The sequence below is a fragment of the Hordeum vulgare genome, chromosome 3H, assembly GCF_904849725.1.
Source record: "Hordeum vulgare subsp. vulgare chromosome 3H, MorexV3_pseudomolecules_assembly, whole genome shotgun sequence".
NCBI lineage: Eukaryota > Viridiplantae > Streptophyta > Magnoliopsida > Poales > Poaceae > Hordeum > Hordeum vulgare.
In genome coordinates this window covers 255348471-255420559 of record NC_058520.1, presented here as the reverse complement: position 1 = coordinate 255420559, position 72089 = coordinate 255348471, and the positions used below count along the sequence as shown (strand labels likewise).

Below are 72089 nucleotides of genomic sequence, written 5' to 3'. Positions count from 1 at the left end.
GTGCCGAGGCTTCGGATTATGCAAATGATGATTTTTGGCTTCGTAGTGTGCTGTCACAAAGTTTGCCACCTCCTTAGTAATGAATGCCTCAGCCATCGATGCTTCAATTCTACGCTTATTTTTACATTTAGCTCGAAGGGTCTTCTGCATCCTCTCAGTTGCATAGCACCAACGATCTTGCACGGGCCCACCCAATCTTGGCTCGGTCGGTAGATGTAAAATCAAATGCTGCATTGGGTTAAAGAAGCCCGGTGGAAAGATCTTCTCTAACTTGCACAACAACTCCGGTGCAAACTCCTCCATGTATTCTACCACGCCAGGCGACAATTCTTTCGCACAAAGAACACGGAAGAAATAGCTCAGCTCCGCCAGTACTAGCCATTCATCCTCGGGAATAAAGCCACGTAACATCACCGGCATTACCTGCTCTAGCCATATGTGCCAATCATGACTCTTGAGACCAAAGATATTTAATTTTTCAAGACTTGCTCCCCTCTTTAGATTCGCTGCATACCCATCGGGGAACATCAAGTGCATTTTGACCCACAAGATAATTTCCCTCATAGTTGGCCTTCCAAGATTGAACGAGCCCTTTGGCTTCGACCACTTCTGCTTTCCTTTGCCTTCTCGCATGTTTTGTAACGGTCGATGACATAGTGTCTCTTGATCGACTCTAGCCTTAATATTATCCTTTGTCTTCCCATCTATGTCGAACAATGTACCAAAAATAGCCTCTCCGATATTCTTTTCAGTGTGCATCATGTCAATATTGTGTGGAAGAAGCAGGTCTTTGAAGTAAGGCAAATCCCAGAAGCATGGCTTGTGAGTCCAGGCGTGTTTTGAATTATACCCCTTGAAATACCCTGGACGCTCTGGATCAGGCTCGAGGGCGCTTAACTAATCCAGGATCTGTTGGCCTGTGAACGCAGGTGGTGCCAAGTTTTTGACAACTTTACCTTTGGTAAAGTTCTTCTTGTCTTTTCTGAACTGATGGTCAGGATCCAGGAACTGTCTATGCAAGTCAAAGCAAGAATACTTCCGACCCTCCTGCAACCAATGAAACTGAAGAGCTGCCTTGCATTGGGGGCACGGGAACCTTCCATGCACACACCATCCAGAGAATAGCGCATACGTTGGAAAGTCATGCATAGAGTACATGTACCACACATGCATTTTGAAGTTTTCTTTTCTAGCGGCATCGTATGTCTTGACCCCATTTTCCCAAGCTTCTTCCAATTCATCCTTAAGCGGTTGCAGGTACACATTCATATTCTTCCCCGGATAATTGGGCCCTGGAATTATCAACGTCAAAAATATGTTCTTTCTTTGCATAATCTGCCCGGGGGGAGATTGAGTGGAATGACAAATACAGGCCAACAACTCTATTGGGTTGTCGTCATGCCGAAGGGATTAAAACCATCCGTGGCGGCGCAAACTCGAGGATTCCTTGGATCTGCCGCTTTATCCTGATGCAATCCATCGAAATGTTTCCACGCTTCCCCATCCGATGTGTGTACCGTCATCTTATTCCCATCCGCATCTAGTTCGGTTCTTTTGCCCAATTTGTGCCATGTCATCTGTCTGGCTGTCTCTTCGACCATGAAAAGACGTTGAAGTCTTGGTACGATTGGCATATACCGAAGAACACTAACTACGATTTTGGTCTGCCTCTTCTCACCCATACCGTTGTCTACCACAAGATACCTGCAAGACTCACAATTGGGACAATAGTCCAAGTGTGCATACTCCTTCCTAAATAAGACACATCCTTTCTCACATGGATCTATCTTCTCGTAGGGCACCTTAAGTACACGAAGTATTTTGTCCGACCGGTACATGTTTGCAGGCATGACATGGCCTTTGGGTAGGAAACGTCCAAATAGTGTCATCATCGCGTCGTAGCATTCTCTTCCCAAGTTGAACTGAGCCTTCAGAGCCATTACTTGTGCAATTGCATCCAGCTGACAGAGCTCAGTGTGCTCATGGAGAGGACGTTTTGAAGACTCCAACATTTCATAAAAGGCCTTTGTAGATTCCTCCATCTCATCTTCCGAATCCCGAGCATCATCAAAGTCTTGCACCATGTCTTTGATCCCGGTACCATGCTCGTCCGTGCGACGACGGACCACCTCAGTTCTTGTGTGTTGTATAGACTCACCATGAAATGTCCACACCGTATAATTAGGCTTAAAACCCCTCCTCTGCAGGTGTTTAATCATTACATCCTCTGTCGTCTTTTTATAGTTGTTGCATCCAGGACAGGGGCAATAGTTTCTTTCCTGGCCATTTGCGAATGCGGCTTTCACAAATTCATTTGTTTTTACAAACCATTCTTTCGTCATCTCTTTCTGACTAGGGTGACCGGTATACATCCACGCACGATCACTCATCTTGCGTAGCTACTAAAGACAGAAGAAATATATTTATATATAATTTAGCATTTATATTCATCGGTTAATCAGGTTCGCCATTTTTATTACGTCCAGGCAACCTACACGCTAATAGGTAAAGATAGGTCCTAATCCCACCCGAGTATGTGTAGATTGGGTTCGTTTTCCCATGCTCTGCTCCGGATCCAACGCAAAATTTCGGCAGCACCTCCCCGCTGTTCTCCTGATACACGCCTCCGCAATAAACAGAGAGGATGTGCATCCGGAGAACAACGGGGCATGCACTGACAAAATTCCGCATCGGATCCAGAGCACAGCATACGGGAAAACGAACCCAATCTACACATACTCGGGCTGTCCATGGACAATGTTGGACAATTCGAAAGGATGGCAGTTATAAATATGCAAAGACATGCATATTTATAGATGTCGCCCTTTCGAACGGGAGATGCATACTGGTCACACATACTGATAAATTAATTGAATTACCTAAATCTAGAAAGTTTCATCCGGAAACCGAGCCATAGTAAATGAAGGGGCAAGGACGAGATGAAATTTGTACTGACCCACGAATACAGGGGCGGAGCTCGTACAACGCACGGGCAGGTCTTCGCACAGCAGACCTCACAGCGACGAGACAACTATCACATGTGAATCCACCCGATCAACACAAATATTCCAATTATGTCATTTTAGAGGAAAACAAGCTAAGTATATAATATTCATGAGCTAACCAAGGTTCTTATGCCATTTTGAGGTTATTATGGCATTTTGGAGCTAAATGGGCTAATTATGTCATTGTTGGGGAAATTAAAGCAAGGATAATATGAAAGAGGAGAAGAAAGAGGAGGAGGAGGAGAAGAAGAAGAAATCAAAAAGGAGGAGAAGGAAGAGGAGGAGAAGAAGGAGAAGGAGGAGAAGGTATTTTTCTTCTCTTCTTCTTCTTCTTCTTTCTTTATTTTCATTTTTCCTATTTATTCTCCTCTTCTCCTCTTGTTGGAGCTAAATTATCTAATTATGTCTTTGACAGAGCTAAATGGGTTAATTATCCCATTTTAGAGGAAAACAAGCTAAGTATATAATATTCATGAGCTAACCAAGGTTCTTATGCCATTTTGAGCTTATTATGGTATTTTGGAGCTAAATGGGATAATTATGTCATTGTTGGGTTAATTAAAGCAAGGATAATATGAAAGAGGATAAGAAAGAGGAGGAGGAGGAGAAGAAGAAGAAATCAAGAAGAAGGAGGAGAAGGAGGAGGACTAGAAGGTCCTTGGCCTTCTCCTCCTCCTCCTCCTCCCCCTTCTCCTTCTCCTTCTTCTCTTCTTCTTCTTCTTTCTTTTCATTTTGCCTATTTCTTCTCCTCTTCTCCTCTTGTTGGAGCGAAATTACCTAATTATGTCTTTTTGGAGCTAAATGGGTTAATTATCCCATTTTAGAGGAAAACAAGCTAAGTATATAATATTCATGAGCTAACCAAGGTTCTTATGCCATTTTGAGCTTATTATGGTATTTTGGAGCTAAATGGGCTAAGTATGTCATTGTTGGGTTAATTAAAGCAAGGATAATATGAAAGAGGAGAAGAAATAGGAGGAGGAGGAGAATAAGAAGAAATCAAGAAGAAGGAGGAGAAGGAGGAGGAGGAGAAGGACTAGAAGGTCCTTGGCCTTCTCCTCCTCCTCCTCCTCCTTCTTCTCTTCTTCTTCTTCTTCTTCTTCTTCTTTTTCTTTCTTTTCATTTTGCCTATTTATTCTCCTCTTCTCCTCTTGTTGGAGCTAAATTACCTAATTATGTCTTTTTGGAGCTAAATGGTCTAATTATCCCATTTTAGAGGAAAACAAGCTAAGTATATAATATTCACGAGCTAACCAATGTTCTTATGCCATTTTGAGCTTATTATGGTATTTTGGAGCTAAATGGGCTAATTATGTCATTGTTGGGGAAATTAAAGCAAGGATAATATGAAAGAGGAGAATAAAGAGGAGGAGGAAGATAAGAAGAAGAAATCAAGAAGAAGGAGGAGAAGGAGGAGGAGGAGGAGGAGGAGAAGGACTAGAAGGTCCTTGGCCTTCTCCTCCTCCTTCTCCTCCTCCTCCTTCTCCTTCTTCTCTTCTTCTTCTTATTCTTCTTCTTCTTTCTTTTAATTTTTCCTATTTCTTCTCCTCTTCTCCTTTTGTTGGAGCTAAATTACCTAATTATGTCTTTTTGAGCTAAATGGGCTAATTATCCTATTTTAGAGGAAAACAAGCTAAGTATATAACATTCATGAGCTAACCAAGGTTCTTATGCCATTTTGAGCTTATTATGGTATTTTGGAGCTAAATGGGCTAATTATGTCATTGTTGGGTAAATTAAAGCAAGGATAATATGAAAGAGGATAAGAAAGAGGAGGAGGAGGAGAAGAAGAAGAAATCAAGAAGAAGGAGGAGAAGGAGGAGAAGGAGGAGGAGGAGAAGGACTAGAAGGTCCTTGGCCTTCTTCTCCTCCTCCTCCTCCTCCTTGATCCTCCTCCTCTCCTCTTCTCCTCCTCCACCTCCTCTCCTTTTCTCCTCCTCCTCCTCCTCTCCTCTTCTTCTTCTTCTCATCCTCCTCCTCCTCCTCTCCTCTTCTCCTCCTCCTCCTCCTCCTCCTCTCCTCTTCTTCTTCTTTCACGGGAAATTTCGGCATGACATGTCCCAATTCGAAATTTCACGTGTCCAAATCACATGTCCACATATAACATGTCCACTTCAAATATTTGGAACTAGTGGTAATCAATTCTGTTTTTTTTCTTTAAATAGCCTATATGAAACTTGAAGAAAAATTTGCAACCTTATAAGAATTAACCTAAGTAACTTAACCTAAGAACCTAATAAAAATTAACCTAAGTAAATTAACCTAAGTAACTTAACTAAATCTCTACCTAATAATAAAGAGGCTAGCGCTTCTGTCGGAAAACCATCGTGGCTATTTTGCAAAAAAGCCCCTGACATTTTGTGTATTTAACCCGCGGTCCATATAATAATAAGTCAATTGAACCGTTATGTAGGAGATAAAAAAACTCCTGATCCCATCTAGACAAGGAGGGGAGCCGGGGCTGCCCACGGGCGCGGCGACAAATAGGCGGGGATTCGGCGCGGGGAGCCGGCGCTGCCCATGGTCGCGGCGACAGCTAGGCGGGGAGCCGGCGCTGCCCTCAGGCACTGCAGGAGGACCGCATGGAGTTGAAGGAGGAGAAAAATGAAGCGTCGATAGGATGGGTCAACGCATCAGGGTCTCCTCTCAATCGATCTGGATCGAGGCGACTCAGCGAACATGCAGGCGACAGGCGGCTCTCCCGCTCGATCCGATTGAGTGTGGTGTGCGCAGCGCGACGGCGGACGGGTTGTACGCACGGAATGACGATGGCGATGGATCCAGGCGAGCAACGGTGGCGACTTGTAAGGCGTCGGGGTTCTCGAGGCAGCGCGATGGTTACCCGGGCGTGCTCCTAGAAGAAAACGAGTGAGAGAGAGAGAGAGAGAACTGGGAGGATGGGGAGAAACGAGGGGAGGCACGGCATGACGTTGTGCTCTGGTTGCTCTGGTGAACATAGAGAAACACAAACCATCAACTGGAAACAACTAAAACTAGCAACTGAGATGGATCTTACTAGGCAAGAACTTCTTTTCTTCTCAAAAGGAAAATGGAATAGAACCTGGAAATGTTGGATTCATGTCTGCGTAGACTAATCCCACAAATCAAATGACAGCACATAAAAAAAAGGCTAGGGAAAGCGAGTGAGTAAATTCGTCAAATGCACGGACCCCTTTGTTTTCTCTTTTCTAAAGGCAGGGCTAGGCAGCAGCTTGATCAAAAGGGACTGACCTCCTTATTATAGCTCACTTGTGTATTACTCATAATTCATAATACTTTGATATAAAAACCACGGTATTAAAACCCAGGGTATATTGGTATACGTTCCCTAAGGGTGATTGAGTATGGTTAAACTATAATTTTACTAAAAGTTCCTTGGGCTTAATCCATCAGTGGAAAAATTGTCTATTGACTACTACACTTTTTTTCATAGTGGCAAAGAGAGGAAAGGAGGGTCGGAGGACTTACAAGGAGCTCCGGCGGCGGGTCGCGGGGAGGAGGGAGGACGAGCTCCGGCGGCGGTGCAGGGAGAGAGTCGGGGCGGTGGTGGAGGAGGGGAACGGAGAGGAGGGGGCGGTGGTGGAGCAGGGGCACGATGGTGGAGGAGAGGGTCGCAGGGAGGAGGAGGGGCGAGCTCCGGCGGCGGGTCGCGGGGAGGAGGGAGGAGGGAGGACGAGCTCCGGCAGCGCTGCAGGGAGAGAGTCACGGGCGTGGGGGAGAGAGGTGAGCCGTTACGGGGGGAGAGGGGTGGGGTGGGGGTTGACGACGTTAGGTCTAGTGGGAGCTTTGCCGTCTGCCCCCCGACGGCAAAGGGGTAGCAGGCTGACGGGAAAGCGGTGGGCCGTTATGGGTTAGAGGGCGGTGTGGGGTGGGTTCTTTGCCGTCTGCCTGCATGTGCTTTGCCGTCAGCTGGCAGACGACAAAGAGGCAGCAGATGACAAAGACACTCTTTGCCATCAGCCTGCTCTTTGCCGTCAGGTTTTGGGTAGCTGATGGAAAAGAGTGTCTTTGCCATCAGGCAGCAGACGGCAAAGAAGCAGCAGATGGCAAATTCTCTGATTCCAGTGGTGGTGAGGATGACCTAGCGGTGCATCAAGGACATATGTCTTTTTGGAAGCCATGAGGATGAGCTTTAAGTTACAAGCCCGGTCCGCATAGTTGCTCCCATCGTCTTTCAGCTTGGTTTTCTCTAGGAACGCGTTGAAGTTGAATGGGACATTTGCATTGGCCATTGGATCTACAGTATTTGTAAAGACAATTTTAGACTAAGTTCATGATAATTAAGTTCATCTAATCAAATTACTAATGAACTCCCACTTAGATCGACATCCCTTTAGTCATCCAAGTGACACATGATCCACGTCGACTAGCCCGTGTCCGATCATCACGTGAGACGAACTAGTCAGCAATGGTGAGCATCTCCATGCTGATCGTATCAACCATATGACTCATGTTCGAACTTTCGGTCTCTCGTATTCGAGGCCATGTTTGTACATGCTAGGCTCATCGAGTCAACCTAAGTGTTTTGCGTGTGTAAACTGGCTTACACCCGTTGTATGCGAACGTTAGAATCTATCACACCCGATCGTCATGTGGTGCTTCGAGACAATGAACCTTCGCAATGGTGCACACTTAGGGAAATACTTATCTCAAATTTTTAATGAGAGATCATCTTATCTTTTCTACCATCGTTCTAAGCAATAAGATGAAAAACATGGTAAACATCACATGCAATCATATAGTGACATGATATGGCCAATATCATCTTGCTCCTTTGATCACCATCTTCGGGGCACCATGATCATCATCGTCACCGGCATGACACCATGATCTCCATCATCATGATCTCCATCATTTATTCTCCGTGAAGTTGTCACGCCAACTATTACTTCTACTACTATAGCTAACCGTTAGTGATAAAGTAAAGTAATCAACATGACGTTGCATCTCATACAATAAATTAAGACAACTCCTATGGCTCCTGTCGGTTGTCATACTCATCGACATGCAAGTCGTGAATCCTATTACAAGAACATGATCAATCTCATACATCACATATGTAACATCACATCCTTTTGGCCATATCACATCACATAGCTTACCCTACAAAAACAAGTTAGACGTCCTCTAATTGTTGTTGCAAGTTTTACATGGCTGGTTTCGGTTATTAGCAATAACGCTTCTTACCTACGTGACAGCCACAACGTTGATATGCCAATGCTATTTACCCTTCATAAGGACCCTTTTCATCGAATCCAATTCGACTAAAGTGGGAGAGACAGACACCTGCTAGCCACCATATACACCAAGTGCATGTCTATCGGTGGAACCAGTCTCACATAAGCGTACGTGTAAGGTCGGTCCGGGCCGCTTAATCCCACAATACCGCCGAAAAAAGATAAGACTAGTAACGACAAACAAGTTGACAAATCAGCGCCCACAACTTTTGTGTTCTACTCGTGCATAGAATCTACGCATAGAACCTTGGCTCGGATGCCACTGTTGGGGAACATAGTAATTTCAAAAAATTCCTACGCCATACAAGGATCTATCTAAGGAGAAACCAGCAACGAGAGAGGTTGTAGAGCATCTTCATACATTTGAAGATCGCTAAGCGGAAGCGTCACTATGAACGCGGTTGATGGAGTCATACTCGCAGCGATTCAGATCGTGGTGGATTCCGATCTATGTGCCGAACTACGACACCTCCGCGTTCAACACACGTACAGCCCGGTGACGTCTCCCACGCCTTAATCCAGCAAGGAGGAGGGAGAGGTTGAGGGAGAGCTCCGGCAGCACAACAGTGTGGTGCCGGTGGAGCTACGAGGTATTTCGTCAGGGCTTCGCCAAGCACCGCGGAAGAGGAGGAAGAGGAGGAGGAGGGCCGCGCCGAGAGAGAGAGATTTCTATGTCTCAAACAGTCCCAAACCCCCCCGATATATATAGGAGGAGAGGGACGGGGTGCCCACCCTTAGGGTTCCCACCCCCAAGGGTGCGGCAGCCCTAGATAGGGCAGGGAGGGCGGCGGCCAAAGGGTGGAGAGGATGGGCGCGCCCTAGGTGGGCCTTGGGCCTCCTCTGCGCCTAGGGTTTGCCCCCTCCCACTCTCCTTGCGCCTTGGGCTGAGAGGGGAGGGTGCACCAGCCCACTCTGGACTGGTTCCATTTCTTCTTTTGGCTCATCAAAGCCTTTTGGGGCTGGTGGCCCCTCCCGGTGGACCCCCGGAACCCTTCCGGTGGTCCCGGTACATTACCGGTGATGCCCGAAACATTTCTGGCGTCCAAAACCCGTCATCCTATATATAAATCTTTACCTCCGGACCATTCTGGAGCTCCTCGTGACGTCCAGGATCTCATCTTGGACTCCGAACAACCTTCGGTAACCACGTACACTATTTCCCTATAACCCTAGCGTCATCGAACCTTAAGTGTGTAGACCCCACGGGTTCGGGAGACATGCAGACATGACCGAGACATCTCTCCGGCCAATAACCAACAGCGGGGTCTGGAGATCCATGTTGGTTCCCACATGTTTCACGATGATCTCATTGGATGAACCACGATGTCAAGGATTCAATCAATCCTGTATGCAATTCCCTTTGTCTATCGGTATGATACTTGCCCGAGATTCGACTGTCGGTATCCCTATACCTTGTTCAATATCGTTACCCGGCAAGTCTCTTTACTTGTTTCGTAACACATCATCCCGTGGCTAACCCCTTAGTCACACTGAGCTCAATATGATGATGGATTACCGAGTGGCCCAGAGATACCTCTCCGTCACACGGAGTGACAAATCCCGGTCTCGATTCGTACAACTCAACAGACACTTTTGGAGATACCCGTAGTGCACCTTTATAATCACCCGGATACGTTGTGATGTTTGGTACACCCAAAGCACTCCTACGGTATCCGGGAGTTTCACAATCTCACGGTCTAAGGAAATGATACTTGACATTAGAAAAGCTTTAGCAGACGAACACCACGATCTAGTGTTATGCTTAGGATTGGGTCTTGTATTATTCCCCAATGATGTGATCCCGTTATCAATGACATCCAATGTCCATGATCAAGAAACCATAATCATCTATTGATCAACGAGCTAGCCAACTAGAGGCTCACCAGGGACACACGGTGATCTATATATTCACACATGTATTACGGTTTCTGGTTATTACAATTATAGCATGAATAATAGACAACTATCATGAACTGGAAATATGATAATAACAACATTATTATTGCCTCTAGGGCATATTTCCAACAGAGATGACAACTTTTGAAGGAAGGAGAAGATCAACACATGTCTGACGTAGAGCTTAACAAGGGGCAGAAGGCCTATCTTTTGTTTTAGGTTAGACTTATGTATTTAGTGAGACCATCCGCAGTCGTAGCAAAGTACATAAATGTTATTTTGTGTTTGTGGTTTGTGTTTTAGCGAAAACCATTAAAAGTTGTGTTTAACGTACATACATTACTACTACTAGCAATAGTTCTACATACTTCATGTCTTGTTTGGGAGATGCAAATTGCACTTTAAATTATGACAAGAGTGTGCCTCTGTTTAGCAGTAGAGTTGCCTTTTCTTATACCTCATAAAGGCAACTCCACATAATGCACATATACGATGCCACTCCTATGATGCCCAAATCTATACAAATGGTCGTGTACATTCTTTTTATGCACACAGTTGCTCAATGCATACATTATAGTCACTAGGTATTAGAGGAACATTATTTCTCATTGTTGTTTTCATGCATCCCTAACCTTTACATTAGGGGGTCTGGCTTGATTTGTATCCTTTTTGTGAGCTAAACTCCAGAGGAGTTGCCCATTTTGTTGGTACTAGACTTGCTTTTTTTCACAAAAGTGCACGAGGGCCAAAGTGTATTATGCCGAGTTGCCCAATGCCTATACTAAGGTTGCCTCAAATGAGTCGACCAGTTGCTTATTTTTTTTACAGAACCATCCTAAACACTTACATTTTGGAGGGAGGGTTGGATTTTTAGCAAGGAGGTGTTTTCACCAATTCAGGAAAAAAACAACCCAACCTCTTGATGTTCTCGAGATCTTAAGACATGAATGATGTGTGTGCGTAAGGTTCAGATGGCAGAAAAGATGACTGTAGATCTTTAAACATACATAAGATCAAGCCGGAGAGGGGGGAGAGGGAGGTGATGCTTACCTTCTTCCCAGTCCTACCTTCTTTGGTTTTTTAAAGACGCCATTGTTGGGAGAGGTAAGCCTATTCTCCACATCTAGTTTGAAGCAAGAAAGGAGGAGGAAGAGGAAGAAGGGGTTCTCCCGTGGGCTTGTTCTTCAAGAAAAACAGAGAAAAGGATGGCGTGAGAGGATTGTGGGGCTCGGGACCAGGTTGGGCTAAAGATTGGGGCAGAAATGCGTGACAACGCTGGGAGAGGACGGGGGCGCGCGATCCGCGTGATGAGGTGGAGCCGTGGAGGGCCAGCCATGGGTGCGATTCGTTTTTTTTCTAGCACGTCCTTGCAGGACATTTGGGAGCTGCATCCTTAATTCTTTTATGGGAAAATCTAAGTAACTGGCGCCGCACCATTGACTTCTCGTGCGGCGGCCTCTTGCGTGTGGCACTGGTGATTAAGTGTGATGATTTAGAGAGCGGTACAGAGTTGTGCAGCCTGTACATGTACTGTTTGCTACAGTGACCATGCAATAATGGATTGGGAGATTTGCACACATTTTGTACCAGGACATACTAAAGCCGTAATGTACAATAATTCAAAAACTTTTATCTCTTAAAGCGTTAATTCGACCGATGATCCGTTTTCGCCGTTGACTTTGTTTCGACGAAATCTTCAAAACTAGATCTCATATCAACATGTTTCGACAACTTGTTTTTTTCGTACTTAGCACATTTGTTGCACTTACTTGTCATATTAATAAGTTCTTACTTGTGTGATAAAAAATAACTTAACCGTCATATTTTTAGAAATTGCGTATAAATATAACATCTCGACATAATCCAAATGGCAAGAACAAACAACTTTTTTAGGTGATTACATGCAAAAATATGACAACTAAATATATTTAAAACTGGTGACCACAAGAAATCTTTTTTGGCCATCGTTTGTAAATATGACAACTCGACATAGTTAAACTTACAAGCACACAAAATAGTTTTTCTGGCAAAGTTGTATGTAAATATGACAAGTTGACATATTTAAATTGGCAAACACAACCAATGACATGCTTTTATATCATGTATAATGAAAACTGCTACAAGGCTTTGTACGAAACAATATTAAAAAGTGTCAATCAAGTTAATTTTTTCAGACAAGTAAGTGGTTAATAATATGGCAACCGAGTCAAAAAATATGGCAAGTATGAACGAAAAAATAATTGACGGAACATGTCGACATGTGATCTAGTTTCGAAGAACTCGTCGCGAGAAATGATGAAAATGGCTCATTGATTGAATTAAAGGTTTTGTAGATAAAACTTTTTAAATTTCAAACATCAAAAGAAATCTTGGGTGTGGCGTTGTATGCTTTTTCTTATGCTCCCAACCTACCACTGCATGTTGACATGACGTGACATCAAAAGAAATCCAGTCAAACATCGGGTTTTTTCATTGTTTTGACCTTTTTTCAAACATGAGCATAAAATAAACCCGGTTTGAAAAGATTTTACAATCCGACCCTTTTAGAAACGCCACAAGCCGTGGCGTTGCTGCCCCGCTACACAACGCCAGTCTACCATGACATTGCTGCCCTACTGTGACACGCCAGTCTCCCGTGGCGTTTATCCTTCTTTGCAACGCCAGTCTAATGTGGCGTTGCTGCCCCACTGTGAAACGCCAACAACACTGACGTTGCTGCCTATGGGTGAAACGCCAATAACACTGACGTGCATACATGCATCATTGTCACACCAAAAAATAGGGCATATGCAGTTGCTGTCATCTCTCGCGCTCAGTGTACCAGGCTCAGAAACGCCAGCGTCAATGGCGTTGGCATATAGTCCAGAAACGCCAGCGTCAATGGCGTTGGCATATAGTCCAAAAACGCAAGGTAGACTGACGTTTGAACATGAAGCCGAAACGCCACGTTAGACTGACGTTTTTACGTGTAGCAGCAACGCCACAGGCTCTGGCGTTTCTAAAAAGTCAGATTGTGAAATGCTTTCAGATTAAGTTCATTATGTGATTTTTTTTGTCTCGTGAATCAAAACAGTGAAAAAACTCTCAAACATTAAAGAGATAACAGGGTGGTCGTTGTTTTTACCCGTAAATAACGGGGGGCCGCACGAGAGAGCGTATGCGGCACCGCTGTGTAGTCTAGTCCTTTTATTTAGAGATATAGTATATCCCTGCTTTGACCTGTAAACCCTTTCCGGATAACAAAAAGTGGAAGGTGAAGCAGCCATGGCGACCATCACGGCGCCTCCCTGCTCCTCTCCATCGTGTATGTTCCTCACCCCCAGCTATTGCTCCTCGAGGTCCGCGCCAAGAACGGCCATCCGCTCATCGGCGGCGGCAGCCCGGCAGACGCTCTCCTCCGGATGGGACCTGTCCGGACTGTCGGGAGCGCGACCGGCAGCTAGAAAAGCTCGTCTCGAGGAGTTGGACACCAGCAACATGCTTCTCCGCCAGCGGATCATCTTTCTCGGCTCCCCGGTTAGCTTCCTTCTTTACTTCTTGCCCAAATCCCACTTTCGGGTATGTGGTTCTTGCATTCCGGGTCAAGTTTCTCGTGATAAATGCTTAAAAACAGGAAATTCCATGTGCATTGAAGTATATTTTTTAGGTAGAGAGATCCTCTACCCTTTCCCCATAAAATAAATCTTGTGTTTGAAGAAGTCAAGATAAATAGAATGATTGCTGGAAATTTTGAGTGGTATTGAAAAGAATAGCAGTACAATTAAATTTAACCAGTACATCATTTCAACCGGAACATAAGCAGTAGGTTTGTTTCATTTATGTACTCTTAACATTTTTACCTTGAGGATTCTGCCATTTTATGTGCTTATGGTAGAAGTTCATCACATGTCTACATTATGTGACCTTCATTGGCTGCTCCGGACTTATTTGGGGATGATTATCATATATTTGGTCCAGTTCCACGGTTGGTTTAAATAGCATACCTGCGGAGCATAATTTTTAGTTGGAATTCGCCACTACCATGATAGGAGATGTGACATGTGTTCTTGATATCGTTGAACCTGTACTTCCGCCGCTTGGGTTAGCAGATAGGCTAGATTGATTTTCCTTCAATTAGCGAATAAACGGGAAGATCAGGGCCGGTAGTCTGTTTTTCTTCCGGTAAGCGTGAGCTAGATTTGCGGGACGGTCCGAGTCGCACGGCAGCGCAGCTCGCGGCCCATGTGCGCATCACCCGCACGGCGAGAGTCGTAGGATGGCACGACCGGTAAGCTCGCGGGGTGTGGTTGATCTTTTCTTTGTAATCGTGATACAAATAAGAGGAATAGAAGAGAAAAGCTGCAACGTAGTACACAACACCAAAAACTCGATCTCTCTCATCACTCCTCTCACTCGCCATTGCTGCCGCCGGCTAGAGCTCGAGACAGCTCACCGGTTCCAACAAGTGGCATCAGAGCCTCGTCGTTCCTCGGTGACCATGGCCGGTTCGAGCTCCCGCAACGATACCCCGCTGACCGCCGCCGCAGCGGCGGCGGCGCGAGCCGCTGCCGGGAGGTCCGACGTCAACGAGGGAAAGGTGCTGCGGCTCCGGAAGGCGTTGTACGGCCTGAAGCAGGCGCCGAGGGCATGGAATGCAAAGCTTGTCTTGTCACTTGTGTCGCTCGGTTTTGAGCGCAGCCCCCTTGAACACGCGGTGTACAGGAGGGGCACGGGCGCATCGACTCTGCTCGTCGGCATCTACGTCGACGACTTGATCATCACTGGCACCGACAACAGGGAGATAGCCACATTCAAGGAGCAGATGAAGAATCTGTTTGATATGAGCGACCTTGGGCTCCTGAGCTACTACCTCGGCATTGAGGTGGAGCAGAAGGCTGGCGAGATCACCGTATGCCAGAGCGCGTACGGCGCCAAGATCTTGGATGCCGCTGGGATGAGGGGATGAGGCGATGCAGTGGACGCCACACGGTACAGGAGCATCGTTGGGAGTCTTCGGTACCTTTGCAACACGAGGCCAGACATCTCGTTCGCTGTTGGCATGGTCAGCAGCTACTTGGAGGCGCCGGCGGCGGCGCACTGGGCTGCTGTCAGGCAGATTTTGCGCTACATCAGCGGGACGATGGAGTATGGCTGCTGCTACAGGCAAGGCGGTGCAGTAGTACCGGAGGTGATCGGCTACAGCGACCACGCCGGCGACGTTGACGATCGACGGAGCACGACGGAAGTGGTGTTCTTCCTCAACTCCAGTCCGATGACGTGGACCTATCACAAGCAGAAGGTCGTCGCCATCTCGTCATGCGAGGCTGAGTATATGGCGGCGGCAACCGTAGCTTGTCAAGGCGTGTGGCTGTGCAGGCTCCTCGGCGACACCTCGGCGAAGGCGAACTGCGCGTCGACAACAAGTTGACGATTGCTTTGAGCAAGAATCGGGTGCATCATGATAGAAGTAAGCATATCGACATTCGCTATCATTTTATTCGTGAGTGCATCTAAGACGGCAAGGTGGACGTCAATCATGTCGGGACTAACGAACAGCTTGCGGATTTCCTCACCAAGGCGCTGGGTCGAATCAAGTTCGTTGAAATGCGACAGAAGGTTGGCGTCGTCATGGTGAGCACCAGGCGTCGGAATTAGGGGGTGATACGTTGAACCTGTACTTCCGCCGCTTGGGTTAGCAGATAGGCTAGATTGATTTTCCTTCAATTAGCGAATAAATGCTAGATCAGGGCCGACAGTTTGTTTTTCTTTCAGTTAGCGTTAGCTAGATTTGCGGGAGGGTCCGAGTCGCACGACAGCGCAACTCTCGGCCCACACGCGCATCACCCACACGGTGAGCGTCGTGGGATGGCACGACCGGTAAGCTCGCGGGGCGTGGTTGATCTTTTCTTTGTAATCGTGATACAAATAAGAGGAATAGAAGAGAAAAGCTGCAATGTACCAAAAACTCGATCTTTGTCATCACTCGTCTCACTCGCCATTGCTGCCGCCGGCTAGAGCTCGAGACAGCTCGCCGGTTCCAACAGATATTACTGAATGGGTTAGTATCAGAATTCAAAGCTAATAATACCACCATTCGATTTGGTCCCAGTTATCAAATTATGCTTGGTCTGCAAGCTATTATTTTGTGTGCACATGTTAAAACTTAATAGTACTTCTGTCAATCCCCTAAAATGGAGTTTGAACCAGATATTTATGCTTCTATTGCTTCAAATGCCCTGTGCTGATTTGCTGAGCAGGTGGATGATTTGAATGCGGATCTTATCACCAGTCAACTGTTACTATTGGATGCAAAGGACCACACAAAGGACATCAAGTTGTTTATTAATTCACCCGGAGGCTCCATCACTGCAGGTTAGTACTCTTAATCTTATTGTAAGAACTATTCCTGGCACTATCTGTTGAAAATAATTTAACAACATTCCAAGTTTAAGGATCTTGTTATGTAAAAATTAAAATTTTCAAATCAAATTTGGATATTTGATGCATACAATGTAATAGTTTGTCTCTTTCTTGATTTGGGTGTGGGTCGTTGTCACTTGACGACGTCAGAATTTACAAGAGATAGGGCATGCTAACTGGATCATAAGTTAGTGAGACTAGAAAAAACTGGCATCTTATATCTAATTGGAAAAATCATGGGCGGTCATGCATTCATGTGATCATATCATTATTCATCCAAGTGGGGGATATAGTTCAAATGTCTTTGGTTTGAGGTCAAGGAGGGATTAGGCGGCCATTCAGGTAGGTTCCCGTGGATGGGACAAGGACAAGCCCCTTTTTTAGTTTCGTTCGGAAGATAAGAGTTGGACACAATTAACCCTCTGTTTCGTTGAAGGGGTGAGGATGTATAATGATCTGTTTGATTGTAGTGCAAGGATGGATGAGTTGGGGCCATCCAGATTTTTGTGGATGGGATGAACCGATTTTCTTGTTTGGTTGAATGAGTGGTATGAGCCTTTTTTTGTTTGGTTGGAGCAATGGCAGTTAGTTAGGATGAGCCTAAATTTTGTTTGGTTTGAGCGATAAGGATGGACATTGGGTTGTCTGCAATGATTAAGTTTTTATTAGAGAGCTTTAGATGTATAAGACCTGACAATATGGTCGATATGCCTTTTGCTTTGGAGGTTGTATGAGTAACTATCGGATGCCGAGGCTGGCGGTGACGGGTAGGTGCCATGTCCGGTGGTTGGAGCAGAGATTGGGAAATCAGAGAATTAGACTAGGTCTGGAAAGCATATAGAGGACACATGAAGCCTAGCAGAGGATAGAGGATAGGTATCCTGGGAGGATGATGGATAAGTCTCTGTACTAGGGTCTTTGTGGGGCTGCATCAAAATGGTCCTTGTGGTTGTTAGGATAGCATCCTTGACCACCAAGGACATGCAATTAGGATAGCATCTTAGACTAGCATCTTAGCATATGCTTGGCTGGCTAGCAGCCTATAAATATATATCCCCAACTCTTGAGGTTGGCATGGCATTGTGTGAGAAATAAACCAACGAAAATCGCCCCAACTCTCCCAGTGTCATCCACAACTATCATTGCTCAGGCTGAAACGGCTAACAAGTGGTATCAGAGCCAGTGTTTCTTGTAGCCTGAGCATTTCCTGCTCACCTCTCTCCCCGGGAGCTGAGCAGCCCCAACCGTTAGCAGCAGTTGCTTCGACTGCCCCTGGTTACCTTCCTCCCTCGGGACTATCGAGCAGCAACTCGTCAGAAGCAGTTTCTTCTCCACGCAACGGCCCCCAGCGGCGAGCCATGTCTGCAGGCCGCTCTCAGCACACGGATACCTCGAGCACACGGCGTCGGCAGGAGGCCGAGCGCGCCGTTGCAGAGGAGCGTGAGCGAGTGGCTGCAGCAGCTGCTGCTGCGGCAGCAAGGGCGTCAAGGCTGGCTGCAGCAGAACTGGCATCAGCCAGAGCGGAGGTAGAAGCAGCCAGGGCAGAGGTAGAAGCAACAGCAGCAACGGAGGCAACACGTGAGGCTACGGCGGATGCCAAGGCACTCCGTTGTGGCTCCGGCAGTTCCAACGGCTCCGCGCCTGCGGACGACGGCGCCGACGCAGACCGTGCCAATGTGGCGCGAGAGCGGACAACGCAGTGGGCAGCCGAGCACGCCTGCGCACATCGCGATGGCGCTCCAGGTGGAGGTGCGCACGGCGACGACGGCTGCGACGACCAGGACCGTGGCCTATACGAGGTCCGGGATGTTGGTCCCGGTGTTGGGTGGCCTACCCTCACCAAAACTAACTACGTCGAGTGGGCTGCGATCATGAAGATCAGGTTCTAGGTGTGGCACCTGTGAGAGGCGGTCCAGGACAACAACGTCGACCACCATGAGGATCGACGGGCGTTGGACGCCCTCATCAACGCAGTCCCTGCCGAGATGCAGTTCTCGCTTTCCAACAAGTGGGCTGCCAAGGAGGCTTGGGACGCCATCATCGCGGCACGCATCGGCAGCGACCGTGCTCGCAAGTCCACACTGCAGACACTTCGTAAGGAGTGGGAGAGCCTGGCCTTCAAGCCAGGTGAGGACGTTGATGACTTTGCTCTCCGTCTCAACACTATGCTGCAGAAGATGGTGAAGTTCGGCGATGCCACCTACACCGAGGAGAGAGCTGTCGAGAAGCTTTTTCGGTGCATCCCCGAGAAGTACAAGCAGATGGCTCGCTCGATCGAGTCTTTGCTGGACCTCTCCACAATGACGAACGAGGAGGCGATAGGTCGCCTCAAGGTCGTCGACACCGACGAGCCATAATCTCTCTCGTGGCCCATCACCACCGGCGGAAAGCTGCTCCTATCTCGGGAGCAATGGGATGCGGACAACGGTGACAGGAAGATGGGGGAGCCCTCTTCCACGGCGTGCGGCCGCAAGCAGCGCAAGGCGCGAAGAGGCGCCTCGGGCAAGGCACAAGGACGTGCCGAAGGTGATGCCCGTGGAGGCGTCGTTGGCAAGCCCAAGCCGGCACAGGACAACAGTTGCCACAACTGTGTCCGGCTTGGCCATTGGGCCAATGAGTGTCGGCAGCCACGACACGACCAGGCTCACGTCGCACAGGCGGAGGAGGAGACGACTCTGTTCATGGCGCATGCAAGCATCGAGCTACCTTCAGCGACACCAGCCGCAAAGGCTCTCCTCCACCTCGACGAGCCAAAAGCACACTCTCTTCTCGGCGATGGCTCCGGGAAGGACAAGCCTGCGGGGTGGTGCCTCGATACCGGCGCCACCCACCACATGACCGGTCAAAGGGAATTCTTCGCCGAGCTCGACTCCGACGCGCGAGGCTCTGTCAAGTTTGGGGATGTCTCTGCCGTGGAAATTAAGGGCGTCGGCTCCGTCATCTTCACCACCAAGACGGGAGAGCATCGGCTGCTCACCGGTGTCTACTACATCCCCGCGCTAAGGAACTCCATCATCAGCTTGGGACAGCTGGATGAGAACGGCTCACGCGTGCTGATTGAGCATGGGGTCCTACGCATTTGGGATCGCCAGCGCCGCCTTCTCGCCAAGGTACCCAGAGGTGAAAATCGAGTCTACGTCCTTGACGTGCAGGTGGCACAACCCGTCTGTCTCGCTGCCCGTCGGGACGACGAGGCGTGGCAATGGCATGAGCGCTTTGGGCACCTTCATTTCGAGGCCCTGAAGCGTGTAAGTGGCAAGGAGATGGTGCGAGGCCTGCCATACCTCGACCGTGTGGACCAGTGTTGCGACACCTGCGTGTTGACGAAGCAGAGGCGACTCCCCTTTCCTCAGCAAGCAAGTTTCCGGGCCAAGGAGAGGCTTGAGCTCGTGCACGGGGACCTGTGCGGCCCGGTGACGCCCTCCACACTAGGAGGTCAAGGCTACTTCCTGCTGCTCGTCGACGACCTCTCTCGCTACATGTGGGGGATGGTCCTTGGCAGCAAGGGTGAGGCGGCGGACGCCATCAGGCGCGCGCATGTTGCTGCGGAGGCGGAGAGCGGCCACGAACTGCGCGTGCTGCCCACTAACAATGGCGGCGAATTCACGGCGGCTGAATTCGCGCTGTACCGCGCTGATGAGGGCATCCAGCGCCACTACTCCGTGCCGTACAGCCCGTAGCAGAACGACGTCGTCAAGCGATGCAACCAGACGGTTGTGGGGATGGTTCGGGCTCTCGTCAAGCAGAGAGGGATGCTGGCTGTTTTCTGGGGAGAGGCGGTGCTGATGGCCGTCTACATCCTCAACCGCTCGCCTACTAAGGCACTCGACGACAGGACACCGTACAAGGCCTGACATGGGCGGAAGCAGGCGGTCTCCCACCTGCGGGCCTTCGGCTGCCTCGCGTTCGCCAAGGAGCTCGGCCACATCGGCAAGCTCGACGACAGGAGCACTCCGGGAGTATTCATCGGCTACGCGGAGGGTTCGAAGGCCTACCGCATCCTCGACCCAAAGACACAGCGTGTGCGCACGGCGCAAGACATCGTGTTCAACGAAGGGCGAGGATGGGCATGAGACAAGGCAGTGACGACGGCTTGACTCCGACGTACGACGACTTCATTGTCGAGTACGTCCACTTCAAGGAAGCCGGGGGAGTAAGCAGCTCCTCTTCGCCGAGCACGTCTACCCCAGTTCCCAAAACTCCATCGATCCCGGTGTCTGCCACGTCGATGGCACAACAACCAGCGACACCACGTACTCCAACACCGGCAGTCACCCTTCCAGGCTCGTCTTCATTAGCACCAGCTCAAGTCGAGCACGGCCCGATGGAGTTCGCTTCCACGCTCTCTCACGATGAGGAGCGCATCGACGCGTATCATGGCGGCGAACCGCTGCGGTATCGTACGATGGAAAACCTACTCGGCGACCAGCCGGTGTTGGGATTGGTGCCACGCGACCTGGAGGCGCAGCTACAACTTGCGTGTGATGACGGCAAACCTCGGTCCTTTGCAGAGGCTGAGAGAAACGCGGTTGCATATGGACACGGTCGAGCAGAACCCCACCCGGGAGCTCGCTGACCTCCCTCATGGTCACCGCGCGATCACCCTTAAGTGGGTGTTCAAGCTGAAGAGGGATGAAGCCGACGCCATCGTCAAACACAAGGCTCGCTTGGTGGCCCGAGGCTTCTTGCAACAGGAAGGAGTCGACTTCGACGACACTTTCGCTCCCGTGGCATGGATGGAGTCCGTGTGACTTCTCCTTGCGCTAGCTGCCCAGGAGGGCTGGCGTGTCCATCACATGGATGTCAAGTCGGCGTTCCTCAACGACGTCTTGAAGGAGGAAGTCTACGTGCATCAGCCGTCGGGATTTACTATCCCCGGCCAGGAGGGTAAGGTACTGCGCATGCGTAAGGCTCTCTATGGCCTACGACAGGCACCTAGGGCGTGGAACGCCAAGCCGGACTCCACGCTAAAGAAGATGGGCTTCGAGCAAAGCCCGCATGAGGCATCCGTCTACGGACGGGGCAGTGGAGGAAATGCCCTGCTGGTGGGCGTCTATGTTGACGACTTGGTGATCACCGGCATCAAGGATGCAGAGGTGGCGGCGTTCAAGGAAGAAATGAAGGCCACCTTCCAGATGAGTGATCTGGGGCTCCTCTCCTTCTATCTAGGGATCGAGGTGCATGAGGATCACTCCGGGATCGCGATTCGACAGTCCGCCTATGCCAAGCGCATCGTTGAGCTAGCTGGGCTCACCGACTGCCACCCAGCTCTCACTCCGATGGAGGAGAGGCTGAAACTGAGCCGCGACAGCATGACGGAGGAAGTGGACGTTGCGCAGTACCGACGCCTTGTGGGGAGCCTTCGCTACCTCGCCCACACACGGCCGGACTTGGCATTCTTCGTCGGCTACGTCAGTCGGTTCATGGAGCGACCGACGACGGAGCACCAGCAGACAGTGAAGAGGATCATCCGCTACGTGGCGGGGACCCTCGACCACGGCCTCCACTACCATAGGTGTCCGGGGGCGGCACACTTCGTCGGGTACAGCGACCACGCCGGCGACATCGATACCAGCAAGAGCACGAGCGGGATCCTCTTCTTCCTCGGCAAATGTCTCGTGAGCTGGCAGTCGGTCAAGCAGCAGGTGGTGGCCCTGTCCAGCTGCGAGGCTGAATACATAGCGGCCTCCACCGCCTGCACTCAGGCGCTCTGGCTCGCTCGACTGCTTGGTGATCTCCTCGTCCGAGACACCAGAACGGTGCAGCTCCTAGTGGACAGCAAGTCCGCCCTGGCCCTGGCAAAGAAACCTATTTTCCACGAACGAAGCAAGCACATCCGACTGAGGTATCACTTCGTCCGAAGCTGTTTGGATTAAGGGAGCATCAAGGCGAGCTACATCAACACCATGGACCAGCTCGCAGACCTGCTCACCAAGCCTCTTGGGAGGATCAAGTTCCTCAAACTCTGCTCTAGGATCGGGATGATTCGACTCTCCGACAAGACGACGTACAAGACTTAGGGGGAGAATGATGGATAAGTCTCTGTACTACGGTCTTTATGGGGCTGCAGCACAATGGTCCTGTGGCTGTTAGGATAGCATCCTTGACCACCAAGGACTGGCAGTTAGGATAGCATCTTAGACTAGCACCTTAGCAGCATCTTAGACTAACATCTTAGCATATGCTTGGCTGGCTAGCAGCCTATAAATATGTATCCCCAACCCCTCAGGTTGGCATGGCATTGTGTGAGAAATAAACCAACGAAAATCGCCCCAACTCTCCCAGTGTCATCCACAACTATCAATGCTCAGGCTGAAACGGCTATCAGAGGATACATACTCATAACATAGTCGGAATCAACTTATTCTTTTTGTAACTTCTAAACTGACTCCGACCTACACTTCTACCCTGTTGCGTTAATCCTATTAACTAATGCCTTTGATCAAACGTGATGCCCAACAATGGTGTATGCGTACAAATCAGTTTCATGGCTGTTTATTATTGATGTGGCAAACATTAGCTTAAATCAACGCTAACCAAATGCACACTCCCAAGTATATTGCTCTACAGATATAACATGTGTTTCCATGCCAAAAGTTTCATCAAGAACTAAACAAGGCTATGCATCAACGCTCTAGGCATTTGGCAAAACACCGCCAATCTGCCATGATGTGTATGCCAACGAACCCTCTTAACACTAGTTGGCAAAATTGTGAATGCTCCCAACATTCGTTTGCTAGGGAAGAACTCCGGTCACTGCATGTGTTTTTAATCCACGATTAGTAGAGATTAGATCCGGCATGCGTAGGATAGCAACAATAACGTGTGCTCCTGTCATTGCTGTCAACTGTAGTCACCTCATCGCCCTGGTTGTCTGTCAAGATCTCCTAAGCTGCGCCATTGCCAACCATGGGCAAGCATATGAGGATTGTTCATAAGGGGCAACCGTAGGGGTGGCCTGATCTTCATGAATTGGAGATGGATGTAATGAAGAAAAACACAAGCAAACAAAGATGAATCAGTCAACAAGGATAAGATTTACACCCAAATTCCCTTCTCATAACCAAAAGTCAACATGAGAGGACATCTTGATCCAAACACCGAAATCTCCTTGTCGCGGTGCCACATGGATGCAACCAGTTATATGTGGTGCACTTCAACATCGTTCCCCCTGTGTGCCTTGCCATACACCATGACTTCGATGCCTAGTGACGATACAACAGGTTTGCCAACATCTCCTTCGATGCGCTGAGATGCATGTCTCTCTACAAGATGGTGCATGGACTGCTGGAGCTTGAGCATGTGGACCAGCTTTGCGATGTCTGTATCACCACCAAACATCGACGCACTCCTTTCTCCAAGAAGGCGAACTTGAGGGCTGAAGGACGCCTTGAACTCGTCCATGTCGACGTGTGGGACTATTAACCCCGCAACCAGTGACGGTCACCGCTATTTCCAGTCACTGGTTGATGATTACACCTGCAACATATGGGTGGTCCTCCTAGCAGGAAAAGGGGACACGACCCCAATTCAGTAAATCCAATCAGCGTCCGGAGTAGAATGTGGATGGCTACTTTGTGTCATCTGTATCGACAATGGTAGCAAGTTTACCTTGGTTGAGTTTGCACGCCACTGCGAGGAGCAAGTCACGCAACGTCAGTTCACGACGCCCTACTCCCCAACAGAATGGACTAGTAGAATGCCGAAATTAGTCAGTCAGCACCACTGCCCGTGCTCTGCTCAAATAGAGAAAACTGGCAGCAGAATTTTGTGGGGACGTGGTCACAACTGCAGTTTTTTTGCTGAACCGAGCCTAAGTTTGGTTGGCATGCCGCTATTTGAGAGGTGGCATGGGAGGAAGCCCTCGGTCCACTACATGCACACCTTTCGGTGTGTGGTGTATGTCAATGATGTATGCCCGCATCAAGGGCAACATCGCAGATGATCCAGTGAAGTGAATAAGCGTGTCCACATCACCCATGATGCCATCTTCGATGAAGAGGCAAGCTGGGAGTGAGCGACTGTCTGCTCATATCCATCCTGCAACAGCTTTGTCGCCATGTGGACCAAGCAAGCTGCTCCTACCACACCAAGTACATCTGCATGGGAGCACCTTCCCCTATTCCTGCACCATGTCCCACTGCACAACCATCTGTAGCATCGCTGCCGGCGACAGCAAGCCGAACTCCGCACCCAATGCAACATGTGTTTGTGTCACTGCCGCCTAATGACAATTAGCGGGTGGACGTGGCTCATGATAACACACCACTGTGCACACCACTGTGATACCGTGGTGTTGACAAGGTGATCTGCAACGCCCCTATTCTTGGATAGGCAGCAAGGGACCTCATCGGCGACACATTCAACCTTCTGTGTGAAGGAGAGTCGAGCTCCTTTGCCAAGGTAGAGCGTGCCTCAGTATGCGTGCAACTATGAAGAAAGAAATGGAAATCGTGGAGCAGAACAACACCTGGGAGCTTGTGGACCTACCATGCGACCATTGCCCAGTTGGCTTGCATTTGGTCTTCAAATTGAGGAAGAACAAGTCTGGCGTTGTCATAAAACACAAGGCTAAGTGTATGCTCAAATCACCCAACCATGCCGTGCATCCTTGTTACCATAGGTGGCATTGTTGGTCGGCATCATCTTGTTGTTGAAGTGTTAAGATCTTTGAGACAACAAGAGGGGAGCTCAAATCACTGTCAAAAAACACTTGGTCTTCATCTTCTTGGTTGAAGTGTTGGCATGAGCAACATCTTCATGGATCACCATAGTGGGTTCTATGGGGGCACTCAAAGGACTTGTGGCCATGGCCTTTGCTTGTGAAGCACTCATTTTGACTTTTTTGTTGGCCGAGTCCCTTGGAGGATTGGCACTTGGTGTGGCTCGAGGCTTATAGGAGTTTGCAGGTGGTCGACTTGATGTAGTCGCTGGTGCATTGGAGCTTGAAGGAACACCACTTGGAGGTGTAGCTCGTGGGTATGGCACCACACTAGTAATTGCTTGAGGGTTGGAGGTGAAGTTCCTAGAAGGGAAGGCCGCCATCGTCGCTTGGTGGACCAACTTAAGCAAGTTATTGTATGGTTGGAAGCTTGTGATCCTCGTGATGGGATGATTGAGTCCATTCAGAAAATGAGCCATAGTTTGTTCATCGACTCTTTATCATTGGCACGGATCATCACAATTTCTATTTCCTTGTAATACTCTTCGACGGTCTGAGTGTATTGAGCACATGGAGTTTTTTGAGGTCACATGTATAGTGCGTGGGCACGAATCTTGCTCGCATAACTTGCTTCATTGCTTCCCAAGTGTCAATGGGGGCTTCTTCGTGTTTTGTCAAAGTTGTCACACCATACGAGTGCGTACTCGTCGAACTCAAGAAGATGCCATGGTGATCTTCTTTGGCTCAGGAAAGTTGTGGATGCAAAAGATCTTATCCACTTTAAGGGCCCAAGAGAAGTAGTCTTTGAGGTCAGTGCAGTCGGAGACTTTGGCATGGCAAACTTGAGTTTGCCAAAGCGCTCTCTTCTCCTTGGAGATTGCGAGGTCATCGTTGTTCATGTCGAAGCAACGGTGGGCTTGCATCACGGTATTCATGTTGTAGGTGGCGCTCAATGCATGGTGCATTTGCCATGCGACACATTTCATGTTCTTGCTCAAGGCGAGCTTTCTTGGCTCGTTGTGCTTCATAAGCTTGACGACCTTGCTTGGAGGGATAAATGGTGCACTTGTTCCGTGCGATGAGCTTCTTCATTGAGATAGCGCAGGCCAATCTTCTTATAGTCGTCGTTCTTAGATTTGTCGAGCTTGGACACAGAAGTCACGTCGGTTAGGAGCTTCACGGTCGTGCGATCACGGATGTTGTTTTGTAGCTGATTGCCATGATAAGGAGGTGGATGTTGGTTAGAGTTTTGCTCTTCAAGGTGGCGGCTACATCTTGCCGGTGCGAACTTGGCGAAGATGGTAGCTCAGAACTACATGAACGTGAATGTCTTTCGAAGCGGTGTGAAGGCAACATAGATGTCTTGTGGTTGTTGAGGATGTTGTGGAACTCGGCCATTTATTCTTTCAACTTGGCATCCAAGTAGTCCTTTTGACTAGCTTCGACTTCTCGCATGTCAACGGCAAGCCGTTGGATGCGCTCATTCAAGATTGCATTTGCATCGTGCATAGCACGTTGAAGACTGAAATGGGTTGCCTTGTGTAGTTGGTGGAGTCCACTTGATCATCATACATCAGATGCGATGTACTTTCCCTAGAAATGGTGACACTCGAGCAAGATGTGAGTAGCAAATGGAAATGAACTATGCCTAGTTACCTCTTTCTGATGTAGGCGAGGGGTAAAGAGACCTCTCAATTGTCAATTGGGAATGAGAGAGACTTGGTATATATATAGCTTCGAGGGATAAATGACACGCAATCAAGCAAGATGAAGTTCAAGATATGTAAAGATTGGAGATAAACCACAATGAACTCCAATATAGTGCAAGTGATCAAATTTAAAAGGACTTTCCTATCTTCCGATAATTTTGTCTATTGCAACCAGAACCGAATGACCAGTTCCCTCGCGAGGCTGCGCGTGCTGAGCAAAAATAACAGCTGTGCATGCAACGAGGCTGTGCGTGCGGAGGAAAAGGCAGCGACTGTGGTACAAAGTGCGGAGGAGAACACGATGTCCAATTGATTCGAGGATGCATGCATGCGTGGGAGACAAAAAGATGACGTCATTAAAGATTTTAATACAATTTAAAATTCAAAATGTTTTGTACCTGAAGCCGTCGCCTGATTCAAAATCCGTCTTCACATGAAAAATGCGTGGCGACGAGATCTTCGAAACTAGGCCCCATGTTGGCATGTTCCAATGACTTCCTTTTTCGGCTCAAAATTTATCACACCCGGTTACATAACACATATGCATTACATAAGTTATCGTGATGTTTATGGTGAGTTTACCTTATATCCAACAATTTTTTCTCTGTGTTAAAGTTATCATTGTGTTTGCATGTAATTAATCAGGTTTGCACCGCATAAAAAATCACCGTGCCCATTTATGTAGAACTTACCGTGCATATGTTTCGAGCAACTTTTTTTCTTCCAGCGAAAATTATCGTTGTCTTTGTACAAAAGTTAGCAGGCCTGCGGTTCGTATATTACCAAGCTATTTACACTGAAGATACCTTGGTATGTTTCAAACAACTTTTTCCATGGGGCGTAGTTGTCACAATATCTGTGCTTAAGTTATCAGGTCTATAACGTGCCACCCATTCAGTTCTTTTGTAGGTCAGCCCACGAACACGTGTGCCCGGCACATAACATGCTCGACCCGTGACTAAACGACTCGTGCCTGGCCGTGACACGCTGTGTGCCGGCAGACACGCCATGCAATTCATGTCATTTACAAAAGAGGTCACTTGGGTGTGTTTTCAACAAAATTTGTTCCCATGGGTCAAAGTAACCACAAGGTTTGTAACCAAGCTATCAGTTATCAGGACTGTGGCGCATATATTATCAAGCTATTTACATAGAAATTACCGGGGTATGTTTTCAACATCTTTTTTTCCAGGGACAAAGTTTGGTGTTTGTGCGTTAGTTACCACGCCTGTGGTGTGTATGTTACCATGCTAGTTACATATAAGTTATCGCGAGTATGTTTTCAAAGAACGTTCTCCCCCGGGGTCTTAGTTACTACGGTGTTTGTGCATGAGTTCTCAAGTTTACGGTGCGTATAGTATCATGCTATTTACATAGAAGTTATCGGGCGGAGGGGTATTATTTTCAAACAACTCCCCCGCGTCAAAGTTACCAAAGTGTTTGCGTGTTAGTTATCATGTATACAGTACGTATAATACCATGCTATTTACACGGAAGTTATCGGGGGTATGTTTTCAGACACCCCCCGGGTCAAAGTTTCCGTGGTGTTTGTGCGAGGATAAAGAACACATCTTACAAGATACTAAATGATTAACAAATTAGAAGTAACTAGCTAGTACAAGTGATCGATGCCCGACAATTTTCAATAAGCTAGTCTCGGTAGTATCGGTGTTATGACCGGCACAACGTACCAACGGAGGAGGCCAATGGGCAGGGTTAATTACGGGCTTAGCCCAAGTTATCTTACCTATCTTAGAGTCCAAGTTATATTAGAGTCCAAGTTAGAGTCCAAGTTATCTAGGGTTTAGTGGAGTCTGTCCTCCTATATAAACACATGTACCCCTTCGATATTAAGCAGACAATAAACATTATATTCTGTTGTCGTCTCCCTCAGGAGACGGGAGCCCCAAACCCTAGCCGCCTCTCTCTCTTTCTCACGCCGCGACGGCGCCCAACCGCCGGCGCCGGCGTCCCCAACCTCGCAGCCCGCACTTCCACCCCTACAACCTACGTCCGAGACCTGGTAGAACCCTAGCCTCTACCAATCGAAGTGGTGACAAAGGTGGAAAGGGGTAATGGCAAGGAAGGTAAAGCTTGAATGATGGAATGCATACCTCGTCTACATCTTTACCCTTAATGAACTTAGAGATGACTGATCTTGCTTCCGGTGAAGGTGTGAAAGAGGATGAAGTGATCGTCGTTGAAGTGAGTTTCATGATTGATGTTCAAGTTGTGGTGGAAGTGGTAAAGCCAAAATGAGTGCCTTGGCTCCTTATTAGCTTCAAAATGAGACCAAATTCATCATAATCGAACCTCGGATGAGGAAATTATGACCAAAACAGTGCTGATTTTTCAGGCTGTAAAAGCAATTTGGAATCATTTCGTTGTAGTGAGTTTGCTCTCTGTTTTTAAGCTAAAAAAGTTCCAAAATTCAGAGCTGAGCATGATGGCAGGACAACTTGACTTTGGAGGCCAAAATGGAATTGAAAAAAAGGAAAAAAATAGGCCAAATGGACAAAAGCAAGTTAGGAGAACCAAATTGGATCCATGGATTAGCAAAAAAAGGAAAAAATGGACTAGCAAAACATTGGATCCATGGATTTAATCCAACCAAAACTCACAAGAAGAACCAACTTGCTCGAAACTGAATAGGGGCTATTTTTGTATGGATATTTGAATTAGGCAAGAAAAAGTCAAAAAGAGGAGGGATGGCTCTCGAACCCCCCTACCGTCTTCTCCTCTCTCGGCGCCTCGCCCTCGTCCCGTTGAAGTGTATATGTGGGTTGCCTAGCCATTTTCATCAGTTCCAACTTTTTTTTGTGTTGGCTAGTGCATGAAGCTTGACATGGTATCAGCCTAAGATTTTGAGTTCAAGTCCCGACCTTCGCAATTTATCCAAAAACTGTTGTTGCCCCCTCTGTGGCCATGTATAGGCCTCTTGAACCATACCTTTGAGTCTATTCACGTGTTGACTTTCCGCATCACACGTAAGAGGGATGTTGAAGTGTATATGTGGATTGCCTAGCCCTTTCCATTAGTTTGGGCTTTTGGTTGCGTTGGCTAGTGCATGAAGCTTGATACGTCCCATCATCCCATGCTGACGTCCATCTCGGGCTCGGCAGCCACCACTACGGCTGCGCACTTCCAAACCGAAAACGAAATCGAGTCGAACCATTTCAACCGATTTATAGGCTAGATCGGTTTTCGGTTATTCGGCTCGGTTCGAAAAGTAGACACTATTTGGTATTCAATTATATATCTCTTCTCAATTGAGAGAAACCGTATACACCAAAGTAATCGAACTACGAATCTGCCACCCTAATTTCTCTATGGCGCAAGCACAACAGGCTAGCTTATAGTCTAAGTTGTCGGCTAGCTAGTGTGTTGCTATGGTAGCTTAGCTATATATCGATTCATGCTAGCACAAGTGCATCGGTCCTAGAAGTACTTAGCACATAGCTTGCACCCAAGAATAATTAAGATTTTAGGATCTCAATTACATGTTAATACTAATTTACAACTATATAACAAATCACTACATGCCATGCTGCTTCAAATGATAACGGTGCACATGTATTTTGGTTAATAAGGTTTGGTGGGAGTTTCTATTGTGCAGTGTACAAGAAAACGTTTTTAAGCGGCGCTTAAGCGCTGAGCGATGCAAAGCGCTTTGCTTTTGCCCTAAGCGGTAGATTGAGCGTTTTTTTAAATTTTGGCCAGAATTTGATTGTTTTTGAACTACTTTCGCTTGTCTGCTTGCGTAATAATGGCAATATCCCATTTATATTATTATTAGGCTCTGTTTGGGAACTATTTCCTTCATATGCTGTCAAAATTATGGCCACATGATCTCTATTAGGTTGACTATTTGAACTGAACTGCATTTAGTTGTTATTTTGCTTGCCATGTGAACTTGATGTGTATTCACTATGGTGTGAACTGATTTAGATGGCTATTCAATTATACATGTGCCATGTTTCCTATTTTTCTGTGTATATTATTCAAAATCTGTCAAATTCTAGCCAATTTCAAAAAAACGCTTAAGTGCGGTTAAGCTTCTCTTAAGCGTCCATGCTCTAAGCTGTGGCCTTCCGCTTCGATTACGGTTTCCACTTTTTTGAACATTGCTATTGTGATTATTTCTGTTGTTACTTTTAGAATTTTTTTCTTCTAAAAATCCGCATAAACTAAACCAACTTAACCATATAAACCAAACACCCACCCCTAGCCACCACGGCTAATGCTCCGGGGACCTTGCCACTTGCCTCCCGCATCCCTAAGCCACCGTAGTTTTGCCCATGGGTATGGGTCCCCATGGTACCCTACCCGAGAATAGAGGACATGGGCAGGATTTGGTAAGATTTTGTACCCACGGGTAATGGGTGTCCATACCCGCAAGATAGATGGATAGGCCATGGGTATGAAATTGCACCCTTGGGTAACCCAATGGGTACCTAGAAAAAGTTAATAAATGAAAATAACTCTTATCGTATGTGGGGTAAGCATCAAACTCTTATGGCCCAACCCTAAATCGCTTATTCCCTAAACCAGCCACAACTCATAGGCCTGCAGCCACCAGCTCGCCACTCCTACGTCCCATGTGACTCCTTCAAACGATGAAATCCTGACTTGTCGCTGTCGGACTCTTGTCGAACTCTTGATCCATCGTCCCCCAGTTCCCACTGCCTCCACCCATTGCGTCGGTCATCCACCAACCATTGCTCGTACTCCCTTGCCGCCTCCAATAGGCCACCCACCGTATGATGCCGCGTAGGTGCTAGACTGCTCGCCCATCATCACTTGAATTTTAGACACATTTCTTTACATTTTCAAGAACAAGGGGGATGTTCAGAGTTGTACTAATTATCGTGCAATTAAACTGATGAGCCATACACTGAAGCCATGGGAGAGAGTCATTGAGCATCGGTTAAGAAGAATGACAAGCGTGACGAAATATCAGTTTGGTTTCATGCCTGGGTGGTCGACCATGGAGGCCATTTTCTTGGTACGCCAACTTATGGAGAGATATAGGGAGCAAAAGAAGGACCTGTATATGATGTTCATTGACCTGAAGAAGGCCTATGATAAGATACCGCAGAATGTTATGTGGTGGGCCTTGGATAAACACAAAGTCCCAGCAAAGTACATTACCCTCATCAAGGACATGTACGATAATGTTGTGAGAAGTGTTCGAACAAGTGATGGCGACACTAGGACATGTACGATAATGTTGTGAGAAGTGTTCGAACAAGTGATGGCGACACTAATGACTTCCCGATTAAGATAGGACTACATCAGGGGTCAGCTTTGAGCCCTTATCTTTTTGCCTTGGTGATGGATGAGATCACAAGGGATATACAAGGAGATATCCCATGGTGCATGCTCTTTGCGGATGAGATCACAAGGGATATACAAGGAGATATCCCATGGTGCATGCTCTTTGCGGACGACGTGGTGCTAGTCGATGATAGTCGGACGGGGTCAACATGAAGTTGGAGTTATGGAGACAAACCTTGGAATTGAAAGGTTTTAGACCTAGTAGGACTAAAACCGAGTACATGAGGTGCGCTTTCAGTATTACTAGGCACGAGGAGGAGGAAGATGTTAGCCTTGATGGGCAGGTGGTGCCTCAGAAGGACACCTTTCGATATTTGGGGTCAATGTTGCAGAAGGATGTGGATATCGATAAAGATGTGAACCATTGAATTAAAGTCGGATGTATGAAGTGGCGCCAAGCTTCTGACATTCTCTGTGACGAGAGAGTGCCATAAAAGCTAAAAGGCAAGTTCTATAGGACGACGGTTCGACCCGCAATGTTGTATAGTGCTGAGTGTTGGCCGACTAAAAGGCGACATGTGCAACAATTAGGTGTGGCGGAGATGTGCATGTTGAGATGGATGTGTGGCCACACAAGGAAGGACCGAATCCGGAATGATGATATACGAGATAGAGTTGGGGTAGCGCCGATTGAAGAGAAGCTTGTCCAACATCGTCTGAGATGGTTTGGGCATATTCAGCGCATACCTCGTTTGGATCTCAAGACCTATTGTCGAACGACGTGGTGCTTTGATCTACATTTGATTCCGGATTCTATGGATTTGATCGTTGTCGAGCCTCCAGTGGGGATAGAATCTTCGACACCGTTGAAGCGTGTCATGTGTCGTGGTTTTGTCACGGCAGATGTCCTCGTGAGAGAACTTTTAGTTGTGAGGCCATCGCAACCATGTGGCGGCTTGAAGGGGTTGGTCGGAATCGAGAGACGCGAGTTTACCCAGGTTCGGACCCTCAGATTGAGGTAAAAGCCTACGTCCTGCTTGTGTTTCATTGACGAAGATGATGATCTCGACTACAAAGGCGCAGACTCGGCACCTCTAATCTCATGGGTGTCTAATCTGTCTCCCTTATGATTTGTCTTGTCTAGACCTAAATTGTGAATCTTGTCTATTGAGACGTCTAAAAAACCTAACCCTCTTGGGGTGTCTCGCCCCTCCTTATATAAGCTGAAGGGGAGAGTTACATATAGAGTCCAAGCTGGATTTAGGCTTAGCATATTATGACTCTCCATCACGGGCTTCTCTTCATGGGCTTCTGAGTCCGGGCGACTTAAGAACGGATTGCTGAGTACCGGGCGACTTACGAACAGATTGCTGAGTACCGGGTGACTTACGAACAGATTGCTGAGTCCCGGGCGGCTTACGACCGGGCTGCTTACAACCGGGCTGCTTACGACCGGGCTGCTTATAAACAGATTGCTGAGTCCCGTGCGGCTTACGACCGGGCTGCTTACAATCGGGCTGCTTACAACCAGGCTTCTCTTCAAGACTCATCTTCAGGGAATCGTTTCCGGAACTTGACTGTCTGGCGGGTTATAACTGTCTGCCAAGTCATAACTGTCTGCCGGGTCATACCGCGGGGTATATCCCCGACACCATGTTTTATACAATGGATGCCACGGTCTTTGTGGTCTAGAATCCAGATTCAGGTTTTTAGAGTCCGCCCCTCTCTTCAATGATGCTTATCAAGACCCTTGATGTTAGGCCAAGCTCTTGTTTGCCCGATCTTAATGAATTGGAGGTGAATTTGAAGAGGAACACGAAGAACACAAGGGAGAAATCACTCTATTGGGCAAGATCCACACACAAGGTACTCAAATCACAAGGCAAGAGGTAGATCACAAGCATCCAACAACAACAAAGGAAAAGATACAAAGGTAGTTCATCCAAATCTCTAGGAGAGATGGGGCTTGAATTCCGCATAGGGAATCTTCTCCGAAGAGGTCTTGGTAACCATAGGTGGTTCTTCTACTAAGAGGCCATGACAACCATAGACGGTTCTTCTGTTAAGAGGCCTTGACAACCATAGATGGTTCCTCTCCTAAGAGGAATCCCACAAGGGGAGATACATGAGCTAAGCTCTATAGTTTTGGTCCTAATCTTAGCTAACCCTAGAAAGGAGGTGGAGGAGGGATATATATTGGCTAGTCCATGAAGGGGTAAGTGGGAGAGAGATACATGGCCCTCGAGCCTGAAACTGCAGGCAGGCTGGATGTCCATACATGGGCCGAATGCCGGGCTCATGTTGGGCCGTCGGATGTCCGGCTAAGTGGCGCCAACCTTCGGGTGCCTTTGCCGAAAATTCGGACTAGGGCCGGATCTCCGACCCGTCGAGATGATGCCGGATGTCCGACCGCTGCAGACTGACTTTCTCCTTTTCCGTCATCGCTTCCAGACTCCCTCTTGGATGGTGTAGGCCTACTCTTGTGCGTGGACTCCTCCTCGACAAGTGTGAAGCTCCGCTCAAACCTATGTGTGCATGCGAGGGGAGGGTCAAGTAGTATACCATCGAGGAAGGGATCAAGTAGAAACATGTAAAGGAGAAGATTCACCTTTATATATATGTAGATGTTGCACGTGTCGGGCTCTTGACATGGTGATGTCCATAGGATTCTCCACATCACCCCTCTTCCTAGGGGAAGATCTGATCTCGGATCGAAATCCTCATCACCATGGGAAAGAGATGGTGTTGCCGCGTAGAAGTGGATACTCACCATGCACTCATCATCTTTACACTTGAAATGGCCTCTCTTCAATGTCACACTGTCTTGTGATTCCTTCAAAAGGAGCAAATACAACAAACACTTGGAAAAACGAACGTGGTTAGCATTAGTGCAAAACCAAACATCCAAGTGGTGATTCACCCAACAAGTGTCGTCATCGTGCATATCATATATTGGGACAAGGAAGTGTGACATGACAATACATATGAAATGAGTGCACCCAAAGGCATTAGGCGCATGGGCAACAAGCAAGATCACTTTATTAGGGCAATCATCCAAATGGGAGATATTGATGCTAAAGTACTTGGCAACATGACGAGAAAGTTCAGACATCCAAGAATGTGTGTTAAGGCAACCAAGTGAGTCATGTATCCCTTCGATCCATATTCATTATCGCCGATTTAATACAAAGTTGTACTAAATCAGGGACAGTTAATATAGATCGAAGGGAGTAGCAATCAAGAGTGCATAGCATATGAGAAAGAAAGGCATTTGTTGCAATCAAACACATGGTAAGGGCATGGAATCATTAAGATTGATGCAACACACAATATATCAAGAAACATGGAAAAGTGACAATGAAAAATCAAAGCAAAAATTGCTATCATGTGTAAGTAAGTGGTCGAAGATGACCAATATGTGTCATGGTATAAACAACACATGTAGTATAATCCACGATAGCCATGCTCAAAGTTTTGGGATTCTCAAAAGTGAAGGATGCCACCTTGAAAGCTTGTCCTTGTGCGTCCTTCACAATGTCGATGCAAGCAAATGTATTGTAGAAGCGTGTCGGGGGAGAGTGTATGTGGCTCGCTCTCAAGAGCTCGGATGGTCAATCATGGTGAGTAAGGGTTGTCGAGTGTTTCAAGATTCCTACACATGCACTCAACAAAGGAAAGAACGTATGTGCATGGTAGAATCCATCTGTGTCTCTTCTCTTGCACACAACAATTAGGATCAGAAGTGCATGAATAATTTGATGTAATAATGTTTATATTATGGCACATGTATATTGTGCAGAGAAGGACAACGAGCATGCTAACATGAAAAAGTCAAAAGTTCCAATTATATGTGAGAATGCTATGGGGCCATTCTTAATGCAATATGAATAGCATGGTTGCTCTCAATACATAGAAACATGATATGGGCAACTAAAGGGGACATATGACAACATTCAATAACAATCATGTGCAAAGCATGAAAATAGGTGCCATCGACTGCCTGAAAAAGGCAAGTATTAATCATGTCATGTGCGCAAATAGTGGGCATAAGTAATGCACTTGACACATCACAAGTTGTAAAGGAAATCATGGCAAAATCATCACCATCGTATTAGTGAGATTGTAGAAGTTAATCATGTTGCTCCTGTAGGATTAGGAAAGAAAGCCAAACCGAGTCCTAGTAGTATTAGGATACCTAGTCCTAGTCTATTTCCATAGTCTCTTGTGGACGTGTATAAAAGGCACCCTAGGGGTGTTGCTTGTAACACCAAAAACGAAAAGCAATACAAAGTTCGACAGGCTCGACACGAGCCTGTGGCCATACATCGATTCGTGCCTTTGTGTTCGTTCCGCGGAAATCGTGTCGTGTCGATCGTAGCCGGTTCAAGAAACGATTCGGCTGCACACACACACACGTACGTGGCTGGAAATCCATCCAGGTACCTGCTTGCTAGCTTGCGAGCTTTGCACGTACGTACGTGTGCGGCTGTTCTCGTCTTTTGATCTACGGATTAAAAGCCAACAGAGATGTCCTATAAAAAGAACAATTGGTGAACATGACTCTCCCAATCCAATCGACATCAATAGAATGGATGAAGGATGGGACATGGTAATAACAAGTAGTATCTCCACCAAGTTTGCAAATACACATACAAGTAGTAAAGGTGTGTATCATGTGTAATGCAAAGCATGGGTCACAAAGGCATGGCAACGAAATGAAAATGATCAAAGCATGCCTCATGAACATGGTAATATGGGCACAAGATATGTAATTGGACAATAACGCATAACTAACTGAGGGCCATGTAGAAGAGGTGCGTAAAATCCTTGCGCGAAGAGAAATGGTGGAGGATAAGCGCTCCATGGTGACACACAACTTGGCTGCTCTCTAGAGCTCTTTTTGTCAACTCGTAGACTTGTGAGGTTGACGAGGTGGTGTGGGTACCTACACAACATTGAAAAAGAAACAATGTGTGTGTGGTATATGTACACATCATCCATCATGATGTGTATGTGCACGCGAGAGTTAGCACAGTCGATGAAATTCCCAAACAAATTTGATGCACAGTATACCAATACGTCATCCATCATGCATTGATAGCTATTATGCTTAACATGATTGGACACAAAGCGTAGCAAGTATATGGTGCACCAATATTAATGTGTGTATCATTCATACCAAAGTCGAGCATATTGTGTACACAAATCTGGAGAGCATGCAATGCATAGGATCAAAATCTCCTAACATGTATGATGAAACTATGGGGACTTCCTCATGAGTAATGTAATAAGCATGGTTGCAATCAAGACAAGTGCTATGTGGAAAAATCGAGCAACTTCTAAAAACTATGCATATCCAAAGCAAGGTGGTCATGGTATGGGATATGTGAAGAATTGCACAAATTATGTAAAGGGAGCATGGCAATATCATCACAACATATGCAAATACCACAAACCAAGAATTTGTCATATATATGCCATTTTCACATATCAAGTTGATTTTAATGGGAATGACATAGTCACTACTTAATGAGCTCAAAGATTTGATATTGGAATTCTCATTCATAGCATATGACAAGGATTGAGGAGTTGCAAACATGATATGCCATACGGAATTAAGAAATCACAAGATACCTTATGAAGCATGGCATCACAACTACTAGTCATCACATATTTACCATCATGCCCATCATGAACGGGTGGCAAATCAATGCATGTAGAAGGCATAATAGCATGTGACATAGCAATAGGGGCATCAATATCATCCGAGCAATCCATGTCCGCTAGTGGGACAAGAGCATCACCATCACCATCACCTATATCTTGTGGTCATCATCTTGATCTTGATGGAACCGTGTGTGTGTGTGGGGGGGGGGGGGGGGTGGGGGGTGGGGATGGCCATCTTGTTCACTGGAAGGATGGACTTGTATGAGACCTTGCAGCAGGGTTGATACCGGTAGCACCGTGATTGAATTGAAGGCGGTAGGACTAGGATGGGCTTGTGAACTTGATGCTGAGAGCTCCAGCTCTGTCTTCTGTGCTTCCCAATGGTTCCGCCTTGAATCTGATGATGCCGGAGCTCCCTAGGGGCTGCTCTTCATGTCCTTTTGTGCCTCCCCTTCAACCATGATCACACATAGAACCCGAGCATGTGGCAGTAGCCATGTCTCATTTAAATGCATAGGGAGCTCAAAGAGGAGTGAAGTCACCTCGACATATATTGCATGAGCACGTGTCCTTGTCATGGGTCCACTTGAAGCTTGGGAACTTGGAGGTGAGTTCATGGTGATGTTCATGGGATGCTCCATATCAATTGTGTGATGCAGTGTAGCCACGGCCTGATTCCGGTGCCATCGCCTTGGACCCCATCTCAACGATGGTGGTGAGAAAGAGATATATGCATCAGGTGCTTTTAAGGTGAGGCTTCACTTGCTATCACGGGAAGACGCTGTGCGATGCGGGCAGCCTCATATGGCTCTCCTCATCATGAATTTTTGTAGAATATTCCTCTTCTTGCCGCACCATCCACTTGATACTCACAACGTAACAGGTGGATGAGGGTCAAAACCATGGATAGCCCCAGCCCACCATGGCTTATCCCTCTAATGAAACAGACCCTAAGTTGTTGGAAATGACCTTTTTTCTAAATGTGCTGGGATTACCCTTATATTTCATTGTAGGGAGAAAAATGAAAATCTTTAAACCAGCAGCCAGGCAACCATAGCCACTGCTGTTGAAATAGAACACTGCAAGCTTGCAACGAATTTCCAATCAAGATGACAACATAGGCGAAGTATAAAATTTGTAGCATGCCTATTTGCTCTTAATCTTCCAATCAATAACTGCCACCTCATCACTATTATTTTCTCATCACCAAGTCATTTAGTCTTTCATGTAGCAATAACACAAGCTCCTGCCACCTCTCTATCGTGGCAAACTGGTAACATCCAAGCCATGGTCTCAATACACCTGTATCAACTCAGGATATTTTTATCAACTCAATTGACCCGGCTGACCATTTCTTTCATGGGCACCAACTTGCGGATAAAGAAACAATCTTATCGACCAACTCTTGCCTATACATGAGTAAAAGTACATCGCAATTTGCATCATCGCTGCCCCTTCCCCCTTCCTATTCATCCGTCAGTCAGCTGATGCCAGCATCCTCCATGTCTTGCAAGTGGCTGATGGCTCACATTTGTTGCTGGATGCATCATCCTTTGACTATCCTTCTTTCTGCTTCCAGGAAGATTCAGTCAGTATACACAGGTTCTGCCATAGTAGTAAATGGCGTGATCACCGCCATCTGATGGTCTCTATTGAGCGTACTTTGGCGCTGGCTCGAGGATGTCTCCAAGGCTTCGTCGAAGTGGCCATCACTAGCTGCAGAGGTGCCAAGATGGCAATACATTTAAAGCATGTTCTGAAACATCAGAGCACATGACTTGTTTACCAGAATGTCAAGTGCAGTTGCTGAACAGCATCACAACTTTTAGGCTGTTTTTAGTAAGCACAGTGTCTCCGCACGGTTCCTTGGAGCTAACCGTTTCAACTGATTTGATCAATATCTTGCTACCTCAGTGAGCTTTCTTTATCTGTTTAGTTCAGTGTGTCTTAGCCTACCTTCTGTACATGGATTTTTTTTTCTAGTTTAAAGTTTCTTGGCCTTCCTTCTGTATGACGTCAGAGTGTCTTAGCCTGCCGTAACAGTTAAACCGACTGAAATTACAATTCGTTGGTAACTTCTGTAAACATTTCCCAAATTTCTGTCTTTTCTAATTGATGTTGTATGCTGTAATATAACTTCTGCCACATCAATTACCAGGAATGGGGATTTATGATGCCATGAAATTTTGCAAGGCTGATATCTCAACCGTTTGCTTTGGATTGGCGGCTTCCATGGGTGCATTTTTGTTAGCTGCTGGGACAAAGGGAAAGAGATTTTGCATGCCAAATGCGAGAATTATGATCCATCAGCCATCAGGGGGAGCTGGTGGGAAGGTAGGATTTCATAGTGTAGTTAATTTCTGCAAATAGTTTGTGATGGAATCATGAATTAGCTTGCTAAAAAACTCATATGTAATTTTTTGATTAATGGTTGTAGTGTATCGTATTATCAAATAGCTTATGTTGAAGTCTGGAAACTAAAATGGCCCGGTACCGATTGAACTAACAAACCTTATTTCTGATGCAGTACCTTGACTGTTTTGTGAGGTGTCAAATTTGTGGGGGCATAATCCGTGCATTCCTTATGTGCTTTCAATATGTAATAAAGCTTAAAAACTATACACTGCAATGTGATGTGACTGAGGCAAACAAGTGTGATTTCAAAGTTAAATTCTTCAAGGTAGATGTGCCAAGAAGAAAAAATGACCAGTTTGTGTGATACAGAGGCTATGATTATAGTTCAACTCTTCGGGGCAGCAGCTTGGTCTGCAAGCGCTCCTTGGCCACAACACCGCCGCTCCACGTGGCGGTCTCCTCTTCTTCTGGAAGGACATCTGCTTCCAGGCTGTCAAAGCAGAAGAAGTGTTAGTCATGCACGATCAACACATAAAATATCAAACAAGAGGCAAGGTACTTATGCCGATGCCTTGGGCGGGTTAAAGCCCGACCTCTACCTCCTTTTTGGAGTGGAGGAGGGCTCTGTAGGCCTTGCAGAGCCCGCATGCTCACCTTCGGCACCCGCAGACTGGCTCTGCAGGGACGCTTGGTGGATGAGGACGGCCTTCGTGAGTTCCTCGAAGCGGATCCCACAGTAGGCTTCCTCTTATACGCATTGACAGGAGGGGCCGCCTTCTCTTCACCAGCCGCCATGTGGTGGTTTTCCTCGAAGACTTCTCACAACGCCCCTTCCCATCACCACTGTTGGACTCGGCTTCGCTGCCGCCGGCACCAGCATAGTTTGATGCATGGTCGAGGCAAGGAAACACAACAAGGGTCGGAAGTGGACTGTCAGAGGCAAGACCCTCGAAGGTCCGAGGAAGCAAAATCCAGGTCAAGGGTTTGGCGGAGGAAACAAAAATCAATCGAAGGGAAGCAAAACTTGCCCGTGGTGGTGGATTAGCTCTGCTGAACGCATGATGGCCCTCGGCGAGCTCGTAGAGGTGGCCGTGGTCCTCCTTGGGGACCTCCAGGAAGTCAGCGATCCTGGCGTTGACGGTCTCTAGTCCGTAGGAGTGTTGATCATCCTATTGGGGTTTGCCTACCTACTGTATTTTGATATGTAGCCGTTCCTGGCCCTTAGGGGTCGGATTCGGCGGTGCGGAAATGTCATATGGAGTGTATACACGATCACTCCCTCCTCTTTCAGCCGCTTGATCTCGTCGAATGGCGAGCTGATCTTGAGTACCTTGGTTGCTGGCTTCTCGTGCCAGCAGTCCCTTGGCTCCAAAGGAGTCATGATGAACTCTGGCAGACTTGGAGTCACGTTGGCGATGTAGAACCAGGTGGCCTGCCAATTCTTCGCCGACTTGTTCACAGTATACTCCAAATACTCTTATCTTGATGTCTGTCTTCTTGTTCCTCAGACCCAAGTGGATCTGGAAGATAGTGCCATCACAGACGATCATCTTGTCCACTTGGTGCTGCAACTTCATGCAGGCATGTCAAAAGTTGAAGTGGGGGCGGATGCTGATGAGGTACTCACAAAACTTGATGAAGATCACCACGTGGAGGATCGAGCCGAGGTTGAGATTGTGCAGCTCCAACACGTTGAAGAGCAGCCTGGCAAGAAGTTGCGCACGGGCTACGAATGGTCACGGTCGGCGAGGTCGGTGGAGAAGCCGCCTCTTCAGAGCGAGGTGCCGGAGCAACAATTCCTCGTGCAGTGTCGTGGGGCCAATATCACCGGCGACATAAACCCCTCCACCCGGAGGAGGCCAACGTCGTGGATGCTCACGGTGGACTCCTTGAAGTTCGATGCCGTGAAGTCCAGAAGGTTGAGTGTCTCCCATGGGATAACTTCCTCCTTGCAGTCCCAAAGCGGCTCCTCGATCTGGAACTCGAATTGCTCCTTGCCCTTGCTGTAGTGCATCCGAGCAGAGCAAGAGTTGGTGGTGAGAGCGTGGGATTTGGTGGTAGCCAAAATCTCGAAGCTTGCTAATGCAGAGTTCGAGGAAGATCAGGGCAGGAGCAATGGAGCGTGGTCAAAAGTAAAAATCCCCTCTTTTTTATCTTATAATAAAAGACACCGAAGCGCCTGTCACCGATTGTCTGCCACGTGTCCCACTATTTGTTTGAAACATCCCACAAATGCGCAAAGATCTAGGAGGTTAATGGGTATGCATGGCAACTGCTGACATCACGCACAACTGACACATCTCTCCGTGCTCCTTTGACCAACATTGACTTGCTTCAACTAGACCCGATGACTTTTCGAGCTCCCGGTTGCTTGGAACGGGCTTAGACCAGTTCAATCTATTCAAGCCCGACCCTGAGGTATCACGCGCCGTCGGTCGCTTTGATTGGACCTGGCCAAAAAGACTTGTGACGGTTCCGCAACCAACGGAGCACACCCTTGGCGGGGATATAGATGCCAGGGTGATGGCATCACCCTGACGACAATTAGTTCGTCAGAGCAACAACTCAGATAAAACGCGGATTTCAGAGTCAAGCTCTAATAGCTATGCAAATTTCAGGGTACCCTGATGGTGGTTAAATCGCTAGAGCCTCGCTCTGACGATGTCGAACTTTCGGAGCATAGCTCTAAAGGTACGAGAATAACTCTGCCTGTTCAGAAAACCATTGGTGGCAACCCACCAAGGGTGGGTTCTACAACAGTCTTGAAAAGTTCTCTTGTGAAGGGAATCCATAGTGTGTGCTCCCCTACGAGCGAAAGGTTAGACGATAACAAATTTGATCAAGAAGCATTCTGAGTTCGATTTTTTGTTTGGATGAGAGTTCTCACGGTATCTCTCCCATAGGCTCTTGCTAGCAACATGATCGACTCCTACGCTAAGATACCTTGCAGGAGTTCTGTCTGAATTCATGACGTGCCCAGGATTTACCAGTGTGAATAAAGTCAGACGTCACCAGGTTTTACTTGTTACTCACATAACGGCCGCAGGCTTCTCCGTCCTCTAGGATAGAGTTTGTCTAGACCTATGAATTACTTATTTTTTACTATTGAAACAGTAGGAAAGGCTCCTACTGCATGTATATTAAAATATAAAGTATGTTACATATTTACATGATGGGGGACCCAGTACCACTTTGGGTGTGGGGTGGGCTTGGGGGGGGGGGGGGAGGTTAAGTACAAACTATGAGATCACACTATGCTATGGAAGCAACAAAGGCAGCAACAAACTGCTTCTTTGATTCAGGAACTCTAAAGCTCAGGTTGGCAAAATCCGTCTTGAATCTTCTCTTCCAGGCTGCCACAGAGGGAGGATGCTGCTAAAGAAGTTGTTTCTCTCTTTCCATAGACTTCAAGCAGCCATCAGGAATTTATCCATGAACCTTGGTCCAACAAGGTTGTTTTTAGCCAGCCGAATAATGTTCAACCTATCACCATGTGGAGTCCAGTCTATAGGAGATTAGGTTTAGGCTGTGCAACACTCAATATTGATTGGGTGCACTAGGCACGTATATATAGGTACAAGATGGGCCTCTACCTCAACTATACAAGGGACTAGGAGGGCCCAATAACACAATATACATGCACAAATATATATTCAACACCCCCCGCAGTCGAAGCGTCGCCAGAGACACAGAGACTGGAACGAAACTCCTCAAAGGTGGAAGTAGGCAGTCCCTTAGTCATCACATCGGCGAACTGTTGTGCGGTCGGAACATGAAGGACCCGAATGTGACCAAGGGTGACCTGTTCGCGCACAAAGTGGTTATCAAGTTCGATATGCTTCGTCCGTCGATGATGAACTAGGTTGGCGGAGAGATACACAACAGAAACGTTATCGCGGTAGACGACCGTGGCCTTAGCGACACCGTGATGCAACTCCTGGAGAAGCTGTCGAAGCCAGGAACACTCGGCGACGGCATTAGCGACTGCGCTGTACTCAACCTCCGCGCTGGAGCGCAAAATAGTCGGTTGTCGCTTGGACGACCATGAAATGAGTGAAGGACCGAGGTAGACGCAGTAGCCGGATGTGGAGCGTCGTGTGTCAGGACAGCCGGCCCAATCAGCATCAGAATAGGCCACCGGATCCAAAGAGGGAGACGCCGTGAGGGTGAGTCCGAGGGACATCGTGCCACGGATATACCGGAGAATCCGTTTCGCGAGAGTCCAGGAGTCACGAGGGGCGTGCATATGAAGGCACACCTGCTGCACAACATACTGCAAGTCTGGTCTGGTGAGCGTCAGATACTGAAGAGCAGCAACAATGGAGCGATAGAATGGAGCGTCGAATGCCAGTGTATCCCCCTGAGCAGAAACCTTGGCCTTCGTGTCAATAGGAGTAGCAACAGGATAACAGTTGAGCATACCAGCGTGCTCAAGCAGTTCATGCGCATACTTCTGTTGATGAAGAAAGAACCCGTCGGGTCGATGAACGACCTCAATGCCAAGGAAGTAATGAAGAGCACCCAAATCCTTAATGGCAAACTCATCACGCAGCCGCAGAGTGATCTGTTGAAGGAGAGCCGCTGAGGAGGCCGTGACGATGATGTCATCGACATCTAGTAGCAGGTAGGCAGTCGTGTCGCCGTGGTTGAGAACAAACAAGGAGGCGTCCGAGCGAGTAACACGGAAGCCGAGTGTCTGTAGAAATCCTGCAATACGCTGGTACCAGGCGCGTGGGGCTTGCTTCAGGCCGTAGAGAGATCGGGACAGCAAGCACACATCACTGGGAAGAGTGGCGTCGATGAAACCAGTGGATTGTTCACAGTAAACCTGCTCAGCAAGGTGACCATGAAGGAAGGGCGTTGGAGACATCCATCTGATGAACAAGCCAGCCACGAGAGACCGCTAACTGTAGAACAGTGCGGATCGTGCCTGGTTTCACAACCGGCGCAAACGTCTCGGTGAAGTCAACACCAGCTCGCTGACGGAAACCGCGGACCACCCAACGAGCCTTGTAGCGCTCGAGAGTGCCATCTGGGCTGGTCTTATGGCGAAAGACCCATTTGCCGCTGATGGCATTAGCGTGAGGGGGCCGCGGAACCAAAGTCCAAGTGCGATTCCGCTGAAGGGCGCCAAACTCTTCCTGCATGGCGGCTAGCTAGTGAGGATCACGGAGCGCTGCCCGCACAGTAACAGGAAGCGGCGACGGCTCGGAGCCGGATGCTGCAAGAAGATATTCATCGCTGGAGTACCACCGGTTAGGTCGTCCACCGGCCCGAGCCCGCGTTAGGGGGCCGGCTGTAGAGGGTCCGACTGGCAAGTGGCCGGCTGCTGAGGGGTCGGCTGTCGAGGGGCCAACGGCCGAGGAGCAGGCTGCCGAGGGGCCGACTGTCGAGGGGCCGGCTGCCGAGGGCCCGACGGCTGAGTGGCCGGCTGTTGAGGGTTCGGCTGCCGAGGGGCCGGCTGCCGAGCCGACTGCAGAAGAGCCGGTTGTGGAGGAGTCCGAAGCCATGGTTGTTGAAGAGGCGTAGTCGGCCGTCCGGTCCACCGCGCGAGGAGTGCTGAACCCTGGCGGTGGTCCAAGAGCCAACCGAGACCGACCACTAGAAGAGGGTGTTGAAGGGCCGCTGCCGGTGGCCGGCGGTGATGCGACAACTGCATGTACCTGCTGAAATGGAAACACCTTCTCATCAAAGTAAACGTGTCACGAGGTGACGACACGGTGGGAGACGGGATCATAGCAGCGGTATCCTTTTGTGTTAGGTGGGTAGCCGAGGAAGATGCAAGCGACGGAGCGTGGTGTGAGCTTATGGGGCACAGTGGCGGCGATGCTAGGGTAGCAGAGACAGCCAAAGATGCGAAGCTCAGCATAGGAGGGTGGTGAGCCAAAGAGAAGATGGTGAGGGGCAAAGTTGCCGCGAGTGCGGCAAGGGCGAATGTTAAGGAGAAGGGATGCGGTGGCGAGGGCATCAGGCCAGAAGCGCGGAGGCACATTGGCATGAAAGAGAAGCATACGAACGCAATCGTTAAGAGTGAGAAGGATGCCCTTAGCTCGACCGTTCTGTTGCAAAGTGTGAGATGAAATATCGTGCCATGTGTGGTGAGGAGAGTACGAACAGCCAGGATGTCGAACTCCTTCCCATTGTCTGTTTGGAACGCAAGAATGTGACACCCAAACTGCATAGAGACGTAGGAGTAAAAAGCAGCAAGGGTGGTGATGACGTCGGACTTGCGCCACAATGGAAAGGTCCACACATAGTGCGAAAAATCATCGAGGATGACAAGATAGTAGGAGTAGCCCGTATTACTTGCAACACGAGAGGTCCACACATCACTACGAATTAACTCAAAAGGGTATGAAGCAATATGAGAAGAAGCTTGAAAAGGGAGACGAGTATGTTTGCCAAGGCGACAAGCGTGGCAAGAGTGATTCTCGTTCTTATTACATGTGAAGGAAAAACTGCGAAGAATATGACGAAGGGTGGCTGGGTTGGGATGAACCAAGCGAGCGTGCCAAAGGTCCACCCTGGTGGCGAGAGCGACAGGAGCGGCGGAGGTGGAGGAGGCAGTGGAGCCAACCGGGTAGAGGTCTTCAGGACTGTCAGATCGGTGAAGCACCATCCGGGTACGAGCGTCCTTGACAGAAAAACCAAACTCGTCAAATTCAACAGTAACAGGACTTTCACGTGTAAAGTAGCGAACGGAAACAAGGTTTTGATAAGGTCAGGAGAAACTAAGATGTTGGATAAAGAGAGGGGTGTGGAGGAAGAGGGAAAAGAAGCATGTCCTATACGAGTAATGGGTAGAGAAGAATCGTCACCGACGGTGATGCGAGTAACGGTGTTGACGGGATAAGAGGTGTGGAGAGTACCGGGATGAGCAACCATGTGGGCCGTAGCACCGGTATCCATATACCACTCACCACCGCCAGCGTAGTTTGTCGGTGTAGGGGCGGAGTGCAGCGTCGCAAGCAGGGACGGCTCCCAGGGGGGTGGGGGAAGCCCGCCGGACTGCGCCGACTGGAATGGCAGGGGCGCCGGCTGCCCGCCGGACTGGGCCGGCTGGCCGAGTGAGAGAGGGCCGTACGACGCTACGTACGGCTGGGGCGCGGCGTAGAATGCCTGATGCGACGGGGGCCGGGGTCCGAGGAGACCGGGAGCAGGAGCACGGGGAACCGGCATGGAATAAGCGTGCACGACGCCTGTCCATGGATTCTGCCCGGCGTACCATGGAGCCGGTTGCTGCTGTGGAGGGTGAGCGGTGCCACCCGGAGCGCCGTTCGGCTGCTACTGCTGACGCCCACTGCGACGGCAGCCGTTTCCAGACGGGGCCGGCTGCGGCGGCTGAAGGGCATTCGACTGCGGGAAGGCCGGCTGCGGAGGAGCCGACCGCGGGGGAGCGGGTCCACCGCGAGTGGCGGTGGTGAGAACCGTGTGCGTGGCCCGGATCCGCGCAATCTTCAGGCGGCGTTCCTCAAGCTTGAGGTACGCCACTACCTTGGCGAAGGTCGGCTCCGGGATGAGAGTCAGGTTGGAGGCGGCGTTCCCGAAGTCGTCGTTGAAACCGGCGGTGAGGGTGCTGATGAGGAGCTCGTCGCTGATCGTCTCGCCAAGATCACGGAGCTCGTCGGCAAGCTTTTTGAGACGCATGCAAAAATCATCAATGGATGAATCAAGCTGCTGGCACCCATAAAACTCGCCGTGCAGGAGGACCTTGCGCTGGAGTTTATTGTCGGTGAAGAGGCCGTTGAGCTTTGTCCAGACAGTGTAGGCGTCGTCCTCATCACACACTACCGTGTGAAAGAGATCTTTGGAGATGGTGAGGTAGAACCAGCAGATGATGGTGGCGTCGAGGATGATCCAGTCCTCGTCGTTTACCATGAGGGCCGAGTCCACGGTGCCATCGATGTGGCCGTGGAGTAGGTACTCACGGAACACCAAGGAGAAGTACCTCTTCCAGGCGGAGTAGGAGCCGGTGGACTGGTCAAGAACCACCGGGACGCGGTCGAAGATGTTGAGATCGCAAACGAGGGTAACGTCTGGGCCAGCAAACGGATTGCTGCCGGAGGAGATCGAGGAACACGGAGATACCATGTTGGGGGATGAAGGTTGTGGTGTGGAAGCGGTGGAGTGGAGATGCTGCGGCGACGGCGTGCGAGATGGCCCGGCGGCGCTCGAGATGGCGCGGCGGTGGCGGCGCGTGAGATGGAGCGGCGGTGGCGGCTGCGCAAGAGAGAGGGCGCGGCTAGGTCAGGAACATGGAGGAAACTGATACCATGTAGGAGATTAGGTTTAGGCCGTGCAACACTCAATACTGATTAGGTGCACTAGACACGTATATATAGGTACAAGACGAGCCTCTACCTCAACTATACAAGGGACTAGGAGGAGGGCCCAATAACACAATATACATGCACAAATATATATTCAACACAGTCAATGCCCAGAAACATCCCAACACTCTTTGCTGAAACTACTGTGAAAGAACAGGTGCTCCACTGCCTCTTCAACATGAGTTTCAGAGAGTAGGCAGTTTAGGTTATTTCTGATGTTTTAGTGTCTTCTTTTTACATGTTTCTAGTATTGAGTCTATCCGAGAAAAGAAACCAGCTAAAGACTTTGAGTTTGGGCGCGCTGCTGGACTTCCATAGCCACCTGAATGCTTCATGAGCAGAGTGATGAAAGACCGAATCTAATTCTGTCGTCATTAGGAAGTCCTTGACTGAGATATCTTCTGCGGTCGTGTATGAGTATGCACGTGGGTAAGTTTCAGAGAAGATAGATTGATTCCAACATTCTTTCCAGAACAGAGCAGAGCGACCACAACAAATCTGAACCAAGGTGACGCCCGTGAAAATCCAACGAATTGGTTTCTTTCTGATATTTTAGTAATCGTAGATGTTTTTTCAATATGCCTCTGAAAATAGTTTCTTGCAGCGCCAGGGCTCTTTTTTCCTTGATAATGTCCATCTCTAGGATCGCTTTGTTTGTGTTTTCAATAGCAATTGATAGGCGAGAAATTTTCTTACTCCATTGACCGAGGGCCTGTCGAACAACTTTTAGTTTCAGGCATAAGATTGAGGCGGTGTTACGGTCTTTTCTATGTCTGATTGGCTTGGCCCAAGCAACAGAGACTACGGGTGTGTTTGGTTTCGAGAACCAAGTGGAACGGCACGTGTCGGTTTCGTCCCGAAGTGTCATTCACGTGTTTGGTTCAATAGAGGAACCGGAACCAGTCGGTTCCTGGGAATGGCATATTCCCTGGGAATCGAGCGGACCACGTGGAACTGGCCGACTCTTTCCTTTCCCTTTCTCTCCACGCCGCCCCGCGTGCGTGTGTGCCCCATTGTTGCTCGCCTACGCGTGTGCGTTGCCGCTGCTCGCCTGCACGTGTGCGCCGCCGCTGCTCGCCTGCGCGTTGTTAGGAAAATATGCAACTTGTATTTCCAGGAGGCCATAGGCCAGTATATATACATGTACAAGTGTGTAATATGCAGAAAACCCCTTATACAGTAGGGTAAATACTAAAGGCTACATGGCTACATATATAGTACTCTAACATCCCCCCCTCAAACTCATGGTGGATGAACAACACTGAGTTTGGAGAGGTAGAAGCCATGCTGTGCTTTAGTCTGGGCCTTCGTCAGAAAATCCGCCAACTTTAACTCGGAAGGCACATGCTAAAGAGCAATAACCTGATCTTGCACACCAGCGCACATAGAAAGCATAACACCAATATGCTTGGTGAGCTCATGCTTCACAGGATCGCGCGCAATGCTAGTAGCACCTGTACTGTCAGATAAGAGCAGAGTAGGTGTAGTGACAGAAACACCAAAATCCTGAAGTAACCACCGTAACCAAGTCACCTCTGCCGTCAAAGGAGCCATAGCTCGCAACTCCGCCTCTGCACTCGAACGGGAAACTGTGGTCTGTTTCTTCATCTTTCAGGCAATGAGAGAACGACCAATAAAAACACAGTAAGCAGAAAGTGAACGGCGATCTAAAGGATCACTAGCCCACGTAGCATCCGAATAGGCCTGAAGCTGTAAAGAACTGGAGCGAGGAAAGAATAGACGGTGAGAGATCGTGCCCCGAAGATATCGGAGAACACGAAGGAGGTGTCTATATGAACCGAGGTGGGAGCAGAGACAATCTGACTCAAAATATGAACCAGATAAGAGATATCCAGACGAAAGACAACTAGATAGACAAGACTGCCAACAAGATGACGATAACGCGTCGGATCAGGCAGGAGGTCACCATCAGTATCACGGAGGTGAACATTGAGCTCCATGGGAGTCTCAACAATGCGCTCATCAGTAAGAGGAGCACGAGCAAGAAGATCCTGGATATACTTTTCCTAGGATATAAAAAGCCATCAGAGGTAGAAGAGACTTCAATCCCAAGAAAGTAGCAAAGAGGTCCAAGATCGGACATAAGAAACTGCTCACTAAGACGGGCCTTTACAAAGGCAATATACTCGGGGTCGTCACTAGTGATGATCATGTCATCAACATAGAGAAGAAGAAGAGTCCGACCACGAGGAGAAAGGTGGACAAACGATGTCGGATCATGAGCACTTGCTGAAAAACAAGCGGCAGTCACCACAGAGGCAAAACGCTCAAACCAGGCGCGGGGGGCTTGCTTAAGGCCATAGAGAGAGCGACGAAGACGACATACCATGCCATCAGGAACAGAATACCCGGGTGGTGGCTGCATGTACACCTCCTCACGCAGCTCACCATTAAGAAAGGCAGTCTTAACATCAAGCTGAGATACAGACCAGTGGCGTGCAGAGGCCACGGCAAGAAGTGTACGAATAGTGGTCATATGGGCCACAGGAGCAAAAGTCTCGTCGTAATCACGACCATGCTCCTGCTGAAAGCCACGAGCCACAAGACGAGCTTTGTAACGCTCAAGAGAATCGTCGGAGCGAGTCTTAACCTTGTAGACCCACTTACAAGTGATGGGACGGACACCGGGAGGAAGAGAAACAAGATCCCATGTACCGGTGTGTTCAAGTGCAGCAATCTCCTCTGCCACCGCAAACTGCCATTCAGTATGAACAACAGCCTCATGATAAGAAGTCGGCTCAAGAACTGCAGCACCAGCGGCGGGAAATCCAAAGCGATCAACAGGCGGACGAGGACGAGAACGCAAGCCATAGGTAGGCTGAGATGAGGAGGATGACACATCCGCAGAGGCATCCACATGACTTGAACGACGAGTGTAATACTGAGGAAAAGATGGAAGAATACAAGGAGGAATCGCCAAGGTAGAATCGGGGGGGGGGGGGGGGTGGAGACGAAGAAGTCACCGGAGATGAAGGTGCAGAATCCGGTGACATGCTAGGTGAGGAAACCGTGGGAGATGGTGGCGGCAAATCGTAAAGAGGTGGAGAAGCAGAGGTAACAGAACGGATAGACAAAGGCTTGATAGGGGTGATAGGTGTGTCAAGAAAAGCGAGGAAAGAGGTATCCTCCACTGAAAAGGTCGAGGAAGATGGGCGCGGGTAGAAGGGACGAGACTCAACAATAGTCACATCCCGAGAAATACGCATCCGACGACCGATAGGATCCCAACAACGATAGCCCTTATGCTCATCACTATAGCCTAAGAAGATACACTCAACAGACCGAGCGGTCAGTTTGGTGCGTTCTCGAGGGGCAAGAAGAACATAGCAAACACAATCAATCAAACGAATCAACGAATAATCGGGAGAACGATCAAAAAGATGCTCGAAAGGAACATCACCCTATAGAGCAGCGGAAGGTTGTAGATTGATAAGATAGGTGGAGGTGGAGACGGCCTCGGCCCAAAAATGAGGCGGGAGAGAGGCAGCAATGATCAATGCACGAGCCATCTCAAGAAGGTGACGATGCTTGCGCTCAGCCACACCATTCTGAGCGTGAGCACCAGGACAAGAGAACTGAGAAAGAGTCCCTTGCTCAGCAAGAACACCACGCAACATCTTAGAAATATACTCGCCAGCGGAGTCAGCACGAAACACACGAATGGGCGAAGAGAACTGAGTGTGAACCATGGCAGCGAAGCGCTTATATATAGATAAAACTTCACCGCGAGAAGTCATAAAGTATAGCCAAGTGTAACGAGAGAAATCATCTATAAAAATTATATAGTATCGATGACCCTCTTTTGAAGCGAAGGGAGCCGGTCCCCATACATCGGAGTGGACTAAATCAAAAGGATGGTGGGACACTGAATCACTGGTAAGATAAGGTAACTGAATCTGTTTACCAAGACGACAACCCTGACACTCTAAAGGGACATCTCCTGAGACAGACCCCAGAAGGCCTCGACGAACTAAAGACGACAAACGAGAACCACAAAGATGACTAAGTCGATGATGCCACTTCTGGAAGGAGCTGGTAGCTGAAGCGACAGAAGCGGATGAACTGGCGATGGTGGTGGCAGCGAAAGGAACATGAAGCCAGTCAAGCTCCCAAAGACCCTGAGAGTCACGGCGGCGAGGGCCAGCCCCAACCAAAGTGTGCGTTCGACGATCCTGAACAGAACAAGAGTCAACGTCAAGGATGACGCGACAACCAGAATCAGTAAGTTGACTAGCAGAAAAAAGATTCATGGTAAGTCAAGGAACATGAGCAACATCAGAAACAGAATAAGAGGGCGTGGTAAGATTGCTTCGACTAGCAACAGAAAGAGGAGTACCATCAGCAGTGAGTACATGAACAGGAAAATCAAGTGGTCGAAGAGAGGACAAATTGGAAGAATGAGAAGACATGAAAAGAAGCTCCGGAGTCCAGAACCCACGAGGATGTACCTGAATGTGTAGAGGGTGGTGGTTGCTCAGTGCAGGGAGCTTCAGTCACAGAACCTGCAGTACCCGTCGAAGAAGAACCAGAAGCAGCAAGGAGACACTTAAGCCTCAGAATATCCTGCTCAGTCAAGGCCGTGGCAGACGATGTCGAAGGAGAGTTCCCTGATGATGAGGACCGCGCCTTACGCAGGTGTCGCTTCTTCTGGAAGCACTGAGACTCAACATGCCCATCCATATTGCAGTAGCCGCAGTGAGGAGAGAGCGACCCTGACCAACGGGAGGAGTAGGCAAGAGCGTTGGAGCACTGGAGCGGAACGGAGCCGGTGCAGCAGGCGGTACAACAGGAACTCGAGCAACAAGTACAAAAGGAGCCTCAAGTAACCCAGCGCCACGTAGGCGAGTCTCCTCAGTACGAATCTCAGAAAGCGCCTCCATGAGGGAGATACGACCACGAGCAAACAACTGAGCACGCCGGGGCTCAAACTCCTTACAAAGCCGAGACAAGAACTCATAGACACGATGAAACTCCAGATCAGCCCGCACAGCCTGGCAACACTGACAAGTACGACAACCAGCGGAGCAGAGAGAATCGAGCTGACACCAGATAGCAGAAATCTGTGCATAGAAATCATAAACAGTGGAGTCACCCTGCTGAAGAGCATGCTCCTGACAGACCACAGAGAGGTATAAGGCATCACCAGAGGGCTCATAGCGCTGATGGAGACGTGTCCACATTTCAAATACAGCAGGAAGGCCCAAAAACTCAGAGGCAAACTGAGGCAGAACATTGCTAGTGAGAACAGCTGCAACACGAGCATCATCAACAAGCCACTAGGTGTAAACAAACAGAGCACCATGATACGTCTGAAGAGCCTCCTCATAAGTCAAAAACTGCTCATCATAACCACGAATAGCGGCCTCATCAGCAAGCTTAGCTGCATCCTTCGCAACCTGATTAGCATCCGCAGGAAGAACCGGTGGCGTCGGCGGAGTGGGGGCCACAGGAGGAACCGGACGCAGGCTAGCATCGACGGTGCCACGCATATGAATGCGCATGAAGTCAACGAACTCGGTGTAGTTAGTGCCATAAAAAATCACCGAACAGTGAGGAACAGCAAAATAGCCTGATGCAGCAGACATATTTTTTTGATTTTTTTAGGAAACATGCAGCTCTCTTGGCGGCAGCAGAGATCATGAGAAGCAGCAGAGAGCAGGGGCGGGATCAGGCGAGTCGACGGCAGCAAGGGCCGGCGAGATCCGGCAGTTGGCAGAGGAGCTGCGGGACCGAGCGGCTGCAGGATCTGGCGAGGGGCTGCGGAAACGAACGGGTCGGTGGGATCCAACAGGTGCTGCGGGAACGACGAGATCAGGCAGAGACAGCGGGATCCGGCGACTTCGGTGGAGGGGCTTCGATCTGGAGCTTCAAGGGAGACGCAGGCACAACGGCTTCGAGCGAGATCAGGCACCCAACGAGAGTCTTCGAGCCAGAGAGAAAGAGAGGGCCCGACGGCTGTGCTCCTCGATCCAGACGAGGAGAAAAAGCAGCGGCGACGAGAAGATCAAATAGTACGAGTTGCAGCGTGCAAAAATTTGACCTAGCTCTGATACCATGTTAGGGAAATATGCAACTAGTATTTCTAGGAGGCCATAGGCCAGTATATACACATGTACAGGTGTGTGATATGTAGAAAACCCCTTATACAGTAGGGTAAATACTAAAGGCTACATGGCTACATATATAGTACTCTAACACGCGTGTCCTCCGTCGATGCTAGCATGTTTCCACCGCTCATCTGCGTGTGTCACCGCCACTGCTCATCTGCATGCGCCGCCGCCACTGCTTGCCTGCTTGCACTGCCGTCGCAGCCTCGTCTGCATCTTCTCCTCCCGTTCCTTCCTTCACTTCCTCACCGCGTTGGGGAAGGAGGTGCCACACGAGCAGAGGGGAAGGAGGAGGCGAGGGGTGGTCAGATGAGCGTCCTGTGTGGGGTGCTTCTCCGTTCTTCTCCTAGGAACCATTCCGTCCTACCTTGTTCCATTCTAGCCAAACACCAAGATGGAATCATTCCATTCCTTAGGAATGGAAAGGTTCCATGACATTCCACTTGATTCTAGAACGAAACACACCCTACACCATAAAGCCTGGGTGTGCAACCGAATAGGTTTCCAACCGAAAAAGCTTACTTTTGGGGGTTTTGGTTTGAATAATCACGTTCACGGTACATGATCCGAGGCGGGTCGCCCGAGAGGTTTGACCATTGTGTTAGGGAACGACAGGGTCCAATTTAGCGAAGTGAAGAAACTTCTTTCTAGAGGTTTGACCATTGTGTTATTTGAGCACTAGAGCATGCCCAAAAAGTTTGGGATCAATTGGAGAAACTTCACAATGTAAAGTTTCCCAATTCTAGAAATCAACGGAGAAAGTTTTGAGAGGGTTGGGGCAAGTTCCTTTGTTCTCCTTGATGCACCACTTGGTGTGGATGCATTATTGGAGCATTAGAACATGTCCATAAATTTTGAGCACAATTGGAGACACTTGCCAATGTAGAGTTGCTCAATTTTGGGTCTGGACAAACAGGGTTTTGGAATATTTATGTGAATCAAATCAACTTGGATTAAGATGAAACTTGTCAAGATCATCACATATATCATGTGTGACATGCTAGAATTTTACTAGGATTTAGAAATATTCCAAAAGCTTGAAATAGGCAGAAAGGGTTTTGAAGAGTATTGTCCAATATTTTGAACATGACCATGTGTTGAAACTCTTATATATGGAATGTATATACCTACTGAGTTTTCGTAATTTTTCTCAAATATTTTAAAGCAAGAAAACAATCTTCTTTTGTAGAGGACCATTTCTGGCCTCAGAAAAAGGTATTTTAATAAAATAGGAAAATAATTTTTGAAATAATATTTTTGTTATTTTGGGAAGTCTTTTTGATAATAGGATCTAAATAAAATATTTGGGGCAAAACACCTTCCCTAATTTGAGCACTTGTAGTACAAATCCCATCTCAGGGGTTTTTGTAATCTTGAATCAAATAAATGCTTTTTGGACAAAATAATATTTGATGAAATAGTCTTTGGTCCTATACACATGGTATGGTCATTGGACAAGGGTCTGGGTCGGGAAGAGGAGTCTAGAGAGTAGGTGGGAGTTTGTGATTCAGAACACAAGCAAACAAGCAAGCAAGCAAACAACAATCACATCAAGCATCACAAGCATTAAAAAAAATTGGTCCTAATTTCTAAGCTATGTTAGTGTACTCAGGAGAGTTAAAGCACAAGGTGTGACAGACCTTACCCCCTTAAGAAAATCTCGTCCTCGAGATTTCTAGGCTAGGCGTTGAAGAGGTATAGAACTTTAGGTTGGAGGCAGTCTTTACATTCCCAGGTTGCTCCTATGGGTCTTGGAGTGCTTGATGATAAAACTTCGAATGCTCCGCTCGTCTTCGCCTGACGGTGGACGGGGTTCTGGCAATGAGTTAGGCTTGACTAAGGGTCAGGAGCTTTGGTGAACTAAGTTCTCGCAAGAGTCCGGCTTGCAGGTGTGCTCCAAAGTCGTAATCCGTGGCAAGGTAGCGTGTGCTGGTCCTGGGGCTGCACAAGTTGGTTAGTGACACCTAGATGTCTCGGGTTAGAATAGAAGGGTTCGCCGTAGGTTTTTCGTTGAGTTCTTCTGCTTGAGTAAGTCGCCCGTGTATGTGCTTCATTCTCCTTCGGCCGTTTGTCGTTGTCGTCATGGACGCATGCCTTCGATGTGTCTTCAGTTGCTTGGTCTTCTAGCCTCTTCGTAGCTTCTCATGAAAAGGCCTGGTTTGCTTCTCGTCCATAAGACTAAGCTTAAGGACACAACGTTAGAACGGATCCTACTATCTAGGGAAGTCCTTGAGGGGTTCTAGATGAGCTGGCTACCCGGTAGTATAGCGCAGTCATCCAATCCCTACGGTCTGCGGCTTGGCAAGCGGGGTGAACTTCCCCTCGACAGGGCTTCACCATGGTCCAGTCAGGACCCACGTGTCTGATTTGGACCAGGAAGAGCTCTTTAGCTCCGCTTGATGTCCAAAGGCTTCATCAGCTTGAACGTTGATGCCTCTCAGCATAGTTGATGTAGCTGGCAGTGGAGTGGTGGTTGACTCTTGCTGCTTCTTCTTCGTCGTGGTTTCCCAACCATGGAGGTTCTTCGTCTCGTCTTGGGTAGGATTGACTCCTGCTGCTTGGAGATTGCTTCGAGCAGCCCATTCTCTCAAGGCAATACCTTACTCTTGAGAGGCATGGCGATCGGTGTTCCTGTGGCTTGTCCAAACAGGACCAAGGTGTTCCTCCTCTTATTGGGTGAATGAGTATGTCACCCTTGAGGATAAGGACATACTTCCCCAAGCATCACATAAGCACAATGTTTATGAGATGGGTGAGAGGGGGTGTTTGTGGTCCAACACAATCTAGTCCCTCATGTCCATGTTCCTCATAGACATGACTCGGGCTAGCCAACACCACTTGGATTCAGTAGGGCAATTATGATCACGAGCTAAAATTCTTGGTGGTACAATAAAATTCTTGGTGGTCATTTTATTGTACCACCAAGAATTTTAGCTCGTGATCATAATTGCCCTACTGAATCCAAGCTTACTCCGGAATATGTAGGTTATGCTACTTTATCAACTTGTTCCACCAAGTTCACCTACCATCATAAGGGTCTTACGTTCCACCAAGATAGTCTAGCTATATCCTCGAGACACCTATTATCATCACAGCAAACTAGAGTCTACAAATCATGTATCCAGAACGATCCTTCCTATGGCATCCGGGTTCCGGTGCTGGCTTAAGAATGAGGGACACTTGTTCACTGTGATCACTTGTTCCATAATGGACCCAGTGCTAAGCAGGGGCTATTGGAGTTCAGCAGGTGCTCTGGCAAATCCGTGTATTAGACACGGGACCAGAAGTTTGAGCTGGGGAATCTTACGTGGTTCGGGTTGGGCTAGGGAGGGTTTCCCAATCTTGAGAGAGAAGCATAATGCTATGGGGTTGCGTCTGGTTGAGTATGATGCAGTCAGAGTCTTCAGTGCCAGTCGTCTGTCGGGGTGGATCCTTGGTGCATCTTGTCTCGCTGGTCTCCAGTTGTCGAGAAAGGTGAGAGAGAGAATGGTAGCACAAAGGGGAGCGCCTAAGGGGGTGGTATAGTGCAAGTGAATCAAACAAGTGCCGAAAAGCCAACATAAGTATCAAGATGAGGCACGTGATATAGTCGCGTACTCGTTGCGTGGGGCAAAAGCGTGACTTATATCAAGGCACAAACAAACAAAAACAAGCAACACACAACATGGTTCCATCCGAACCATTTCACGAACTCGACTTCGTATAGGGGATTCATGACTCATCCTACCCTAGGGGTTCTCGGACTCAACAGTCGTGCTTGCATCGTGCTTTGGAGAGGAGTCTGCACAGTCTTCTAGATCTTCTCATGGTATTGCCATTTCTCTTGTTGTTGTTTGTTGAGACGACTCGGTTGAGCTAGAATGAGTCCTTGATGACTTCTCGTCTGGTGAGCTGCCGACGTAGGTGGTTCCTCTCGGCTGTCGTTGACAAGGTCTTCTTGTAGATCTCGTAATCTTGTGAATGTCTCCTCGCCTCCCCAGGCGTTGAGTGTCCCAAGTGGACAACCTTTATGCAATGACATCAGCAAGGCATGATAGAGTTCCGACCTGTTAGTCACGTTGATCACAATATCGACACCTAGTGTGGGGGATGAAGAGAACCGTTTTCATGCTCACATAGGTGAGGCGGACCAAATGGCGAGGTTCTCATCCACCGGAGGTGGTCGACACAACTTCGATAATGACAGGGTCGCTCTATCAACGATGCATATCATGGTCTTGCATATATTATGTCTTGATCATCGTAGGTAAGGGTTGCATCACTCTGGAACAGAGTCGAGGATGCCACCATCTCGACGTCCTCATTCCTCGAGGGGGTAGCTTTTGTTGGTGTCGTCTTGCCGCAGCGTTGCCAACCTTGTCTCCTGAGTACAGGGGTGATCGCTCGGAAAGGTTGCTCCCTTCCAAGTTACCCACGAGGACTTTAAGTAATCCAGTGATCAAGGGCACAATGAGGCTAGCGACCATTTGCAAGTTTGAAAGGCAGAAGAAAAGAGTTAAAGAAACAAGGGTGGGAGTGCTAAGGTAAAACATTCGCTTCCTTTGAAGATTTAGGAGAGGTGAGAAATATGGAGGTTTTGTAAATGCTTTTGAAGGGTCTGGAAAACAGCTTTGTCCTAACTAACGTCCGTGCTAACTAAGACTTCCTACAGTCAGGACAACTCTGATACCAGCTCTGTGGGGACCCCGACTTATAAGTCGTGATCACCAATGCTCAGTGATCCCAGAGATCAATGCTCATTGAACACACAAAAACTGAATAACAAGAGTCTTACATCCATACATACCGTCTGATACAAATAATGACCATTGCGGTCAAGTCTTACATAGATAGGGCCTTGAAGGCCAACACACCAAACTTGACCAATAGCGGAAATATTGGTCGAAAGCGTGTACCCATGCCATCAGCCTTAACCTACAGGCATTCTGACTAGGAAGCGTCCTAGCTCGGAGGAACGTCACCAAGATACTCTTCACCATCTCCTGTCCTCTCTTACCTGGTCAATGAAATAACCAGTGACAAGTCAATGAGTACATTGAATGTACTCGCAAACAACCCATGATGCGGACAAGGCAAAAATGAAGCATGACATAATTATAGAATACAACCTTTGCGGAAAGCAAGTTTTTGCCCTAAATGCAGTAACATAGTCAAGTGCTTGTATGGTCATGCATCATAAGGTAAATGTAACCACATGAACAGGTTACAGTTATCAACATTTTATACCGAGGGCTGAACATCTCATGTTCACCCTCCATGCCAAGTCATCTGACTTGGCTCAAGTAACTTCTTTCTCATTCAAAACCTTTATCACACACGCACACTTGGTTTATGCGACGTTTGGACGTAGTCTAAGCGGGATTACCCAACTGTCCTTGACCGTGGACAAGGCTATTCAAATAGTTTTACACTCTGCAGAGGTTACACGCTGTACCCACGATACTCGGGGAACTCCTGTGTCATCCAGAACTCGCGGTATATAACATGCCCGAGGTAAGCACCCGCACAATGCCTTTGCCCTGACGACATTAGACAAAGAGTCCACTCGATTGGTACCCAGCCCACATGATGTACATCTTATGAGCCCCGCTCTAGATCGTATCATCTATGCAGGGACCAACGGTGTGTCCGAAACCTGTAAAAACAACATAGTCGTCCTACCTGCCACGACCCCGTCATCTTAGGGGTTTTTGAAATCTTGAATCAAATAAATGCTTTTTGGTCAAAATAATATTTGGTGAAATAGTATTTGGTCCTATACACATGGTATGGTCATTGGACAAGGGTCTGTGTCAGGAAGAGGAGTCTAGAGAGTAGGTGGGAGTTTGTGATTCAGAACACAAGCAAAGCAAGCAAACAACAATCACATGAAGCATCACAAGCATTCACAAAAGTTTTAATTGGTCCTAATTTCTGAGCTATGTTAGTGTAGCCAGGAGAGTTAAAACACAGGGTGTGACAACCTGACTGTGTAAAGGGTGGTTGCTCAATGTGGGAAGCATCAGACACAAAACCTGCAGTACCCGCCGAAGAAGAACCGGATGTACCTGATTGTGTAGAGGGTGGTTGCTCAGTGTGGGAAGCATCAGTCACAAAACCTGTAGTACCCGTCGAAGAAGAACCTGAAGCGGCAAGCAGGCGCTGAAGTCTTAGAATATCCTGCTCAGTCAAGGCGGTGGGCTGAAGATGTCAAAGTAGAAGTCCTTGAAGGTGATGTCCGAGCCTTACGCATGTGCTGCTTCTTCTAGAAGCATTGAGACTCAACATGACCATCCTGATTGTACTGCCCGCAACAAGGACGAGAGCGACCCTGACCACCAGTAGGAGTGGGCAAGAGCGGCGGAGCACTGGAGCGGGAAGGAGTCGGTTCAGCAGGCGGCATAGTAGGAGCTCGAGAGCAAGCATGGAGGGAACCTCAAGTAAACCAGCGCCGCGTAAGCGAGTCTACTCAGCACGAATCTGAGGAAGCACCTCCATTAGGGAAATTTGGCCACGAGCAAACAGCTGAGCGCACAGGGGCTCAAACTCCTTACGGAGCCGAGGCAAGAACTCGTAGACATGATGGAACTCCAAATCAGCCCGCACAGCCTGGCAACACTGGTGAGTACGACAACCAGTAGTGTGGAGAGAATCAAGCTGACGCTAAATAGCAAAACTCTGTGCATAGAAATCATCAACAGTGGAGTCACCCTGCTGAAGAATATGCTCTTGGCGGACCGCAGATAAGTATAAGGCATCACTAGAGGGCCGATAGCGCTGACGGATACGGGGCCGCATCTCAAATACAGTAGGGAGGCCCAAAAACTCAGAGGCAAACTGAGGCAGAACACTAGCAGTGAGAACAACTGCGGCTCGAGCATCATCATGAAGCCACTGAGAGAAGCAGACATAGCCTCATTATAAGTGGGAAGAAACTCCTCATAAGTCACAACCTGCTCATCGTAAGCACGAACGCCAGCCTCATCAGCAAGCTTAGCTGCATCCTTCGCAGCCTGACATCTACAGCAAGAACAGGTGGCGTCAGGAGAGTAGGAGCCATAGGAGGAACCGACACGGCGGACATGGGTCATCGCCAGAAAGAACGCCCAGAGACGAAGACCACACATATGAATGCGCATGAAGCCAACATACTCCATGTAGTTGGTACCATCAAAGATCATTGGACAACGAGGAATTGCGACGTAGCCTGACAACAACAACAACATCAACAACAACAACAACAACAAAGCCTTTAGCCCGACGAGGTAGAATTTTTTTTCTTTTCTTTTCTTTTTACCGGAGACAACTTATGTCAACACCCGAAGCAGACCAACTGTGAAGTTAGCCAACGGACGCGATCCTGAACCAGGGCGAGCAACATGATCCAGATGAGTGGACCGAGCCAACTCTATCCATAGGAGATCCTGTACGAGCGATGCAATCCAGGCCGACTCGGTCTGGAGCGGACAGGACCTGCGTCTGTCTCGATCTAAAGCGGACAAGTGCCACGACGACTCGATCGGGAATCCTTGAAGCTGCCGGATCAGGACGAAGGAGGAACAACAGACAGAGACGGGGGATCTGGCGGAGTCCTTGGAGCCGCCGGCTGGAAGAGTGAATGCAGGCGCCGACGGGATAGCAAGCGGGAGTTGACGACTGGAAGACCTGGTAGCTGAATTGGGTGCATCAAACTGAAACATGGACGACGGCTAGATCGCCTGGAGCAGGACCTACCGAGCTGCTGGATCGCCCGGAGCAACGGGTGATGTAGAGGAGACGTGGGGTTGGAGGTGAACGGGCGTGAGCGTCGGCGAGAGGGAGGAGCACGACGCGGGAACAATCGGCTGGAGAAACTAGTAGTCCGACACAATAACTTGATCGAAAAAAGCAGAGTTGTGCCTTGATCGAAAAAAGAAGAGTTGTGCGTGCTAAAGAAAAAACCCTAGGGCTCTAATACCATGTTAGGAACATGCAACTTGTATACCCATAAGGCCATAGGCCAGTATATATATATATATACACGTATAGGTGTGGAATATGTAGAAAACCCCTTATACAATGGGGTAAATATAAAAGGCATGGCTATATAAATAGTACTCTTTAACACTTGATAAATACACCCTGAAGCGCATAAATTTATCATTTGGTACTCCATATATACCGCGGGAGAGGCTCAATACAAACATGCACAATGCATTACATTGATTCTTATCCTTTATCAATGTGCACATGTTATAATCCAGTTTGCTTCTGGCTAAGATTACTGAAACAGTTTCATATTAGCTAGTGGTTGGTCTTATGCTGGACGCACATGCAGGTTCCTTAGACCAGTTAGTGATCTACTATCCTGGTAAAGTATGGAGAGTATTGATAATATGCTATCTTTATTCATCATTCAAATTGTTCGCTATTTATCAAATGATGTGTTTATTTTATAAGTTCTGAGATGGGAGGCCTAGTGTGAGCAACATATAACACACTTGAGATGAAATTGGTGGAGAACCTGAGACTCAAAAGTATTAGTTACAACGTGCCATTATACTTCCTAGTATCTGAACAAGGCACTAGATGGCCTACGTTTTAGAAATCAGGCTGGGGTATCTTCATTTCTGACTAGCATGCAAGTGCTATCCTGGCAGGTGATCCTGTTGTGCAAATTCACAGCCATTCTTTCATCTAAAGTGTAATATATTGATTCACGTATATGGCAGGCCACAGAGATGGGATTGCAGATAACAGAAATGCTCTATGAGAAGATAAAGATCAACAAGATAATGTCAAGGATCACTGGAAAGCCTGAAGAGCAGGTAGTCCTTCAGAACTTGTTGCCTGTGCTTTTGCCTATCCAATAGCAACAGAAAACAGCATTGTGCTGATTGCTGTTTCTTGTAGATTGATGAGGACACGAGGTTCGACTCTTTCATGAGTCCTTGGGAGGCCAAGGATTATGGAATAATTGACAGCATTATAGACGAGGGAAAACTTGGATTGGTAGCTCCTGTATCGGGAGCTGTGCCACCCCCAAAATCACGTATGTGGTACTTGTGGAACGCTTCAGGACCAACTAGAAAAATAATGAAAAATCTACCTTCAGAGGAAAAGCTCATTCGAAATGGTAATGGCAGCGTAAGTGGAGCTGATGGAATGCTGAAGGAGGCCTCATCAACTTGAGATATGTCTAACAGCTTACAGCATCACCATGGGGTTAGGATCAAAGATGTGGCTTGCTATACAGGCTAGAGCTTACAATGTGCAATTTTCAGGGCGCAGGTCAGTATGCCTTGCCGGTACTCGAAGATTGGCTGTAGTGCTGTTTGTATGCTGTATTGTAATATTATTTTTCCTGTATACGGTTGATTTATTGATCTTGCAGTGCAACCACCCTTTCGTGGGAGAATATAGCTTCCCTCGTGGCTTATTTTGTGTTCTAGGTGTATACTTGTTTTTGTCTACTTCGGTAAGACAATCTATTAGCTCTGTTTAAAAGAAAAGACAATCTATTAGCTATTTGGGCTTTTCTGTGCGTAACAGTGTCATCAGTGGCGGACCTTGGATCATAAAATTGGCCCGGGGGAGGGGGCGCACGACCTCCACGTCGTCCCTTCGGGAGCTCCTACTTGGTGCTTACCGCGCCGGTACGGGAAAGTGGCGCTTAAGCGCCCTGAACTTGGGCCGGCCCGACGCGGGTGCTTGCTTGCTCCACTGGTCGGTTGCTCTGTAAACTTCCATGATTCACTTGTTTCTTTAATCGTGAATTCAAAAATATTCCTGACTTTAAAAAAGAGTTCACAAATTCAAAACAATGACAGATTTAGCCAAAATCATTAAATTTAAAAAACTAAATAAATTTTAGAAAAAATGTCAAATTTGAAAAAAGTTCATCAATTTTGATAAAAGTTCATCAATTTTTTTTTTATAAAAAAGTTTATCGATTTTCAAAAAAAGTTCATTCAAAATGAAAAGTTCACCGAATTTGAACAAAAACAGTTCATTGATTTTGAAAAAAGTTCATGAATTTTAAAATATGTTCATCGATTTCAAAAAGTTCATCGATTTCAAGAAAAGTTCAACGATTTAGAAAAATGTTCATGAACTTTTAATTAATGGAAAAGGTATTGAAAAAGTTAATGGATTTTAAAAAAGCTCATTGGATCTAAAAAAATTCATCAAATTTGAAAAAAAGTTCATCTAATTTGAAAAAAGTTCATGAACCTGAAAAATATTCAAGGGAATAAAAAATTGATTTAAAAAAACTTTATCCAATTTGAAAATAGTTCATCAAGTTTGAAAAGAGTTTACCAAATTTGGAAAAAGGTTCGTGTATTTTGGAAAGAACAATCAATGAATTTGAAAAAAGTTCATCCGATTTGAGACAAGGTTCACCAAATTTGAATAAAAACTCATCAAATTTAAAAAAGTTCGAGAATTTTGGAAAATTTCATCGAAATTGAAAAAAATAATGAATTAAAAAAAATTCTTTGGATCTGAAAAAAGTTCATCAAATTTGGAAAAAGTTCATCGAACTTGAAAAATGTTCAAAAAATTGAAAAATTTGATTCTTGAAAAATTCATGCAATTTGAAAATAGTTAATCAAGTTCAAAAAAAATCATCAAATTTTAAGAAAACAATTCATCGAATTTGAAAAAAGTACATTAAATTTGATAAAAAGTTCATCAATTTGAAAAAAATCATGAATTTGAAACAAAATCCTCATACGAGAAAGAAGATGAATAAAAAGGAAAGAGAAAAAGCAGAAACGAGAAAAAGGAAAAGGGAAGAAAGGAAAAAGGAAAATAATAAGAAAAGGCGAAAAGATGACAATTAGCGTATCAGCGGTCATGGCGTGATGTTTCCCGCGTCTCCGTCTGATGGCGAGGTCGCCGGTTCGATTCCCCGCATTCGCTCCTTTTTTTAGCTTTAGGAAACACGAAGATGGGTCAGCCCGGTGTGGGAGCGCTAAAGGTGCCCGTTTGCAAAAATGCACTTTTAACGGGCGCGTGTAGCGCCAAATAGGAAACGCCCGCCTCTTCCTGGCGACTCGGGACCTTCCCTACCTCTGCCAATTCCTTGCCGCTACCGACCGTGCTCTGGCCTCACGTCTTGTTGTGGAGGGCCTTGGATTAGGGGTGGTGGATCTGTCTCGCGAGGCACCACGTGATGTACTGCAAGCAGAGGTATAGGCATGGGACAGTGGCGGGCCAAGCGGACATTGTGGCGTCGACTGACTTGGCCCGACAAATTTTTTTGTTTTGACCCTTTTTGTATAATTGATCCAGATTTGATCCTAGTTTGTAAATATTTTGGGATCTAACCCTTTTCTTACCGCCAGGTCCATGACGGTAGGGTATAACGGCCTACCGCTAAGGTCCCTGACGGTAGGGTTGTATGCCTTATCGTGATTTTTTGAAGTTTCGGACACAAGGTGCGCACGCACCTACCGTCGGGCGTCTTGGTGGTAGGGTTGCACACCGTACCGCCAGCCCCTATGGCGATAATGGTGTGTGCCAACGTGGTCAAGTTGCATATCGTGAGAGACTTTGGCGGTAAGCTGTTGTACCCTACCGCCATGGCCCCCGGCGGTAAGAAAAGGGTCAGATTTTACTTTCTTTTGCAAACTAGAGTCAAATCTACATCAACTATCCAAAAAGGGATAAAATACGAAATTTGGCCACCTCGACCTGGTTTGGTGGCCTTGATTGGTGGCCAGCAACACCACATTAGATTGATTCCTCATGTTTCCTGATTTGTGTGCTCCGTGTACGTCTCAGATTGCGGATGGAGCTAGTGATGGGATCCAAATCGGAGAAATCTCCATTTGACCCTCGTCAGCCACGACGGTGGTGACGCTCGAGGGCACCGTTCTTGTCCTTGGACATATTTGTCTCGCTGCTTCTACCACTCCCCGGTCCTATGTCTTTCGGGTGAAAGCCCTACCTATGGAGGACGGTGGTGGCACCCTTGACTTTGCTCTCTTCTTGAAGGCATCGTCTTAGGGGATCTATGGTGGTTGGACATCATTGGGATGGCATTGGCAACGATCTGGACGAAGTCACATTTTATATATTTATAATAAGATTGTAAAAATATATATTAACATATATATCATCAAATCTATACCATTAGATTCATCATGGCAATATTTTCACATCATACAAACTTATTATTGTAATTGTTTATATATTTTGATAAATTTGGTCAAATTTATAAAGTTTAATTTCTGTCAAAGCTAATATGCAAAATAAATAAAAATGGAGGAGTATTATTTTACAAGATCTTTATGAATAATTAATAAAGTGGTTGTATGCATCAGACACATACAGATACCGGGTCATCCTTTTCAAAAAAATAGTAATAATCATAATCCTGGCAAATACTCCTGAGAGATTAAGTTGTTGAACTGTTATTGTCTACTTTCTCCGTCATGGTTTAGAAGACGTGCATAAAAATTCTCTAGAACCTAGGTGATTATTGATTGGGTGTAAAATGAGTTAAAAAATAACATTCACACTATGCATGCATATAAATATAGTACAACGAAGTACTAATTAGAAGATAGGAGTAAATACAATGGGTCTTAAACCTTGTCTATTATAGAAATACACGTAAATTTAACTGTGTCTACTAAACCGTGACGAGGTAGTAGCATATATCATAAATTAGATTGCGTTTTTAGTGACCGGTCTAATTTTTCATCTAGTTAGACCCACGTGAGGAGGTGACACGTGTCCCTCGAACATCTCAAAGCTCTTCTTCCCAAATCTTCCTTCCGTGGATTATTTTGAGAGCGTGCTCGACATCAGAAACGTAAATCAAGCTGTTGTGGGAAGGCCGAGGAACTCATCTACCAAGATGCTAGGAATACCCACGGGTGCTCATCGCTCCAACGTCTGCTCCTCCCATGAACATTGCGGGCTGCAACTCCTACGCGAGGAAAATATGGGATGATACTCCACCTTAGAGCATCTACAACCGAACCTCTTATTCGTTTTAAATGCTTGAACAAACCGTTTGATTAATAACCGATTACAAAAACATGACCTAACCTAACCTCTTAAATCCACCTCAAACACCTAGACTGTCAGGCATCCTTTATATACAACCCAAATTTAGGATAGATATGAAACAATTCGGTTACTTCTGGACACGTCCACCACGTTCTAGCTGCCAGGCCTGGCCCACGACCAAATCCATCGTTGACCTACAAAAATCCATTCTGGGGTCTCGCTCTGAACCCTAGCTCACTTTCTCTCTTGCTCTATCCTTTCCTCTTCCTCTTCGATTTCGATCCCGTCCACTTCGATGTCAAGCTTCGGTAGCCGGTCAGGTTCTGAAGTCTTCGACCTCGACTACAATGGGGAACTGACCCTCCGCATTGCATTGGAGCGATCCAAGGTGGACACGACGACAACTCTCTCCTCTCGCGTTGGTGCTGTGCGGACGTCGGAGCTGGACCCTCCCGGCCCGTGCGCAACACCAACAGGACAACGTAGTCCGCACCGGCCACGTGCTGTCTCCTTCCCCCGTCGACCGCTCCTTCACGCGGGCAGCAGTGGATGCTAGGGCTCACATCGTCGGTCCGCACACGGACTTCGGAATCGGAGGCACGCGCCACCCATCGCAAGAGGTAGCGAGCAAAGAAAAGGAAAGCGACACAGCAATCCATGCGCCGCCACCATGGAATACAGGCAAAGCACAACGAGGACGAATGCCTCCTCGCATGGGTGTAACATCGGTCCCCCACGACGGCGAAGAAGGACGCTCGCCGACTCCGATAGAAGAACGCCATGGCGCCCCGGCTTGCTATTGAGCACTCGGAGCGCGAGGTAAAGGAGGCAGGTCGCCAAGTTGAAGCCGGAGGAGGACATGCGGTCCGTCGAATGAAGGGGCTCATCGTCCTCTCCGACTTCGACAACAAAGACGACAACGGTTGTACCTCCTCCTCCGACGACCAAGACCTTTCACCAGCCGCAGACGGCTATAACTGCGTCGTCGATCGAAATGGCAAAGGCCTGGCGAGGAAGTCATGATCTTGCCCCCTCCACATATGTTTATATCGTTTTTAGTTGTTGAAATTTAAGAACTATGTCTCGTGAACATAGCTGATCTTTTGAGTGATGTTTGATGTCCGTTTCAAATCGATCTTGTGTTCGTTTGCATCCTATTTTGTTGTTCGATGTTTGATCACGTAGAGTAGCTTAACGTTGTATGTGTAGTATGAATATAATCCGATATGAGGTATGTGGAGAGGCAAACATGATGTGCGCCCGGTCGCGGCTGTAGATGCTCCTGGTAGCATCTAAAGGTGCGGTAGCACACGATAGCGCTCTTATTCCTCGTGTTACGCGAGACGAGGGGGTTGCATCGCGTAGGGGGAGCCTCGGATGGGCCAGCCGAGCCGCGTGGGAGGCCACGATCATTTTTCTTTCCTTTTGTTTCATGTTCTCTTTTTTGCTTTATTTTGTATTTGTTTATACTTTAAAATATTCTACACATACATAAATGCCTCGGCACTTTGCTTATCCGTCGTTGGATCGTGTTTGGAGGATGATTTGGAAACCAATGTAAATGCATCAATTATTAGTTAATTTGGCATACATTCATTTTATTAGTTAATTTGGCATACATTCATTTTTCAACCATCGCGTGCATGCATGTCAAAAGACAAATGACTAAATGTATCATAAGAAATAAAAAATCAACATTCATTACCTCTTTATATACCATTTATTGTTTCATAGAAAAAATTACTGTGTATGTATATATTAGTGTATATACATAAAATTTCATTGGTAGGCATGTACATATCTGTGTATGTACATAAATAATTTCATTAATATATATACAAACCGTCTATTCTGCTAATATTAGTAGAATAGTTATTCTGCTAACAGTTTCTAACTACATGTTCAATGGTAGCGCACTGCATCCCTTTAAAACAAGCACTGCAATGTCACGAGAAAAAACTACACGCGTTTTTTCGACACCGTTTTGATTTTAATGTCTAAACCGTTTGTCGTAACAAGGCGTATAATATACCATTGGATTTCTATAGAAAATACCCTACTATGTTATGTTGAACATTTTTCGCGATTTCTCGCGGTTTGAGAGCCGTTTTGAAAATGGTAGGCGCATGACGGGCTGCAACGAGCATATTTTCGCGAGTTTTTCTAAACCGCTCTTTGGAATGAAGCAAATGATATGGTGTTGGAAAGATATCGTTGAGCCACATCTTTTTCGTGTATATTACTCTCTCTAATTCCTTATGGTTTGAAAGTAATTTCAAATTTACTAAAAACATAATTATGTTTTTTGAGATTTTTTTTGTTTTTTTGGACTGTTTTCGCTGCAGTTTTTTTAAACTGTTCCTCGAAACAAGGCGTATGATACGGCATTGAAAAATTGTGAAATATGCGCAACTTTCATATGTTGGCTATTTGTTGAGATTCCTTGCGGTTTTAAATGAATTTTTGAAAACGGCGTGGCTGCCTACGAGTGGCAGCAATCGTATTTTCGTAAATTTTTCCAAACCGTTTGTCGGAGCGATGCAAATGATACGGCGTTGGAAATATATCGACGAGGACCATCCTTTTCATGTACAACACTCTCTAATTACTTACGGTTTAAGAGCGGTTTTGAAATTACCGATACGCGGACACTCTATTTTTTCGCGACAACCAAATCAATGCGTCAACCGCATCGCATCGGATAGAAGAGCACACTGCCTTTTGACGAAAAATCGCACTGCATCCGATGGACAAGTGCAGTGCATGAATTTTCTTTTATTGGACGTGAAATTTTCAAGACGAGTAAGAGTAGTGCAGTTCACATCGAACGTAAGTGAACCACATCGCTATAGAGAAGTGAACCTCATTATTTTTTTATCGTTTCCGTAACATTTTTCTACACTTCACATTTTGGGTGTAAGTGAACCTTAACATTATTAGAAATGAACCACGACAGTCCCTAAAGTGAACCACATGAGCTCTTGTTGTCTTTTTCATACTTTTTTTTTTCTTTTTTTTGAAAGATCCAGCTAGATTCTGGCTTATATTAAAACATAGCAGGGAGAAAAGCGGTTACAAAGGTGACAGGGGAGTTGATCGAAGGATCAAGGAAAAAACGACACAGAAGATAGAAAGGAAAAAGGGAAGAAAAACGGTCGCGATCTTTCATGGCGGTTCCCAGAAAGGGTGCTCCAAGAACGATGCTCCTGCTTGTCTCCAAAGCTTGACGGTTCTTGTGATTGCGCTCTTTATATCTTGTACATGCGCGTGTTTGCTTGTGAAGGTGCAATCGTTTCTGTGCTTCCAAATCTCCGATAGGATCAGGACGATCATCGTCCTGGTGGCCTTGCGGTGTACTGGTGGAGCCGTTTCTATCATGGTGGCTATTTTATCGGCTGACCCCATCTTCGTTGCCCATGTGTCAGGGTACAAGGAGGCGCATCCGGCCCTCGAGGCAACGTGTGCCCAGATTTCTAGTGACATGGGGCATTCCTAGAACAAATGAGTTGATGTTTCTAGGTTCCCCGGGCATAGCTGACAGAAATAGCCGTTTGACCATCCTCGTCGTTGCAGCCGGTCATTGCACCATAGTCTCTCTCGCAGGAGCAGCCAGGCAAAAATCTTGAGCCTAGGGGGTGCCCAAGTCTTCCAGATTATCTTCTTGAAGTCGGACTTCATCATTCCTTGGAATTGTGCCTTGTACGCCGATCTTGCCGTATATGTTCCTCATGCCTCAAGGTTCCATGTGATGGTGTCAGCAGTTTCTTCCTCAAGGTGAAGATCCCTATCTTGGAGCCATCTATGTAGCCTAATTGCCTCCTCCCATAGGTGCGCATTGTTTCCATGCGCTAAATCTGCTAACCAGGTGTTGTTGCTTAGAGCCTCCTGCACCGTTCTGTGCTTCCTCCTAGAGTGCTTGAAAAGCGACGGGAACGCCGTCTTTAGGGTAGCTGCTCCTGTCCATGAGCAATGCCAGAAGGATGTCGTTGCGCCGTTGCCGAGGACCACTGTTGTTGATGCGTTAAACAGGTCCCTGTCCGCTTCGTCGCAAGGCAGAGTCATGCCCCGCCAGGCCCTGTTGGGGCACGTCCATGCCAGCCATAGCCATCGTAGTCTAAGGGCTCTACTGAAGCGGTTTAGGTCTAGGATGCCCAAACCCCCATTCTCCAGTGGGGAGCAGACTGTCGGCCAATTTACTTTACACTTGCCTCCACCAAACTCGCCGTCGTCCTGTGCCGAAAGAAAAACGGCGCCTAGCCTTGTCTACCTCGTCAAAAAACTTCCTTGGCGCCCTTAGCACAGAGAGTGCGAAGGTAGGTAGGGCTGAGAGGACGTTACGGACCAGGACTCGCCTGCCGGCAACATTAAGCAGTTTGCCCTTCCATCCAGCTAGTCTAGCTCTAATCCTGTCTAAGATGAACTGAATGTGGACTAGCCTAA

The 72089-nt window shown here is 47.5% G+C and overlaps 1 protein-coding gene across 1 annotated transcript; it reads left to right on the top strand.

Annotated features, from left to right (window-relative positions):
* The first annotated feature begins 13357 nt into the window (after positions 1-13357).
* Positions 13358-64167, top strand: LOC123443629 (ATP-dependent Clp protease proteolytic subunit 3, chloroplastic). The gene is made up of 5 exons (XM_045120105.1): positions 13358-13654; positions 16375-16489; positions 40011-40186; positions 63356-63451; positions 63537-64167. The coding sequence occupies exons 1-5, from the start codon at positions 13403-13405 to the stop codon at positions 63813-63815; spliced, it is 918 nt and encodes a 305-aa protein (XP_044976040.1). The 5' UTR covers positions 13358-13402; the 3' UTR covers positions 63816-64167.
* The last annotated feature ends 7922 nt before the right edge of the window (positions 64168-72089 follow it).

Excerpts from the sequence above, each read along its gene's own strand:
- LOC123443629 (XM_045120105.1), top strand. The coding sequence starts at position 13,403 with ATGGCGACCATCACGGCGCCTCCCTGCTCCTCTCCATCGTGTATGTTC. Across the intron at positions 16,490-40,010 it reads CGGAGGCTCCATCACTGCAG|GAATGGGGATTTATGATGCC; the intron begins GTTAGTACTCTT and ends ATCAATTACCAG. Across the intron at positions 40,187-63,355 it reads CAGGGGGAGCTGGTGGGAAG|GCCACAGAGATGGGATTGCA; the intron begins GTAGGATTTCAT and ends CGTATATGGCAG.